The sequence below is a fragment of the Schistocerca piceifrons genome, chromosome 4 (assembly GCF_021461385.2).
Source record: "Schistocerca piceifrons isolate TAMUIC-IGC-003096 chromosome 4, iqSchPice1.1, whole genome shotgun sequence".
NCBI classification, from domain to species: domain Eukaryota; kingdom Metazoa; phylum Arthropoda; class Insecta; order Orthoptera; family Acrididae; genus Schistocerca; species Schistocerca piceifrons.
The window spans coordinates 507,042,269-507,114,357 of NC_060141.1; positions in this window are offsets into that span (position 1 = coordinate 507,042,269).

Here is a 72,089-nt window from a genome sequence, read left to right on the forward strand (position 1 = left end):
CCACATTCTGTGTTTTTGAGAAAGCAAGACTGATACAGAGTGATATCGATCTCTGAGCTTTTCTCGTGTTGTCAGAGTAATTCTCGAAGCCCGAATTGGACCAAGATTGGTCTCTTAACTTTTTTATATAAGTAAATAAGCTATGCATAAACAAAAACGAACCACAGTGCACAAAGCATTCGGTAACGATTACTGCGTAATTGCTTGCTGAGGTTGGCAGCACTGTAAACCAGTGCTAGCTACGACGTGCCAGACTGCACGCGGACAGTAATACGCAGGCGGCATGTGGGCTGAGGCTCGGCCTGTTTCCGCTTTGCTTGGTTCTTCGCAGAAGTATTCGATACAATGCGGCATTTCATTTTTCGGTAGGCACGACGTTCTTCAGTTCGGCATAATCGTCGAGTTTGTCATACGCTGTTTGTTCGCAGAACAAAGAAAGTTCACATGGCTAGTGGCTGTTTGCACAAAACTAGGCAGTCTATCGTCTCAAGCGTTTAAAATGAATGAGAATGTCAGAAGAGAAGAAAGAGAATTCTCGATACCCATTATGCAGTCGCGTAATCGATTGGTAGCCCAGATATCCTATGGAACGACATTACAGCATCAGGCAAAAAGAATTTAAAGATTTAATTGACAGTGATAGAGGAAAAAGTTGCACCGATCGTCAGCAGGAATTCGTTGTTCCGTATATCAAGAATCACTTTGTGCTAAAATTGCGAGGTGGGGCACCTGGTGAACCAGGTTGCATAAATAACAAGTTATCTGAAGGCACCGGCATTATTACACTGCCAGTTGCAGCAGTTTTTGATGGAACTGAACAAAGAGTATGGTGAGTTTATATTTTAATGCAAAGTACTTTGGTTAAATCAGGGGCATGCTTGAGACGATTTTTCGATTTAAAACCCGCTATTGTTGAATTTATGAAGAAAGAAGGAAATCAGGAACGAAAACTACAACTTCGCATATGGATTGCAAATCTCGCATTTTACATCGACTTCACTGGACACTGCTCACAGTGAAACACTGCAGGTTGAGGGTTGCGTTTGAAAAGAATATTGCATTGCAGTAGGCAGAAATTGTGACAAAAAACACTGTCCATTTCCCTAAGCTCATTGCCCTCGATGGAAGCACAGGCTATGAATAATTCATTTCGCCGTGAAAGAATTATGAAGACATTGCCAATATAAGATCTGTTGTAGAGCTGTTATCGAGACCTTTGGCGTTCCAGTTCAAAGAGCCCCTGTGCATGTGCAGGAGAAAAGGATTGGTCTGCAGGGTAATTCCCGTTTAAAAGATAAATTATTTTGCATTTAAACTATTCAAGAGGTAAACGTTATTTTCTTCCGCAAGAGTTCCCATTTCATCAAAAATGAGATTGAGAACGTGATAAAATATTTTGATCAACATATGCGTGTGAAAGACTTTTTCCATTATGTAAGTAAATATGTCACAATTACGTGACAACCTGAGTCAAAAAATCTGTGAAACTGTCTGCTTATATCCGTATGCCGAAAGTTTGTACAAAATAAAAATTATATTATGTCTTCAGCTCGCGAAGAAAAATTAAATAATATTGAAAATTTGTTTTGTTTGTGATCTATGTTGTTCAGAAATATGCAATTTAAATCCAAGTCGTACACACTGCAGGTAAATTGCAACTTAAACGCGGCGCTTCCACAGTTTTCCTCTCTTCCCCTCGTCACACTGCGACAGAGTGTGCCATGGCTTTGGTGAAAGTGTTCGCCAGGAGAGACATATATGGTACTTCTACCAGACCACGGCTCGTGAGTAGAATTCTTAGCCATCCGTGTTGTAAAATGTAAGGTTCCTGTCCGATCTATGATGGCATCTTATGCAACGCAAGTTCAAAACATCCCAGCCTCCCCACAGAAAACTACCACGTTAGCGTCCACATGATAATAATAATAGTAATGTTAATAATACACAACAAATCAGGATGGTACATAACATTCAAATGAAAGTCTTGAATTAAATTCATAGAGTAAAATAACGATAAATACATTTTTAAAACGCTCAAAAATATGCACAATTTCATGTCAGTACAGGGTTATTTCCAGTGCTTAAAAAATACTTCACACTCATGTACAGATAAACAGTATTGTCGTCTTCAGTTCAAAACCACTAACGTTAATTTTCATTGAGAATATTCATGTTTTCTTTGGACGAACTATGTGCTACATGTTTTACATGGATAAACCACCTGCGCTTGTGAATACAGTGTGGTGTACCAGATATGAAGAGTCCCTGATCACATATTGAGGACAGAATAATGTTTATGAAGATAACTCATTAAGCAGTGGCACTTTTTGGTACTTTCGAGTTATATAACACATTACAGTAAATCAAATCTATACACAAGATATGATCTTGACATCTACCTACAAAGTAACATGAGAAACATACAGAAGGAACATGTACGCACATTTTTCGGTAGATTTTGGATGCATAATGCTATTCTCTTACCTCCCACAAACATTTTAGCTCGATTCCCATTGCTTGAGTACTCTTTTCATTTTAATTTCTTGTTTTTACGACTACTGAATTAAATTTTAACGGTACATCTAATTTTGACAGGGTAACAAACATCATCTTAGTGCTGGTATTTTCGATCAGTCTGAAGGGGAAACATAGCAATAATATGTTCAACGGTTTACTAGAAACAGTTGTTTGAAACTGTCAGGAAGGGGAACAATGTAATTAATGAGTCGTTACTTGTTGTGTTTTACTGTCAATATTTATATAATTTACAGGCCACGTTCAAAATTAGCACTGCCAGCTTCAATGTATTTTCGCTGCTTGCCTACACAGATACTGTCAAATTCATTCAGGCCATCGGAACGCCCGTTGCGGTGTTATTTCACTGCCAGCGCAGGTAATTTCACCACATCCGCTGTACGGTTGTTTGTGGCGTACATTACGTAAAAATCGAAGTTAAAGACACGATGTAGGAGTTGCTTGCAGGTGTTATGTAATGTTTATTTGCACGTTAACGACGAGTTTAGACGACTGCTCCAATTAACAATACATTATATGTCCACACGAATAAATGCAGTTAAGTTTGCGGTACCGCTTTGTAACACGAGCTGCAAAGAAAAATCGACAATCAAGGAAAACAGTACCCATCTCTTAATTTCCTATCATCTACTTATCTCAAATATCTTTCACCTAAAACTCGAAAACAACTAAGAATAAAGCGTAGTGGGGTTAGGAAAACTAATCTGAACATCCTGGTAGGAACTCCTTATTTGTTTTATGCTTTATTGTATCTGCTAGCTGCACCTTCACGTGTCTCACCAGTCTGTCGGTGTATTCCCACAACGATAGGCTTCTAAATTATCGTTACATATGCTACTTTCCTTAATTGTAGACGAGTTCATAGAACATCATTTTTGACTTCACTAAGATACTTTAGTTATATTTGTGGACGAGTGGATATATAACATTATTTCTTTTACTATTCTTGTTTTGATGATGTTTGTTGTAGTTTCCTTTTAATATAACTTATTCCATTGTAGGTCATTTTCTTAAGATTATTCATATAGCGGCTGGAAAATGATGCTGATGACTGAAACTGATGGTGGTGATCGAAATTAAAAGTGAATCGCTGCTGTTGTTTGATTCCGAGTAATCACTGCGGTTTCGGAACTTGTAACTTCGTCTTCTACATGCTGCCCAAGACCATCTTTCTCCAGTCGTGAAAGGGATAATACGACATGAGGATGTTTTTCGGTTTCCCAACACACAATAAGGGCCACTGAAAACCTAAGACGGTGGGCACATTATCATTTTAGGGCAACAATAGTTATCAGCACGGGAACTTTCCCGTTGAGTTGGTGCACACAAACGTTAAGCCATCTGAAAGTTCAACCGATTTTTTTTTTTTTTGTCATTGCCATCTGACTGGTTTGATGCGACCTACCACGAATTCCTCTCCAGTGCCAACCTCATCTCAGAGTAGCACTTGCAACCGACGTTCTCAATTATTTGTTGAATATATTCCGATCTCTGTCTTGCTCTAAAGATTTTACCGTCTACAGCGCCCTATAATATCTACCACTGGCCATTCTTCTTGTCCGTGTTTCCCACATGTTTCTGTCTTCGCCAATTCCGTGAGAACCTACTCGTTCTCTGCCTTATCAGTCTCTAATATGCAACAGTCTTCTGTAGCACCACATCTCAAACACTTCGAATCTCTTCTGTTCCGATTTTCCTACAGTCCATAATTCACCGCCATACAATATCGTTCTCCAAACGTACATTCTCAGAAATGTCTTCCTCAGATTAAAGCCTATATTTGATACTATTTGACTTCTTTTGGCCAGGAATACGCTCTTTGCCTGTACTAGTCTGCTTTTTATGTCCTCCTTGCTTCGTCCGTCACGGATTATTTTGTTTCCAAGGTGGCAAAATTCCTTACCTACTTCTTTTTTCTGGTCCCAGTTGTGATGTTAAGTTTCTCGTTTCTCCCAGTTCTGATAGTCTCATTACCTTCGTCTTTACTCTAATCAATATTCTGTACTCCTAACACTGTTCATTCCATTCAACAGATATTGTAATATTTCTTCACCTTCACGGAAGATAGCTATATCAACAGCGAATCTTATCATTGATGGCCTTTCACCCTGCATTTTAAGAAAGACTGGATCCCTATCATCCCCCCTTTTTAATCCGACCACTTTGTTGTTGGTCTTCTTTGTTCCCCGTTGGTTTTCGTACACCTGTACTACTATATAAAATGGTTCAAATGGCTCTGATCACTATGGGACTTAACTTCTGAGGTCATCAGTCCCCTAGAACTTAGAACTACTTAAACCTAACTAACCCAAAGACAGTACACACATCCATGCCCGAGGCAGGATTCGAACCTGCGACCGTAGCGGTCGCGCCGTTCCAGACTGAAGCGCCTACAACCGCTCGGCCACACCGGCCGGCGTACTACTATTTAAAGTCAAGCCGTTGTTTAACATTGTTTTTTACCATCTATAAAAGTTCTTGACCGGTTTACTTAAAAATTTTCACATGACATTCTAATGGCCATTCAGACAAACGCAGGTTATATGTTTTTTAACATATACCTTCTTTATATACACACATCAAAAAATCACCTCGGTTCCCAGAACTCCCGAAGATAGACTTTGGCTGTGTATGTTGTGTCACAGACACAGTCTCTTTGACTGTTCCGAGATGTCATTAAACCCGCCCAAAGATGTAAACAACCATGCATGAGCAGCGCCTCTTAGACGGAGGGGTCCGACAGCCGATCAGTTCCAGTCATTCCACCAGAGGAGTTACCCAGCTGGGGCCGTCTGTAGTTCAACCATGCCTAGACGGTCAATATCGCGGTTCGACCCCGTCCGCATTGTTTCTTTGTTCCAGGGAGGGCTCTCAACAAGGGAAGTGTCCAGGTGTCTCTGAGTGAACCAAAGCGATGTTTTTCGGACATGGAGGAGATACAGAGAGACAGGAATTGTCGATGACATACCTCGCTCAGGTCACCCAAGGGCTACTAGTGCATTGAACGACCGCTACCTACCGATCATGGCTCGGAGGAACCCTGACAGCCACGCCACGATGTTGAATAACGATTTTCTTGCAGCCACAGGACGTCGTGTTACGACTCAAACTGTGCGCAATAGGCTGCATGATGCGCAGCTTCACTCCCAACGTTCATGGCGGGATCCATCTTTGCAACCACGACATCATGCAGAACGGTACAGAAGGTCCCAACAACATTCCGAATGAACCGCTCAGGATTGGAATCACGTTCTCTTCACCGATGAATGTCGCATATGCCTTCAACCAGACAATAGTCGGTGACGTGATTGGAGGCAACCCGATCCGGCTGAACGCCTTAGAGACACTGTCCAGCGAGTGCAACAGGGTGGAGGATCTTTGCTGTTTTGGGAGGCATTATGTGGGGCCGACGTACGCCGCTGGTGGTCATGGAAGCCGCCGTAATGGCTGTACGATACGTGAATGCCATCCTCCGACCGATAGTGCAACCGTATCGGCAGCATATTGACGAGGCATTCGTCTTCATGGACGACAATTCGCGCCTCCATCGTGCACATTTTGTGAGTGTCTTCCTGTAGGATAACGACATCGCATCGACTAGAGTGGCCAGCATGTTCTCCAGACATGAACCCTATCCAACATCCATGGGATAGATTGAAAATGGCTGTTTATGGACGACGTGACCCAATCGCCGTTGAGGAATGGGACAATCTGGACCAACAGTGCCTTGATAAACTTGTGGATAGTACGCCACGACGAATATAGGCATGCATCAGAGCAAGAGGACGTGCTACTGGGTATTAGAGTTGCCGGTGTGTACAGCAATCTGGACCACCACCTCTGAAGATCTCGCTGTATGGTGGTACAACATGCAATGTGTGGTTTACATGAGCAATAAAAAGCGCGGAAATGATGTATATGTGGGTCTCTATTCCGACTTTCTGTACAGGTTTCGGAACTCCCGGAACCGAGGTGATGCCAAACTTTTTTTCATGTGTGCTTGCTTATGTTTGAGTTCGCAGAATTCGAAAAGTTATCATCGATTGCCCTGAAATTTTGACGCAACGTTGCATGTGAGTACTCGCATACGTTGTTGCCAAAAATCTCGAAAATTACTTGACGGATTTACTTCAGATTTTTACACGACATTCTAACGAACATTTGAACTGACATAGGCTACATGTTTTCAGTACATACAATTTATAAATGTGGAGTACATGTAATGTATAGAGGGGAAACTTTGTAACCAAATACTCGTATCTCGAAACGTTCTTGACACATTTACTTAAAATTTAGCGCGATAGTCTAACGAACGACGAACACTCAGAGAGACAATAGGCTCTATACATAGGTATATGTAACATGGAAATATGTATGTAATACATAAAGGGGAAAATTGAAAATTGTAAACAAAATCTCAAAAAATACTTGAACAATTTACTTCAAATTTTTACACGTTATTCTAATAAATGTTTAGCCGAATATAAGATATAAATGTATATAGTATTGAAATGTTACTAGTAAAAATTTCGAACTTTTTTGACCGATTTATTTCAAATTTTAAAATATGCTGTATTACACATTCAGATGGGCATAGACAGTGTAATTTTTAAGCGACATTGTAGAGGTTTTCTGTTAAAACCAAGTGCGAAGAAGAAAATGCACTGCTGTAAAAAATCTGATTTTGTTTCCCATGTCGCCGGCAGCTTTAACCACGAAACTGGGCATTTCAAGCATTAGGCAAGTTGTTTCTCCTATATACGTTTTTACCCCATTATTTATATTTTTTCAAACGTAATTTATGTGCACAACAGTGTACTGTTTTGTTTTCTTCCTCACAGAAGGTTTCCACATTCAATGGGCTTATGATTAAAAATCTGAATTTGCAATAACAGTAAACAAGCCTCAAGGTGAGAGAGGGGGATGATGATGATGTTTGGTTCGTGGGACCTTCAACTGCGCCGTCATCAGCGCCCGTAAAAAGTCCCAATTTTTACACAGTCCAATTCTTTACACAGTCCAATCGAGCCACTGTCACCAATGACGATGATGAAATGATGAGGACAACACAAACACCCAGTCCCTGGACAGAGAAAAGAAAGGGGAAAGGAGATGGACAAAGCGGTGGGAGGTAATAGACATAGAAAGTGGAAAGGAGGATATGGACAAAGAGAAGAGACGGAGGAATTGAAAAGGAAAGGGGAGGAAGTGATGGACAGAGAGAAGGGTAGGAGGTAACGGACAGAGAGAAGGAAAAGGAGCAGAAGGTGGACAAAGAGAGGGGAGCAGAAAACGGACTGAGAGAGAACGGGAAGGGGATTAGGACGTATATCCTTTCCCTACACATATTAGAAACGCATGTTCTCGCTTACTTTCTCTTCCATATAACCTGACTGAGCCGCAGCAACGCATGGCTAGGTACAACTAGCAAGCTTATCGGCTGATGATTAAAATACTACTTCGAAATCTAAATTTACGATAACAATAAATAAGGCCAGGGAACGGGTGGGGGGAGGGGGGAGAGGGGCTGAGGGGACCAGGAGTAAATGGACATACAGAAGGGAAGGAGGAGACGGACAAAGGGAGAAGGAGGTATGGAAGAATAGTTCAGCAAAGAGAGGGAAGAGAATATTAAGACGTTTATCATATTCACATACATATTTCACAGCTGCGAAGCATTACGACGTTCACTAGTACTGTATACTACTAGTCTTTCCCTGTAACTTACTCCTACTTTTCTCAAAATTTCCAATATCTTGCACCATTTTACATTGTCGAAAACTCTTTTCAAGTCGACAAATCCTATGAACATTTCTTGATTTTTCCTCAGTCTTGCTTCCATTTTCAGTCACTGCACCAAGACTGTCTCTCTGGTGCTTTTACCATTCCTAAAGCCAAACTGATCGTCACCTATACGACTATAGTGAGACACAAAACCGCTACTGTGAGACACAAAACGTTAAAGATCTGCTCTGCCTCGCAGTGCTCGTACGCGCTCAGCAACACCAGTTGATAACCACTATCTACATATTATTGCTAGAATGTACTTTTCGGACAAAGCGACACAAATGAGCCCTGCCTTTCTGGATGGAATTGGGAGAGCTGTACCAACCTAAACAGCACGCAATCGTCTTCACACAACCAATGGGCGTCCATTACGAACAACAATTCAAGCCTCGTAGCACTGTGGCGCATCAAGGAGGTGGGCAACGACAGTGTTTGAATGGAACCCGGAACTTACACGTCGGGTTCTCTTCACCAATGAGTGCAGAATTGGCCTGGCATCAAGGAATAATGTGGAAGCGGTCAGGTGGAAGTGTACATGCGTTCAGCAAAGAGTCTGGTCAGCCATGTTTTGGGCCGCTATGATAATTTGACAGCAGATCAGTATCGGTACAGCGTCATCCAATCTTTTCTCCAGCCCTAGAGACAATATTTCAGCGATGGGTTCGCCTCCCAAGACGGATAATTCACAAAAAAATGCTCTCCTCAGTGAGACAGAAACCAGTTGAACGGAATGGCTTGCGGTATCTGGTAAAAGTGATCCCGGTACGGCATGTTTGAGACCAGTTGAATATTAAAATGGTGATACCTCGTGATACTGTACAATGCATGTTAATCTTTTGCCTTTGTCGGGTCACTGCTACAGTTTCATGTATTGGTATCGCTACCAGATATGGAACTGAATCTGCTGGGACGTCCTTAGTCACGGTTTCTCACGCACTGTTGTTTCGTTTCCGCACAGTCTGTATACCGGGCGGGCCTAGTAACCACCACTTCCTACAGCCGTCTTTGGGAAGGTATAATGGATCTTTTCCATATCTATAGGTATCGGTTGTCGGGGTAATAGTAATTCAGTAAGGATTTACGGCGCTTTAATTGCAGAGGGGCATCCACTGTTGTCGTTTTCACAGAAGCAGGCCTCAGCAGTAACTTAGGACGAAATCATGAACTGTGTGGGATCTGGTGAACTATGTCGGCAACCTTATGGTGAGGTGTGGGCGTCTAGGATTTTTTCAGAAGTGTGGCGCTTGGGAATACTTTCATGAATGCAGTGTTCAGAGAGTTTCTCGTGATCTGTCGCGAACTTTTTTGGTCGCTAGTTGGCCAGATTTGTTTGCGAGGGTATGTTTATCAGCTGTAAACGTCACTGAATTACTAACACTGCACCTACAGGAGGAAAATTTCAGCATTGTGTGGCAACGTTGTTGACTGACTAAGAAGCATAAATAGGTAACAAATTTCGGATCTGCTCTGAAATCTTTAAGTTAGGGAGTTGGCTACAGACCGTTTTGAATGGAAGAAAGCAGGTCCAGCAGAATCTGGACGCTGGAGCATTACTGGCAGTTCCAAGTTTCGTAGATTGACTTCATTATTATGACTGTTGTGTGCTTGATTTTATGATAGCAAAGTTTTTTTTATTTACAGAAGATCTGCTGTTATGGCTTTCGAAGTCGATGATTTACACCGTGCTCTTGTTATCATCCGGTGCAGGATTATCACCAAAAATATTTCGCTTACAAACCAGTGCAGAGAGCCAGTGAACAGATCCTTCCCTGAAAGTGGTGTGTTACATGATGTAACAGGATTTTGTTTGACGCAAAGACCGGAGGCGCGTGTTCCTCCGTGCGCAGGTAGCTTTTTCCATTGAGAGCATCTGTCAAAGTTGAGAAGAGAATTGCTACGAGAGTGGAAGAGGTTATGAACAAGTATTATTTAGCTTGGTCGGCCTACACATGGTGAAGCGGAACTCAATCGACAAATCGTCGCTGGCTGTTCGAGAATGTTTACGGAGTATTTTGATAAAAAGGACCCTTCGTCTCCAGTGGCTCGTTACAAGTTTATTTGGTTTATTACCTGAGTTAGCTTTCTTTCTGTGAAAATATTTTCAAAACTATGAAAAGCCTGAATATTCCAAGATGTAAATACAGATTAAAGAAACAACTCTGACACGAAATCTGTACTTGTGACGTGGTGGACGTCGTTGCAGGAGCAGCTAATCGTGACGCCGTTGTGCTGCTCTTCCGTTCCAATCGGAGAACCCATGCAGGAGGTGCATACCGCCCAACTCTCCATCAGTAAACATATGCATACTATAGATTGTCACTGTCAACGTACAAATAATACTACCGGAGAAATAAACTAGAGACAGAAGCAAGGGTTTTTGAATGCAGGCTTAAAGGGGGAAACTAAACTTGACTTTACAGTTGTCTGCAGCAAGTACAGTGAGTGACTGGTACAAATTTATTTCGAAACAAGTTCCACAGCGCATAGTGCCGTAATTTTCACTGCATGTGCACATATTTTCAAAGCAAAACAGATACAATGATACATGGAGATAAGAAATCAATCCAAATGCAGTTACTTTATAGCGATCCAATGAAGATCACCGGTCGGAAACGCTCAGGAAAAAAATTCAGGACAGCCGATGAAATTTTTTCGGAGTGGTTCGGGTTCACCGAGTAGAACCGTGGATGAAGGGTATCAGACGGACGCCATATTCCTTGACTTCCGGAAAGCGTTTGATTCGGTGCCCCACTGCAGACTCCTAACTAAGGTACGAGCATATGTGAGTGGCTCGAAGACTTCTTAAGTAATAGTACCCAGTGCGTTGTCCTCGATAATGAGTGTTCGTCGGAGGTGAGGGTATCATCTGGAGTACCCCAGGGAAGTATGGTAGGTCCGCTGTTGCTTTCTATCTACATAAATGATCTTTTGGGGAGGGTGGATAGCAATGTGCGGCTGTTTGCTGATGATGCTGTGGTGTACGGAAAGGTGTCGTCGTTGAGTGACTGTAGGAGGATACAATATGATTTGGACAGGATTTGTGATTGGTGTACAGAATGGCAGCTAACTCTAAATATAGATAAATGTAAATTAATGCAGATGAATAGGAAAAAGAATCCCGTAATGTTTGAATACTCCATTAGTAGTGTAGCGCTCCCTTGACACAGTCACGTCGATTAAATATTTGGGCGTAACATTGGAGAGCGATATGAAGTGGGACAAGCATGTAATTGCAGTTGTGGGGAAGGCGGATAGTCGTCAGCGGTTCATTGGTAGAATTTTGGGAAGATGTGATTCATCCGTGAAGGAGACAGCTTATAAAACACTAATACGACCTATTCTTGAGTACTGCTTGAGCGTTTGGGATCCCTATCAGGTCGGATTGAGGGAGGACATAGAAGCAATTCAGAGGCGGGCTGCTAGATTTGTTACTGGTCGGTTTCATCATCACGCGAGTGTTACAGAAATGCTTCAGGAACTCGGTTGGGAGTCTCTAGAGGAAAGGAGGCGTTCTTTTCGTGAATCGCTACTGAGGAAATTTAGAGAACCAGCATTGAGGCTGACTGCAGTACAATTTTACTGCCGACAACTTATATTTCGCGGAAAGACCACAAAGAAAAGATAAGAGAGATTAGGGATCGTACAGAGGCATATAGGCAGTCATTTTTCCCTCGTTCTGTTTGGGAGTGGAAGAGGGAGAGAAGATGCTAGTTGTGGTACGAGGTACCCTCCGCCACACACCATATGGTGGATTGCGGAGTATGTATGTAGATGTAGATGTAGAAATACAGGGCGATTCATATAAACTCGAAATTCTTCAATGGGTCATAATTTCCCTCCGAAACCTCGTATAAAGGGGCAAGTCCTTTTAATAATCTCAGTAGCTCTGGGAGAATCAGAAGTACCGCTAGTTGTTGGCAAGCAGATTATTTTTTCTGCTTTTGTGGTCTTTTGTCCGGTATAATTCCGCGCTTGTTCGGGTGGTGTTCATTCGTCGGTAGTGATTTGTGAAGTTTGTGAGTGTATAGTTAGGGGCCGTGTAACAATAACGAGAACTTTAGTGATTCTCTTGCAGTCTTTAGCTTGCAGAAATACGCAGTACACACTTCGATAACCGATTTTTGTTGTGAAAACATATTTGAAGACAGACTCTTTGCTTACAATACGATGAGCATACTGGAGAGAATTCAATGCAAGCGATATTTCAACAAGGGGAACATTTTTATTGACTCCGAAAAACCTGGAGAGAAATGACATACTAAACGGTGACAATGGTAGACATAGACCATCACTGAGTTTGGAGGTTAATTATGATACTCGGATGCTGGGAGAACTCTCCAAGGAAATCGTTGCGCCGATTGAGCAAAGAGACAGGCATTTCCATATGGCACATATTGGAGATGATGATGATATTTGGTTTGTGGGGCGCTTAACTGCGTAGTTATCGGCGGCCATACAAATTCCCTATCTTTACACTGTCCAGGTTCTCCACTTCCCGAATTATGATGAACCCGATTGGCCGGGAATCGAATCCGGGATCCCCGGGACCCAGAGGCAGCAATGCTGATCACGAGCTGCGGGGACAAGTTATAGAGCTGGGAAGAAATCTTCATTAGGACCTCGCAGAGTGCACATGTGGCAAGCATTGCAAGAAACACATTGTGAGAAAAGAATGAGTTGCTATCGATGACGTCAGGGGTTTCTTATTCAACGTCCACACATTCTCTCCATAGGCCAGAGGCAGAGTTGAGTCTTTCAGATTACATCAACGCAGAAAACAGCAGATACTGAGCTGGTGTACACCTCTATATCACTGCATGATGAAAAGGTTGGAGAGTGTGGTGCGCGGTGTCAGCTTCCAGGATTGTTGGCTCCATTTTCTTTGTTACGACCGTAGACACTGTAGTTCTTATAGCCACTTTCAATACATTTGTAGAGCAGCTGGGTGACGTCGAACTTACTTATTTCTGACAATATTGAGCAAAGTGTCACACGCCTAACACTTCCATGCAACTTGTAACCAGTTTCTTTAGTTACAAAACAATCTCAAAAAATTTGTGACCCCCGATCACCTGACCTAACACCCCCTGCCCCCACCGTCTTTTTCTTTTTTTCTTGTACTGGCACCTTATAAATCGAGTGTACAAAAATAGATCACAGATAATTGCAGAGCCCCTTGAGGCCATTACACGCGAAATAAGCAGCATTGACGACGATACACTTCACAGAACGTCACGGGTTCAGTTGAGCAAGGATTCTGGTGAAGAGCACTTCCAACATTTTCTGTGGGGCTTCGTGCGTATGTATTTAATCTCGCATTTGTGTATTATCATCTCCCAAAATTGCAAATGTACCCATAATCTATTCAAATATTATGACTCATTAAAGTATTTCAAATTTACGCTTATCGCACTGTGCAGTTGTGAAAGATTAAAAATTCTGTTACCCGAAAAGTCGTTGTACATTCACTGGTAAAAATGCTATAGTTTTCTTCTCCATGCCTGCACTTAGCCGCAAGTTATTCGACCTGCGGTACACATTAAATGTTCATCACGCACTAAAAAGGCACTGACTGCGCTTTTGAAGCTGGATCATCTGAGAGAGGAACTGTGTAAAGATGAGGTCGGAACGTAGTACTCTGCTCGGCAGGAAAGAGAATTCCATTTATACAGTTGACTTCCCCGTTCGCTTTCCTCTCTTCCAGCGTTCCCGTTCCTGCCCCAGCCCACCCGTTCCCGAAGAGTTCCTTCTGTGAGCAGCGCAGTGAGGACAAAAGACAACACAGTACGCGCGATCGCTTAATAACATCAGTTTCTCTGGCGCGACCGTTTATAATCGACTTTCGCGTTCCCTCCTTCCGGCGTAATATTCCTATATTGTGGCCCCCTTTTAGGGGGTCGGGTTGGCGGAGAAGGGGTGGAGGTTAGGGGGAGGGAGGAACGAGAAGGAGAGGGTGGAACAGGAGGAGCCACCGGCCAAAGTCGCGTTGCGTTTGGCAGTGCCCTGCAGCCTTCGAGGGCGCTAATTAAATGGTGTGCTCCAGCGACGCTCTTTGAGGAAAGTGGCTGCAGCTGCCTCGGTACATCTCGAAGCGGGAGCAGGCGCGTAGCTGCGTACGGCGTGCTTCCGTTAATTAAGTCAGCCGCTCTGGCCGAGAAACCCGCTTACGGCCGATTTAGCTGCCTGCCCTGCCGCGCTAGGCAGAGCCGATGCTGTCAACGGCTCCGCGTCCCTCCCGCCGTGCTGTCAAACGCAGGCGGTCACACACACACACGCGTCTGCAACCGTGGCCATCGGGCCGCTTTTATTCGCAGCTGAACTTCCTGTACGCAGGTTCAAGGCAAACTCCACCTGCGAACTTCCAGAGGTTGTTTGCACGCATTTGTTAACGGAAATTCGTTGTCTCTGGCACCTTATTAGAGAGCGCTTTGATGTTCCCGTACGCGAGTAGTACTCTCCTCCAAATGCACTGCATAGTGTCTCGAAATTAGTAATAACACAGACATGTTATAAATGTAGTGTCTGTTCTTTCGGACACGTTCGGAAGAACAGACACCACACATATAATTAAGGAGAGGAAGACCGGTTGATCACTTCAGTGCAGATACACACAACGCTCTAATACTTCAGGGAATCGGCGAAATGCTGCTAGTAAAAAGGTAATAGGAAAGAGGCACTACATCGGTAGTGTGCGGATAAGTTGAGAATTTGCGTCTGACGGAAGCAGTGCTAGCGCGTACGTGCAGCTACGATAACCACTGTGTCTGGAAGGCTGAGTGGTCAGCGAATCTGCGTAGTAAGCGGGAGACATTTGTTCGAATCCCGATCTGGCACAAATTTTCAACTTTCCCCATTGCTTTCAGGGAATACCCACAAGCAGCTAAGTCATTAATTCCTTCGTGTCTTAAATACAAGTTGATTTAAGTCCACTAGCAAAAAATGGCTCTGAGCACTATGGGACTTAACTTCTAAGGTCATTAGTCCCCTAGAACTTAGAACTACTTAAACCTAACTAACCTAAGGACACCACACACATCCGTGTCCGTGGCGGGATTCGGACCTGCGACGGTAGCGGTCGCGCGGTTTCAGACTTTAACGCCTAGAACCGCTCGGCCACTCCGGCCGGCTGTCCACTAGCAGCTAATGTCATCAATTCGTTTGTCTCTTAGATACAAGTTAACTATCGATCCATCACTTTCTGACGCAAGAAGAAATGCTTCATCATTGACAAGTGCTGTGTAGATTACATACCTGTAACAACCATAAAACAACTAGGAATAACCCTGAAGAGCGACAACAAGTGTAAGGACCACATAAAACTAATTTAAGAAAAAACTGATGGCAGGAACAGGTTCATAGGGAGAATGTGAAGGAGTGGTTTACAATTTACTCCTTTGAGCGATTCTTTAGAATTTAGCATTTGTTTATTTATTAGCCCTCTTCTTACTATCTGTTATCTAGATACACGAGCAGACCGAATAATGTACATAAATTAGTAAATATGGATATAACATACATACTTTAACATGAAACTGCAAGTGTAGAAATGTAACTCAGGATTTTGGTGTTTAAAGAAGGATATAAGAAAGAATACAGGGTGTTACAAAAAGGTACGACCAAACTTGCAGCAAGCATTCCTCACACACAAATAAAGAAAAGATGTTATGTGGACATGTGTCCGGAAACGCTTAATTTCCATGTTGAAGCTCATTTTAGTTTCGTCAGTATGTACTGTACTTCCTCGATTCACCGCCAGTTGGCCAATTGAAGGAAGATAATGTTGACTTCGGTGCTTGTGTTGACATGCGACTCATTGCTCTACAGTACTAGCATCAAGTACATCAGTACGTAGCATCAACAGGTTAGTGTTCATCACGAACGTGGTTTTGCAGTCAGTGCAATGTTTACAAATGCAGAGTTGGCAGATACCCATTTGATGTATGGATTAGCACGGGGCAATACCCGTGGCGCAGTACTTTTGTATCGAGACAGATTTCCAGAACGAAGGTGTCCCGACAGGAAGAAGTTCGAAGCAATTGATGGCGTCTTAGGGAGCACGAAACATTGCAGCCTATGACTCGCGACTGGGGAAGACCTAGAACGACGAGGACACCTGCAATGGACGAGGCAATTCTTCGTGCAGTAGACGATAACCCTAATGTCAGCGTCAGAGAAGTTGCTGCTGTACAAGGTAACGTTGACCACGTCACTGTATGGAGAGTGCTACGGGAGAACCAGTTGTTTCCGTACCATGTACAGCGTATGCAGGCACTATCAGCAGCTGATTGGCCTCCACGGGTACACTTCTGCGAATGGTTCATCCAACAATGTGTCAATCCTCATTTCAGTGCAAATGTTCTCTTTACGGATGAGGCTTCATTCCAACGTGATCAAATTGTAAATTTTCACAATCAACATGTGTGGGCTGACGAGAATCCGCACGCAGTTGTGCAATCACGTCATCAACACAGATTTTCTGTGATCGTTTGGGCAGGCATTGTTGGTGATGTCTTGATTGGGCCCCACGTTCTTCCACCAACTCTCAATTGAGCACGTTATCATGATTTCATACGGGATACTCTACCTGTGCTGCTAGAATATGTGCCTTTACAAGTACGACACAACATGTGGTTCATGCACGATGAAGCTCCTGCACATTTCAGTCGAAGTGTTCGTACGCTTCTCAACAACAGATTCGGTTACTGATGGATTGGTAGAGGCAGACCAATTCCATGGCCTCCACGCTCTCCTGACCTCAACCGTCTTGACTTTCATTTATGGGGGCATTTGAAAGCTCTTGTCTACGCAACCCCGGTACCAAATGTAGAGACTCTTCGTGCTCGTATTGTGGACGGCTGTGATACAATACGCCACTCTCCAGGGCTGCATCAGCGAATCAGGGATTCCATGCGACGAAGGGTGGATGCATGTATCCTCGCTAACGGAGGACATTTTGAACATTTCCTGTAACAAAGTGTTTGAAATCACGCTGGTACGTTCTGTTGCTGTGTGTTTCCATTCCATGATTAATGTCATTTGAAGAGAAGTAATAAAATGAGCTCTAACATGGAAAGTAAGCATTTCCGGATACATGTCCACATAACATATTTTCTTTCTTTGTGTGTGAGGAATGTTTCCTGAAAGTTTGGCCGTACCTTTTTGTAACACCCTGTATGTGAGAACTGCGAAAAGAATTATTGTTATGTTGTGATTTATTATTATGCTATGAAATGCAACTAATTTCCAACAACATATTTTATTGTTTTTATAACCAGTTTTCTATAAAGAGTAATCAAATAACAAAAGATAATACCACCAAAAGAATGTATTGGCATTGCATTGTCTGTGAAAATTTTCTTTCTTCTATTGTTCCCGTGTAATGTACAGACGGTAACAGAGCCAGGATGGGGAAGGTGTAGGCACATTTATTTGGTCCAAGCCTTGTTGACACAAATTTATTATTTAACAACAATTGGTTATACATCCAAGTTAATACAATTAACAGTTTAAAGGAAATTTTAGCAACAGAGTTTTTTTTAACATCCTCCAGAAGAACATGCAGCCCCACTCTGAAACATTACGTAAAGGTACTGTTAGTAAAATGTATATTATATATCATGTGCAGTCATCAAGACCTCAAAAATACTGAAAAAACACTGAAAACACCAAAAATGCAGATCTTCAAAACAACTTACAAATAAATAACTTAACATGTCACTCACAAAACTACACGAATTATTTCACACATACTGTCTATTACGAGCTCAACAGTCATTTCTACCAGCTGTGTGATACCTAAATTTGATTGATGCAGAATAAACACAGCTCAAACGAATGATCTTCCAACATTCTATAAAACAACTTTATAATAAGGATGACTGCTATTTCCCTATTCAAATTTCAGCATAACAGTTTTTGTACTAACAAGTTACAGTTGCTGCCTCTTACTTGCTACAGACAGAAAAACACATCTGTCAATAAATGATTGATTAAAGAGGTGGCAATTCAGAGCTAGCAACTTCTGGGAACAACTGATTCTCAATTGCTGCCACGAAAAACATTCTACAAAACAGAATCACACAAATTAAAGTTCCGCTCACTATAAAATCCAACAAATCACGCAACATAAATAATGATAACTTCGTAACAATGGAACTGAAAAACATTAAACACGCAAGTCTGGTTCTCACTCACAACAGTCCTTTTAAGCGCATAGATAACACAGCTCAAAATCTATATCCCAAGCAATATTAGTAGAATTAAGAAATTTGCAATTTAAAGGCACCAAGTTTAACAAGATCTAATGTAATAATAATTTGGACAGGACTTTCATAAAATGATCGATGATTCTCTGAATTATTCCAAATCACAAAATGTTGGCTACAAGTACCAACCCTATAATAAGTAATGATCATGAAATATAATAAAAGTATATGAAAATTTCGGCATAACCAGGTGACCAGAACCAAACCAGTGCTAGGCCCAACAAACAACAGCTGGTCATGGAGAACCACGCTAAGCAAGCGAGCATTCCGTCCTCCCCACTTGCTCGCAAACAGCCATACTCATCGCAGTCCTTAATCGGCAGGCACCAGTTGACTCCTCGGCGCTTCCGTCCTGTCGTCATCTGACGACCAGGTGACCGATCGACCAACGGCCCTCCGTCTGCGTCGACCACGGCCCCGGCGCGTAGTTGCACCGTGCGGACCTGCCTGTTGCTAAGTGCCAACTCGTCCAACCGCGGAGTAACGACGAACCCGACTCAGTGCACAACCCAACAGCGACTGAGACTTAGAGCCGACCGACTAACATGCGAGTGTCTGCCTTCTGACTGACTGTCGCCTCACTGCGCCAACTCCCAGACTGAGCGACTAACCGACTGACCAGACTCGCCGAGACTGACTGACTGGTTCTCCCTCCATGTCCCGACCGAGCCGTCCTCCAAAATAGAACTGTTGCTTCGCGCACCAGCGCCAACAGCGCTGAGCGATCACGCCCCCTATCGCTGCGGCGAAAACAAGTGAATAATCTCGCGGGTAAATCAAATGAGCTGAGCCGTCACACGGCTCATCTAGCATGTATGAAGCGGCTGAAATCGAAGATAAGCTGAGGTCTGTTCTTTTAAATATTGTAAAAGGTAGTCATAAGTAATCAATAGAAAAGTATAACGCATAATTTACCTAATGAAATTCTAGTGTATGGGCTTTTATTTGTAACTAGATAACCAATTATGTATATTTTAAGTTCTGTGTCCGCAGCAAACAGGAAAGAATACCCAGTCCAGGTTTTGTTTTGTCCGCCGCCATTACGTAAGCGTATGGAGCGGCAATTTCAAACTTCAGAAATAATCAGACATTAATTCTTTCTATCGATATTACAATATTTGAACTCCGAGGACAAGAACCCCAGGGAATTTATTATTTTTCTATTCTAATAGCGAAAATAACATTCAGTAGAGCAATCTTAGACTTTACATAAATGAAATAATTGTTGTGGCTGGTGCGTAAGATTAATTTTTCGCACAGTAATTTATCAGTGAAATTAAATAAAACATTCACGTCACCAGTGTTGTTATGGGAAGAGCTTGAGGTGTGATGTATTAATTATTTGGGGCATACATTTTAATGTCACTTATTGAATTAGTGAACCAGCATTTCAATATTTATTTATAGTAATAAGATATGACAAAATAATTCATTACAGTCGGGCTCAGCACCACATAAATAAGAATTATGAGAGATTATTTATTTCTTTCAAATAATACTCTTATTCTTAATGTTACATTTTCATACGTTTTACAATAACACATAAACACCACCGCAACAACTAAACAGAACCAAAACCCATTACACTGGCCCCGCGTCTTCAATAGTCAGTGGTAAATATGTGGCAATTACTCCTTCTGAAGGTTTTGTGGTTACTTCGTTCCTTCATGAATAAATCCAGACATAAGGCTTCAGTATTTCATGCGATAAACAGATCACGTTATGGGGAACAGGTTTTGTTAGAGACAAAATGATCGCTGAGGCTTCCCGGTGAGGCTATTGTCATTGGTTACGCCACTTAGAGGTGGCAGGGTGAACGCAATTTGCGTTTAGCATATGCAGTGTGTGTTGCCTGTAAGCTAGTCATCTTCTCTACGTGAAAGGACATAGTCTGAGCAAAACTGAAGTTCCTGCATTTTCAAAGTTCTTTTTTTCTTTTAATCACTCTTATAAATTTACTGGTGTAGGTAGTATGAAGATGCAACAAACGTCCCTAGTAGGCCCTGGTAGTTCGCTGTAATCTCGTTCTCGTATTCTCAGAGCCATCAAATTCTATAAAAGGACGCTCGGCATCATCGGGAAGCGGCAGCCAACATTCTATCTCTAACAAAAGTTGTTCCCCATGACTTGCATACGTATGATCGGATCATTGGACATTATAAGGTGTATGTCCCCTCTTTGCCTTTATGACCTCTCGATATCTGCTTCGGACACTTTCCGTGATGTCTCTGAATGTTTGTGGAGGGATGGCAACCTATTATTCCTCAAGAGCCGGTCCCGATGGAGGTAGTGATGTCGGACGCAGTGATTTGGAGTACTCGTGCTATACAAGCGGCAGTCCAATGAAAGCGAAACTGATGGTATAAAAGTAAGTAAAGTATTTATTCTGAGACAAGACAGTTAATTCCCTGCCGGCCGGTGTGGGCGAGCGGTTCTAGACGCTTCAGTCTAGTGCCGCGCGACCGCTACGGTCGCAGGTTCGAATCCTTCCTCGAGCATAGGGGTGTGTGATGTCCTTAGGTTGGTAAGGTTTAAGTAGTTCTACGTTCTAGGGAATTGATGACCTCAGATGTTAGGGCTCATAGTGCCGCGCGACCGCTGCGGTCGCAGGTTCGAAACCTTCCTTGGACATAGAGGTCTGTGGCGTCCTTGAAGTTTGTTGAGTTTAAGTAGTTCTAAGTTCTAGGGTATCGATGACCTTAGATGTTACGGCTCATAGATTTCGTGCTTAATTGAACCACAAACTAGGAAATCTATAAGTAAATCTACTGAAATACACAACCTGGGATTTATCTTTCATGCCGCACACCTTAAAACTGAGATTATGCAGGCAGCGACTGCGAGAGGGACTGCGCGCGGCTGTACTGAAACTACGAAAAGAGGCGAAAGGGACGTTTCAGCATAACCTGTGTATCAAACCGGGAATTCTGTAAGGTGCCTTTGGCGCTATCCTCCAGCAAGGTAATCATCGAGACAGAGGGGGTTCCACTGCTGGCCTTGTATGCATATTTTTCAGATCTCTCTCATTGCAACATCTAGTGATGAGTTCCCGAGAGACTCGCTCCCCCACCACCCACCAGACACTACGATTGATGGCCTCTGGCACAGATTGAAGCAACACGGAATTATACACTTATGCCTAAGCTCAGTTCTACTCTGTATCCAACCAGGCTAAAGCCACTGTTGCTGCCAGATGTGACAGCTGTCTGTACAATGTTTCGTTTCCTGTGTACCCTCAGATCACCTATATATTTTATCTTGTGGTCTTTCTTCTGTGTTGAAACCGTACAGTAAGTAACATACTGTTATCTGATAATTTACTTGGTGCTGCAGTTTCGATAGTCAGCAGTGAAATAGACTTTCAGAGTAACATAAAGAACCGATCAGACGAAGGTGTCTAGTTGATACGTCGAGCAGCTGCCGCTACTTCTGGTCAGATAAAGACGACTCCGGTAATGGGACGACGTTCCAGCAGCGGAGCAGTCTCCAGCGAGAATCCAGACAGCCTTGAAGGAGCTGTTATTGCAGCCGTTTGTATTTCAGGGCAGGCTGCCGGTACACGGTTTCTGATTCGCTGGTCGGAAAAGTTCATAAGTTGAGGCAGTATGACATTTAACTGAAATAGGCTGGCTACTCACTTCTCCATGAATATTTACGAATATGCATTACTTGAAAAGAGCTACTCCCACACACACGACTTCTAATCGGTATACATTTAGTGTAACATTAAGCGTCTCTATATCTTCTTAAATAATTCTTTCTCGTGTTATATATATATGTCCAGCGGTTTTTATCCCACGCATTTGTAATTTACTTTGTTACAATGCACTTTGGCAGCTGCCTAGCGTACGAAACCAGTTCTTGTACCGCCCAAAATTTCCGAATTCAGGACCTAAACCTGGAACAGTACGTTTTTTTCTGAAACTGTAGAAATAGCAATGCCACAGATAAACGTTTCAATTATAGAAGAAAAAGCAGCATACATCGTCCAAAGGGTTAGTTTTGTATTATAAGTTGAAAAAATTGCAAACATAGTCACGGGATCATAAATCTAATCCTAATTTACAGGGCTACTATACCTATCTGTACTAATGCACCGTCAACTAACCGAAGAATATTCAGATTTTAACATAAGAACAATTATGCATTGTCATTTACTGAACTACAAAGCAGGTTTTTAGAACTCTAGGAAAACCTGGGTCCAGACGCCTCAGATGCAGTTGCACCTATCTCTCCTGAATTAAGAGCTGCCCTAGAATCTAGTCAAACTGTCAGTATTATGAACAGTTCCTTAATCAAAACACATAACATTTCAAAAAGAACGTAGACTGATTTATTCAATAGAACTTAAAATCTGTAATGTTTTTCTCCCTTTCTCTGGCATTCGAATCGTGACGGCTCCTTAACGTTTGCTTTAGTGTGGATGCACTAATATCGTCCGAACTCCACGGGTATCAATAACTTGTCAGTAGGGTGTTAATTCATAGACATGGGCCATAAAATGGAAATCTGAGTCGATCAGGGACCGTGTCCGGATGGTCGAAGTGGTTAAGGCAACCGCTGATGAGAAGCAGGAAATCCGGATTCGAGTACCACTCCGGCATTAATTTTCAACTTTCGCCGTTGCATTACCATGTGGGCCTGCGGGTCAAATAATACGATACGGGATATTGTATTTGTTCGTTAGTATTCATCTTTTACGAGAACCTAAAAACTATTTTTGGGTTCAGCCACAAAGCGACGGAGAACATACTGAGTATAATTTCCAGTCTGCAAGTCCAAATTCGCCTTGCGCTTCCTGAAAGAAATTTTTCTACTCTCTGTTTACCCAACGGGAACAGGAACTATGATTATAAATGAAAGTTTTGAGTTCTAACTGGTTGAATTATACTGTGAAAAACTTCACACGCAAAACATAATACTCGTAATATTTCTGATAATAACAATAGTAAGTCACAGCTGCAAAATACTAACACGAATTATTTACAGACCAATGGAAAAACTAGTAGAAGCCAACCCCGGGGAAGATCAATTTGGATTCCGTAGAAACACTGGAACACGTGAGGCAATACTGACCTTACGACTTATCTTAGAAGAAAGATTAAGGAAAGGCAAACCTACGTTTTTAGCATTTGTAGACTTAGAGAAAGCTTTTGACAATGTTGACTGGAATACTCTCTTTCAAATTCTAAAGGTGGCAGGGGTAAAATACAGGGAGCGAAAGGCTATTTACAATTTCTAAAGAAACCAGATGGCAGTTATAAGAGTCGAGGGACATGAAAGGGAAGCAGTGGTTGGGAAGGGAGTAAGACAGGGTTGTAGTCTCTCCCCGATGTTGTTCAATCTGTATATTGAGCAAGCAGTAAAGGAAACAAAAGAAAAATTCGGAGTAGGTATTAAAATCCACGGAGAAGAAATAAAAACTTTGAGGTTCGCCGATGACATTGTAATTCTGTCAGAGACAGCAAAGGACTTGGAAGAGCAGTTGAATGGAATGGACAGTGTCTCGAAAGGAGGATATAAGATGAACATCAACAAAAGCAAAACGAGGATAATGGAATGTAGTCGAATTAAGTCGGGTAATGCTGAGGGAATTAGATTAGGAAATGAGACACTTAAAGTAGTAAAGGAGTTTTGCTATTTGGGGAGCAAAATAACTGATGATGGTCGAAGTAGAGAGGATATAAAATGTAGACTGGCAATGGCAAGGAAAGCCTTTCTGAAAAAGACAAATTTGTTAACATCGAGTATAGATTTAAGTGTGAGGAAGTCATTTCTGAAAGTATTTGTATGGAGTGTAGCAATGTATAGATTTAAGTGTCAGGAAGTTATTTCTGAAAGTATTTGTATGGAGTGTAGCAATGTATGGAAGTGAAACATGGACGATAAATGGTTTGGACGAGAAGAGAATAGAAGCTTTCGAAATGTGGTGCTACAGAAGAATGCTGAAGATTAGATGGGTAGATCACATAACTAATGAGGAAGTATTGAATAGGATTGGGGAGAAGAGAAGTTTGTGGCACAACTTGACCAGAAGAAGTGATTGGTTGGTAGGACATGTTCTGAGGCATCAAGGTATCACCAATTTAGTATTGGAGGGCAGCGTGGAGGGTAAAAATCGTAGAGGGAGACCAAGAGATGAATACACTAAGCAGATTCAGAAGGATGTAGGTTGCAGTAGCTACTGGGAGATGAAGAAGCTTGCACAGGATAGAGTAGCATGGAGAGCTGCATCAAACCAGTCTCAGGACTGAAGACCACAACAACAACAACAACATCACAAACAGCGCTATAATCAGTTCAAAGTCGACTTCTACGGTAAGTTCCCATTAAATGTTCTTTCGTCCTGACTTCTAGCAATCAAAGTTAACTGCTCGACACAAAAGCGAGAAAACACGCGTTTAGCAACAGACTGGCTGTGACGTCATCCGTGGCAGCAGGTAAGCCGGCGTATGACTGACGCAGAGTTATACCTCAGTGCGAAGTGTGTCTGTGTTACTGCAGACGCAGACGCAGTAGCTGGACGACTTCCTAAACTCTGCCTGGAACAGGCTAAGCACAGTGCGCTGTTCCTGCAGTACCGGATGGGATCGACACTTGTGACCAGACGGATTGAGGGTCCTAACAGTTGATTTGGGTTGCTGGGAAGCGTATCACTCCCGCAGCAGGTCCGCCCAAAGTGTTGTTAGTCGGTATGTGGCTGGTGGCCAAGGACCCTGATGAAGCTTGTTCCGGGAGTCACCCGCTTTCTCGAAGAACTTGCGTGCTTTGGACCGCAAGCGATCCCTCAGCAGCAGTATGCCTGTGTCTTCATGTTGTAGTTGCGTGGGGTAAGTCCTGCGTAGGCGCAGGGTTAGTTTAAGGGCCGTGTTTTGGACCCTTTTCATTGTGACTGTCTTGGTGTCAGCGGCATTGCCCCACACCAAGGCCGAGTACCCCATCTTTGTGTGTATCAGTGTGAGGTAAACGTAATGCCGTGGTGAGGAGGCAGTGTCGACGCCGGGTTCAGCAGAGGGTATAAGGTGCGGAGGCGCCCAGTAGCCCTCTCCCTAATCCAAAGAATGTGAGGGCCCACGAGAGGCGCTGGTCTAGCTGGACACCCAGGTGAACTGCAGTCTTGGTCCACGGGATGGGACGTCCCTCGATGGTGGGTGACGCAAGGTCTGGCAGTATCCTCCTCTTAGTGAAGGCGACAGCCTGTCTCTTGGTTGGGTTGAACAGTGCCTCACAGCCGAGCTGCAGACGGCGTCCCATGGTGTGAGCGTTCATGCTATGCGTGAACCGGGCAGCATCGTCAGCATAGAGAGCTAATTCCAACCTTTCCACCCAAGGTTCGTGTAAAGGGAGTACAGCAGGGGGCCCAGAACGGATCCCTGAGGCACCCCAGCTCGGAGCTGGGTCACTGCCCCTCAGACCGTATTTCTACATGTAATCTGCTGATGGTCAAAGAGAACACCTGCCATCGTCCGCTCTATGCCTTGGTAGCATCTTCTAAATGACCGCTTTCTGGGGCACATATTATTTTATAATACTGTCATGAATCAATTTGTTTCGCCACAACCACAAATGCGCTGTGTGGCTGGGAGTCACGAATTCCCATCCATCCCTTCCTCTGTTAAAAACACTACTGGCCATTAAAATTGCTACACCAAGAAAAATTGCAGATGGTAAACGGGTATTCATTGGACAAATATATTGTACTAGAACTGACATGTGGTTACATTTTCACGCAATTTGGTGCATAGATCCTGAGAAATCAGTATCCAGAACAACCAACTCCGGCCGTAATAACGGCCTTGATACGCCTGGGCATTGAGGCAAACAGAGCTTGGATGGCGTGTACAGGTACAGTTTCCCATGCAGCTTCTACACGATACCACAGTTCATCAAGAGTAGTGACTGGCGTATTGTGACGAGCCAGTTGCTCGGCCACCATTGACCAGAAGTTTTCAATTGGTGAGAGATCTGGAGAATGTGCTGGCCAGGGCAGCAGTCGAACATTTTCTGTATCCAGAAAGGCCCGTACAGGACCTGCAACATGTGGTCGTGCATTATCCTGCTGAAATGTCGGGTTTCGCAGGAACCGAATGGAGGGTAGAGCCACGGGTCGTAACACATCTGAAATGTAACGTCCACTGTTCAAAGTGCCGTCAACGCGAACAAGAGGTGACCAAGACTTGTAACTAATGGCACCCCATACCATCACGCCGGGTGACGAATACCCGCTTCCAATGTGCGTTCACCGCGATGTCGCCAAAAACGGATGCGACCATGATGATGCTGTAAACAGAACCTGGATTCATCCGAAAAAATGACGTTTTACCATTCGTGCACCCAGGCTCGTCATTGAGTACACCATCTGAGGCGCTCCTGTCTGTGATGCAGTGCCAAGGGTAACCGCAGCCATGGTCTCCGAGCTGATAGTCCATGCTGCTGCAAACGTCGTCGAACTGCTCGTGCAGATGATTGTTGACTCAGGGACCGAGAGGTGGCTGCACGATCCGATACAGCCATGCGGATAAGATGCCTGTCATCTCGACTGCTAGTGATACGAGGCCGTTGGGATCCAGCACTGCGTTCCGTATTACCCTCCTGAACCCACCGATTCCATATTCTGTAACAGTCATTGGATCTCGACCAACGCGAGGAGCAATGTCGCGATACGATAAACCGCAATCGCTATAGGCTAGAATCGGACCTTTATCAAAGTCGGAAACGTGATGTTCCGCATTTCTTCTCCTTACGCGAGGCATCACAACAACGTTTCACCTGGCAACGCCGGTGAACTGCTGTTTGTGTAAGAGAAATCGGTTGGAAACTTTCCTCATGTCAGCGCGTTGTAGGTGTCGTCACCGGCCCCAACCTTGTGTGAATGATGCTCCGAAAAGCTAATCATTTTCATATCATAGCATCTTCTTCCTGTCGGTTAAATTTCGCGTCTGTAGCACGTCATCTTCGTGGTGTAGCAATTTTAATGGCCATTAGTGTATAAACATATCTGAACCATCTTTGTTTTGCTGCTGCTGTTGCAGTGTTTGCTTCTAGTACACACACACTTCAAGAAGAAATGGAATGACTTAATGGAACAAGACTCTAGGCAAGCATGAAAATTAACTGTAATAAAAGTAAAATAATCTGTAATCGACACAATGAATAGAAAACAGTACAAATTAAAAATGGATTTATGGAACCAGTGGATGAGTCGTTGTGTTGGTGGCTTTTCATGTAAACAAGTTGATGGACAGCAGCAGAAATATAGAATAGTTGAAATTGCCATATTTGCTTTTTGTAATGTAAACCGAGTTCCGGAAACGAAGCTTCCGATAAGCCCGAAACGAAAAATTTACAGTTCGCGAGTGGTACCAGTTCTAACTTACAGCAGAGTTACTCCGATTTTTCGCAGAGGCGCCTCCACCTAGGAATGGTTTGGAAGGACTGACTACATTGAGGACTCCTGCTGTTCATGCTACAAATATTCACTTTCTTCCACTACTCCGTATCTGCTTTATTTAGGCTGCCGATTTCAAACCCCTCACTTGACTCCGCCTCACTTCCATTGATGACTGAAACTTCATCAGCGTCTGGCTCAAGCCTGACGCGTAACTGATTGCTCATCACCTGCCGGCTCAAGGGCGATTACCTCACCACTTTGTAGTCCACCACTCTTCTTTTTACATATCCTTGGGCGCCGCAGCGAATGCTCACAGAGATCGTGACGTCTCACAGGTCCATTAAACATTCATAATGCTCTTGGCCCCAATTCCCAAGCTTCTACATGTACATTTGCACTCCGTAATCCACCTTACGGTGTGTGGTGGAGGGTACTTCTGGTGTCAGTAACTTTGGCTCCCTTGTCTACGTCAGTCGTGAATGGTGCGTGGGAACAATCATTGTCGGTGAGCTTTGCATGATTTTCTCGTCGTGATCGTTTCGCAAGACGTATGTGGGAGGAGGCGCGCTCTAGAAATTTCAAAAGTAGACCTCTCCTGATGCACTACACCTCTCTCGCGGCTTTTTTCTCTGAAAAGTGACAAGTAACTACGCTTTTTTTTTCTTCAAATTAACTTACACCACTTTTCCAGTTTGACGGGGCAGAGGAAATGCACCTTCTAAGTACAGAGTTAACTTTACGCTTTGTGGCGGTTCATTATTCATTCTTTCTTGTGGTCAGAGGCACGAGATGGCTGCGCACTTCAATTTTTGGTGTACAAGGGCAAGAAAATACAGAGACCTTTCTGTGAGATGAAAGAGTTTCGAAGTAGTGTGCTGGTTTTCATGAAGAAATCATTCGTACTACGATGGTTTATTCCTGCTAATTGAAAAGTTCTTTCACCGGACGCCTTTCATTTTTGCTGTAAAAGCATCGTTGGAGGTTATGTGAGTATTTGGTCTATTATATCTGTTCTCACGGCAATTATCATTCCTTTCATTCTTAGCGGAGACAAGAGTCGTAATTGCATTGCGCACATTTACTTAGATGACATTTTTCTCGGCCTCCATATAAGCCGACATCTCCGTAAACAGCGAGCGATTTCTTTGTTTCTTTGATATGAAACCCTAAAGTTATTTATATCTTACGGATCGTACGCTGCTGTTCAAGAAAGAGCTTTTCAGTTCACGGTACACTTGTGGAAGAAGGAAAGAAGGTCAGTGTTGAGGTCCCGTCGACGACAATATCATTAGACATGGAGCTCAAGCTGCAATCGAACAATGATGAGGAAGGAAACTGACCTAATACTTTCCAAAAATAACATCCCGGAATTTGCGTTGAACTATTTAAGAAAACCACGGAAACAACAATCTAGGTGGCTGGAAGGGGATACCACTGCCGTCCCCCCGAATGACCGTCTTTAGTCTGACCACTACGCCACCTTCTCAGCGCTGATTGCAGGAAATCTTAATTACAGCGCGCTCTAGAATACCCGACTTAATGTGGACGCAGTACTGCAGGGGAACCGAAAAACATGAATAATGCAAATACACCGGAAGCTTCAATTTACTGTACTTTCAAAATACCTACGTGCCAAATTTGAAGTTTCACTACGTTATCCACACGTTATTGGCCGGAAACTAAAAACTTATTTAGAAAGTCACTTCGAAATTCCTCACAATTAGAGAAGGGAAGGAGTGACCTGTATTTTCTCTGAAGAAACTTTTAATAGCCAAGATCGCATCCAGTACCATTTATTCTTGATGGTCGTCTCAACAGTTAAGACTGCCATCTTCTGATCTTCAAAACGTTTGTTGTTATACGCACTGTTCTATTATGACTGTATCTCACATACTATGTTGACAATATAGTGGATAGTGTGTAGCAAATTCCTCACCAGGTTTTTAAATATAAAAACAGCTCTCATTACTTAATGGAGAAATACATCCATGGTAGACACAGGTGACCGTCCAGATTTGGCAGAACCTTGAAATACAGAAAGATCTCGATAGCACAGTGTTTTATTAAGCGTCTGATGATGAAATTTTGAAACGCTTAATGTAGAGCAAGATCTTTCTATATTATAAAGTTGTGTCAAAACAGGTTTGTCACAAATAAAAACAACACAGTTAAAAAGCACCTTGTGTAACTTTCCACTGATGCTTGTTAGATGTTGAACTTCGTAGCAGTGTTCACTTGTGCAAATGTTCACATCTACATGACGAGTTAAATACATCATGAATGCATATTCTTTGAAGTAAACAGTTCAGCAGTTACGATTGTGACAAACCTGTCTTCGTTTTTAACAAACCTGTGAGGAATGTGCTACATGATATCCACTATGATGTCACCATGAAGTTTGTGATACGATCATAATGGAGCAGAACGTGCAACAACAAGTTTTCTTGAAGATCAGACGGTGGCTGTCTTAATTGTTGAAACCGGTCGCCAAGAATAAATAATATTGAACGTCATCGTGGCTATTAAAAGGCTTTTCAATATAAAATTAACACAACATTTTGTATTTCGTATCACTTGCGTTCAGTTCTATTCTTTTTTTAATTTTCTATCTTTTATCCACATTTTCCTGACAAAGGTTTTCATTTTCCGAGGAATCCCAACATCGGTGAAGTCAAACGAATTTTGCCCTCAGACAGTTTTTGATGTTGCTGGCGGATGGTCCTCACCTGGATAATAGGTAGTTTGCTGTTCTAGCATCAGCTGCTGTGGGACAGATCAAGTCAAGAAACGCATCAGTGTTACGTGTGTTGCCGTTACAAGTTTCTCTTGTCAGCCTGCGGATAGCAGGCTTAGTAGAAACACAATACTTTTTAAAGGAATACACCGCCATTTGGATTTTTATTACTTATTTAAGTACAACCGAGGATTTGGCCCTTTATGCCATTTCCAAGTACTTGATTTTATGTCTTAAACATATATAGCAGGACACTTAATATTTTGTCAGGCTCAAAATTGGCCATAAATTAAGAAAAATATTGGCACTCCACGAAATGCCAGATACAAAATGACCATCTTGTATCAGTTCAGTAAATAATCGTGGGTCTACGTAAGCCTGTTTTTACTAAATATGAAGTGCTACCGCAAATTATTTACTAATCTGCTACAAGCTGGTTTTTACTAAACATGACGTGCTACCACGATTGTTTACTGATCTGTTACAAGATGGTGATTTTATATCTGGCATTTCGTGGAGTACCAATATTTTTCATAATTTATGACCAACATTGAGCTTGACAACATATTAAGTGCTCTGCAATATATGTTAAAGACATAAAATCAAATATTTGAAATGATATAAAAGGCCGAAACCTGCATTCTACTTAAATAAACAATAAAACAGTCAGATGGCAGCGTGTCCTTTAAAATAGACGAATTTTGTCCTGCACAGACAACAACATATCAAAGCTTTCCAGGGCCTCTGTGTGTGATAACGGGTTTCATGACAGACTTGTTTTAGCTCGCTTTTTCTACCGAACACACTTTTTTCACTATATCGGCATCATGTAACTGCTCAAATCCTGGTTCATAGGTGTCGCTTCGTATCAAGTTACGGATGATTTCGTCGTCTAAGTTTTCACTTAGATTCGACTCCTTGACTACATAATGAACACCGAAAATAGTCACCACTTCTTAATTGGTTTATGTTATCTCCCCGATAAAGAAAACAGGATAACAGTCTATTGTTAAAAAAAAGGAGCACGAATACACCGCAAGTTTCCACTGGAGCAAACGGAATTTATTGTCTTCTATAAGACCTCGAAAAGTCCGCCTCGTTGTTAAGAAACACTGTCGTCATCTAGCTGGAACCTTCAAGCTCTAGTAAAGAGACCTCTGTCCACCAACCAAATATTCGCTCATTAAGTCGCTCCATTTCTGTGCGAAACAACTATACTCATCACTACAGATCATTTCTTCGTGATTCCATACACGCAACATTTTTAAAATCTCAACGCCTCACGGGGCTACAAATCACTCCCGATGTCGCGAGTTACCAAATCGCTTCACGAAATTATTTTAACATGCAGACCTTTCATCCAATTTACCCCCGAAGCAAAATGTAATCACTTCAATTGGCCATTTCCTGATAACGCTCATATTACTTGCTGTAATGTACTGCTTTCTGCAAACCCTCTGAAAAGTGCCCAAATGTTAATAGGAAAAATCGGCCATCCCTTGCAGCAGGTTCCGGCCAGACCACCGTCAGGTAGCTGGACCAAAGGAAGACTGGTCCATTATCTGAAGCCTGGCGAATAGTTTCCGTCCCCAGGAAAATGGAAAAGCGGGAATGGAGTTCAAAATGGCGGAGAACGCGGCCTGGAACTGATACGTTACAAACTTTAGCCAAGTCTGGAGTTCTGTTTTATGTCGCACTGTTGTTTTGTATGCTGTCCACATACTACACTTCATGCAAACAGATGATACTCAAATGTGCAGGAGGGGAAAATTCAAGGGAAGGGAAGGGAAGAGGTACTGCAGTGTAGCGGACTAATAAAGGAGTTAGAGGTGGCAAGAGCATACATAAGAAAGTGCAAGCGGATTTATTTTACAGATACAGTGACGTAAAACGTACAGCTTGGTCGTAAAGAAAAGCTTCACTGCCAAGAAGACATTCAAAGATTTTTAGAGTAATTCCAGACACAAATACACATTACAAATAATACAGTTCATCGTTTGAGATAATACTTTCGGTCTTTCACTGCCATTATTTCCACATACAAAGCACATTTAGAAATTGATCCACCCTATTTTTCTTCATTTCCAGCTGGCGTGGCTGTTTCACTTCCACTGGCAGTCTCAGTTGATTCATTGTAATCTTGACTTGCAGAATCAGTATTGCGTCCATCACTATCACTATCACTATCACTGTTCAAGTTTGTACCACTTCCCCGGCGTTTGGTCCAAGAAATTTCACTTGATTTTTTTTTAAATTTTTTTTTCAAAGTTCCTTACGTGTCCACAATATTTCTTCCAGTCTACTTTTATTATGGAAACAATTAACCCATCTGTAAGTTCTGATAGCGTGTTCATTTTGAATGTTACGTCACGTTACGTTACGCCGTTATGTTACGTTACGTTAGAAACGTCGCTCTTGACTCTTGCCCTGATCAGCTCTGTACGATTCAGTTCTGGGAGATATGGAGGAAGTCGTAACGCTGTTTATGTTCGGTTATATTTTATAGGTGATGTGGCCTTGCTTCTTCATTTTGATCAGTGAATAAAACTGCAATCTCAGCAGGTCCTTGTGGAAAGAATTTTCCTTTCCTGTTAACCAAGATATTATTTCTCTCCTCGTGGAGTTTGATATTGGAGGACGAATCGGTTGCTTGTTGTGGTAAAGAGACTTATCTATAAAATTAGAACCTTACGTAGGCATTCGATACAGAACTATACTCCCTGCCAACAGAGATGATGATAATTCTGCTTCCTTTTGACAGAGGTTTCAACATACGCTGTAGGGAAGTGTCACTCCATCTGTACGATGCTATGTGACGAGTGAGAACATACGTCTCGTCCATTATAAACAACTGGGCGACGCGCACTTCTGTACTCGCGGATACTTTTCTAATAACCATTTCGTTTTGCCCTCTTACTACTTTGTCCCTGCAAAACTTTTCGGTTATTTGCATCTGCTTCCTGCTAAATTCTAGAATGCGAAGAATTTTACGAAGTGTTTTTATACTTCCTTCGAAAGACTCTGTAACTTTTTACGAATTTCCTTCAAATCTGGTCGTCTTTTACCTGCAATGTAGAAATCATTCATCACAGAGTGAACGAAATGCTCATTAAAATTGTCTAAACTGGCCTTCTAAGAACTTCTCTGCCTTTCCTTGTGAGGTGTTGAAAAACTCGAGCATTAGACAGCCTTGCTCTTAACAGTTCCCCCTCGATCCGCAGAACCTATTGCTTCGGCCTCTAGTTTCTGTGCGGATTATAGTTTCAATGGGTTGCCTAGCACAGTTTCTTTTTTTCGTAAACTGGTAGACATTTGCAACCACTTCGCGTGCTTGACTATGAAGAACATTGATCTTTAACTTGCTTTGTACTGGCAATTTCTTCAACTTCGAATGTGTTGTCCGTGAGTAATTACTGGCAGAGCCCCCTGACTCGATGGCAGCACGTCCGACGCCTGTGATCGACTGAGCGGAGCCTACTGCGCATCGTACACTCCTGGAAATGGAAAAAAGAACACATTGACACCGGTGTGTCAGACCCACCATACTTGCTCCGGACACTGCGAGAGGGCTGTACAAGCAATGATCACACGCACACAGCGGACACACCAGGAACCGCGGTGTTGGCCGTCGAATGGCGCTTAGCTGCGCAGCATTTGTGCACCGCCGCCGTCAGTGTCAGCCAGTTTGCCGTGGCATACGGAGCTCCATCGCAGTCTTTAACACTGGTAGCATGCCGCGACAGCGTGGACGTGAACCGTATGTGCAGTTGACGGACTTTGAGCGAGGGCGTATAGTGGGCATGCGGGAGGCCGGGTGGACGTACGGCCAAATTGCTCAACACGTGGGGCGTGAGGTCTCCACAGTACATCGATGTTGTCGCCAGTGGTCGGCGGAAGGTGCACGTGCCCGTCGACCTGGGACCGGACCGCAGCGACGCACGGATGCACGCCAAGACCGTAGGATCCTACGCAGTGCCGTAGAGGACCGCACCGCCACTTCCCAGCAAATTAGGGACACTGTTGCTCCTGGGGTATCGGCGAGGACCATTCGCAACCGTCTCCATGAAGCTGGGCTACGGTCCCGCACACCGTTAGGCCGTCTTCCGCTCACGCCCCAACATCGTGCAGCCCGCCTCCAGTGGTGTCGCGACAGGCGTGAATGGAGGGACGAATGGAGACGTGTCGTCTTCAGCGATGAGAGTCGCTTCTGCCTTGGTGCCAATGATGGTCGTATGCGTGTTTGGCGCCGTGCAGGTGAGCGCCACAATCAGGACTGCATACGACCGAGGCACACAGGGCCAACACCCGGCATCATGGTGTGGGGAGCGATCTCCTACACTGGCCGTACACCACTGGTGATCGTCGAGGGGACACTGAATAGTGCACGGTACATCCAAACCGTCATCGAACCCATTGTTCTACCATTCCTAGACCGGCAAGGGAACTTGCTGTTCCAACAGGACAATACACGTCCGCATGTATCCCGTGCCACCCAACGTGCTCTAGAAGGTGTAAGTCAACTACCCTGGCCAGCAAGATCTCCGGATCTGTCCCCCATTGAGCATGTTTGGGACTGGATGAAGCGTCGTCTCACGCGGTCTGCACGTCCAGCACGAACGCTGGTCCAACTGAGGCGCCAGGTGGAAATGGCATGGCAAGCCGTTCCACAGGACTACATCCAGCATCTCTACGATCGTCTCCATGGGAGAATAGCAGCCTGCATTGCTGCGAAAGGTGGATATACACTGTACTAGTGCCGACATTGTGCATGCTCTGTTGCCTGTGTCTATGTGCCTGTGGTTCTGTCAGTGTGATAATGTGATGTATCTGACCCCAGGAATGTGTCAATAAAGTTTCCCCTTCCTGGGACAATGAATTCACGGTGTTCTTATTTCAATTTCCAGGAGTGTATTTACAGTGTTCACATCTGTTTGCATGAACTGTACTTCACCTGAATACTGTGTTAACGTCATCATAGTAACCACGACAGATGCCTTCCTCCATCTCCACTCCGTTGCTAATGAATGCTGTATTGACGGGACATTAAACTCTGCGTTCCTCCGTCGCTAACATCAACGTTTCTGTAGAAAGTTGCCACAACAGGCGCGTTAGACGAACGGTCACTTGTTTCTTAGTAAAAGCAGCACGCCCTTGGTCCTAAAGCGGAAATTCCTTCACCGGCGTGTGGAACCAATTTACGTTCCGCTGTGGCATTGCAGTCATTTGTATGTGACTGTTCCCTCCTACGATGTGTGATCCGATATCTTAAGATCGATATCTTCAAATTAGTATCATTTTTCTATAAGCACTGCATCTTTCTAGACGTTATAATTTTTTAATGAGTAGCGGTGAATACATCTGAGCCTGTTCCTGTTCCTGTATGAACGACGAGCAACACATTTTTTTCTCGGCCAGTTTCGATTGAAACATTGCGAAACTTGCTGCGGAACATCGTGGAATATTCAACCTCAGCCTCGTATGTGGTCTTCAAATGGCATTTGTAATGGACGTGCGTTCCAAGCAGAGAGTTGTCATTGAGTTTCTTTTGGTGGAAAACTAGAGCATCGTAAATATTTATAGGCGCTTGCAGAATGTCTGCGGGGGCCTGGCAGTGAAGAAATCCACGGTCAGTCTTTGGGCGAGGCGTCTGTCATCATCGCAACAAGGTCGCGCAAACATGTCCGATCTCCCGCGCGCCGGATGTCTGCACACAACTTTGACTTCTGCAGTGTTGGAACGTGCTGACACTCTCATTTGAGGTGACCACAGTCAGACACCTCGCTCCACATCTTTACGTTTTTATTGGTTGTGCTGACACACTCGTCCACCAATCGGGGTTCTCAAAGCTGTGTGTCCGCTGTGGTCCTCGCCACCTCACGGGAGACCAGATAGAGCAACGAAGGACCATCTATGCGGAATTGATTGCGCGTTACCAGACTGGTCGTCGAGGTTAGTGATGCAGCAGGATGTTGGCTCAGACGTCGACCAGTAGATTGGTACCATGCGGGCACACCGGCCCTGCCAGTAAGCATGGCGTAAGACCGTCGCATTGAATGGAGATTATGTCGAAAAATATGGCTCTATAGTCAGAAGAGTGGGAAATAATTTGCTGTATTGGAATCCTGAATAAAATGTATCTGCTTTTAGAAAACAAAATGTGTTGCGTTACTTAGCGGACGCTCCTCGTGCAAAACATCACTTGTGATCTATTTGTAATAAATTTAATAGTGACAAGTCAGAGCTGAGGGTTTCAAACACACACTTTACCTACAGAATATAGTTTTATTGTTTTCTTCTGCAAGAAATGGTTAGTCCACGCTCCAATTCCAGAAATAGACTTGTAATATATGGAGTTTCCGTGTATCTGACAATGTTCAAATAACAGTAAAAGGTTTTCTTATCCGATCTGCAACTTGCATTCTATCGAGTCAAGTCCTAAGTTCTAAATGATATTTTGACAGTTGACCTAATGTCAATCCTTATGTCATCTCGATAAGGAGGCAGATTTTCTCGTCGAAGTGATGACACGTTCTGCATTTATTAGTAGAGTAAAACTGTCCTCTTGGTTCGACGTTACCTATTGATCATGTTCATTAGATATGTACTTGTCATCATCATTGCTCCGTTCCTATCAATGCCCTCGTGACTGAGCATTAGACTTTTTGTCTGTGTAGCGCTGTAGAGTGTGAAATGTTGTCCACAAACTATAGTTTCTGCTTTACCATCACCGGTTTGAATCCTATCCTTACACTGAGCTACATGACAGATTCAACAAATGGCACACACAGAAATCATCTATTAAACAAGAGGCCGTTATCGCGATTTACAACGACATCTTTCAGACCAGGCACTCCCCTCTCTCTCGCTGAATCCGTACCTGAAAAGCCACCACTCAGCATGTTGCTATTCGAGGATCCGCGGTGAAAAATTTTTTACCCACTCCTCTTCCTTGTCCGTTTCGAAACCTTAGCTCGTCTTCATCGGACTGTTGTATCTGACTTTAATGTCACAGTTGCTCCTCAAATTCCCTTTGAATACGAATAATTAACAGTCTTTCAGACAATCCATTCTCTATTCAATCAAAATCCCGTTCTGTGGAACACAGAGTGCTTCCCTCTTAACAATGGTAGTTGATTGTTCAGTAAGCAGTCGGTCCATTTTGTGAAATCTTTTTGATGTACTAGGATAAGAAGAAATTATAACGCACGGATTTATTGCTTAAGATACTACTATTATGCCTCAGAATAAAAATATTACAGCTTTCCTAAACAAGTTGAACTCTCAATTTCTTCTGAACAAAGCGACTAAAGATATCAAATGAAGTCACAGTATTTCATATCGATGGATTGTTCCGTCACTGTTTGATAGTGGTACATTGATACATCTATAACTGAAAACAAATCGTGGTTGTTCTATAACATTCATTTATCTTCTCAAACGAATATAGGTTCACGAAGCCATCGATACAGTTCTAGTTGTAACGCGAAACCAAATTGATTAATTCGCACTTCTAAGGTTCGTGGGAAACACATATTCTCTGATCAAAAATACGAGAGTTACAAGAACAGCTGAATGAAATGGGCGCCGAACTTACAACAATTTGAGTAAGGCATAAGAGAAGCGAGGACGATAGTGGCAACGACTAGTGGAAATCAGGTCAGATATCCGACAAACGCCGCGGTTTCAGAAGACATACTACAACTAAAGCTAGTCAGAGATTTCTGCCCTGTAGTACGAAGATTAAACAAGATGACCGAACAAAGAATGGAATAAAAATCACAAAGATCCAACTTTCTTAAATAAAGAAACTTTACAATTATCGAACACTGACATAGAATTTAGAAGGATGCTGCTGAAATCGCCAGCCACGAAGAAGCGACAGACTCTTGAAGAGAGACGCAATCCATCCCCGGAAGGCCTAGTTAAAAAGTTTCAAGAACCATCTAAAACTGATTAATCTAGGAATGTAGAACAACCCCTGCGTACTGCTCCGTAGGGATCCCGACGAAAGGGCAAGGCAAATTACAGCGTCCGCATAGGCGTTTATGCTATCTTTTTACCTGCGCTCCCTTACTGAACGAAACGATAAGAAGCCCTAACGACTGGTATAATGGGAAGCACCGTCTGTCAGGCACTTCATAGTGATTTTCAGAGTACGGATGTAGATGCAGAACGCAGTAAGACGAGGGTTTAACGTCGCGTCGACTACGAAGTCATTCAGAAACCAAGATCGGACAAAACATGAATTGAGAATGAAATCACCTGTATACTTTTCAAAAGAATTAGGGTGAATAGATTTTAGGACCTCGGATAATCTAAATGTGGTTGTCTAGGCGGGATTTTGAACCCATCTCCGTCCGAAATGAAGTCCAGTGCTTTAGCCTCTCCGCCACCTCACTCGGTACAAGAGTGCAGCATTCGCGAATAGTAATCTTGGCTCTGCAAAGATCAGTAAATGAGATAAATTTTTGAGAGAGATAAGAGTTAAGCTACACAAGACAACCTAGCGAGATTGTTGGGGTGGTACATACGTAAGTAAATCTGCAAAACTTACTAAAAGACAAAATGCTGAGAGTACCACAACAATGAAAATGGAGATGACTTGTAAGAGAAATAATACGTCTCTCGTGCAAATTATGAAGTTTTGCGTGCAAAGAGAACTGTTTTCATCTCAGGAGCTAAGTAGTACACGGAGGGCACCTACTTGTCCCAATAGTCAGTATTTGAAAATGACTAAGAAAGTTATGCTATCACTAGAAATGCGAGCCGTGGAATTTCTTTCGAAACGTTTCAGGATTGCCGGGTAATCTGTAGAGGTGTATTGTGAAACGTGATGATAATTTCTCAGAAATGTTACAGACGCGATACGGGGTGTAAATGATGAGACAGTTTGAAAACCGTCTTGTCACGATTGACTATGTAGTGTTTCAAGCACCTACACATTTCTACATCGAATACACTTTTGTTTTAACTATTTACTGTTTCAAACACCTACACATTTCTGTACACCCAATACACTTTTGTTTTAATTACTGCGTACCACATTCAAAATGGCGAAGAACCAGGAGCTCCTACACCTTTAATAACAGTTGTGGACAGAATGTGCAGTGTGGATTACTGAGAACATTTACTTTGCTATGGCTTTTCAGCGACGACCAGAATACAAGAACAAAATTACAGTTACTCAGTAGATGCAGCGGCAAAATGATAATACTGATATAATAACATTACGATAAAGAAGGAAAATTGCCAGATACGGGGACTTGGAAATCGAACTACAGCGACTCTGGTGAAAATGCAAGTGGTTCCAGTAGTTCACGGCCCACCGGGATTATTGGCAGATCTTTGTGGCTGCTTGAAAACCGTTGGCAGCCATAAAATATCCATTTACCAACTACAAAATGCCAGTTTACTGGGACAACACGAACTTTCTGCTGAACCATCACGCAGTCATAGACGCTTGGCAGTGAGAATACGAAAACCGGCATAATAACCTCATTTACTGGGTTTGCTATGTGACAACAACAATAATAATCATAATAACGATAATAATAATAAAGTGCTAAATCGTAAAGAGCTTTGAAACCTTAAAAGGCATACGGAATGATATGGAATCATTACAACAAAAAAGTAACATTATTCAGTGCGAAATCGTAATGTAACAAGACAGTTGTCATGTGATACGCTTTATAGGCATCGGAAACGATAAGATTGTATAAGGTATTCATTTAAAAGAAGGTAAAAAGTAACAAAGTAGAAAAAACTAAGACGGATTTAACACAAATTAACATCGTGGATGCTCTTGGAAGAAATCTGGTAATATTCGGGACTATAGCAAGGCAGAGGTTCGAGTCCTCCCTCGGGCAAGGGTGTGTGTGTTTGTCCTTAAGATAATTTAGGTTAAGTAGTGTGTAAGCTTAGGGACTGATGACCTTAGCAGTTAAGTCTCATAAGATTTCACACACATTTGAACATTTTTAATAATAGCCAAATCAGGAACATAGGAAACTAGCTGATGACGGTTGGCTGCTCGTGCAAGTATAAACTCATGAAGACAGCTCGCTTATTGAAAAATCACTTCAACGATGCCCCCTGACTCTGCACAAACCTATGCTAAATGCAGACGGGCGCTCGGCTTTTGTTTGGCCGCAAGTCCGCGCCTGGCCTTGGTCGCTGGACCGGCGCTCGCATTCCAGCTGACCGGCGGAGCGTCGGCGGCCCGGCCAGCCGAGGTCTGGCAACGGAGCCGCGCCTCGCCGGTCGGGCCACTCCGGAATCGCTCGGCAGCGTTCGGCGGCGCTGCGGTCGCATACGTCAGCGGCAGGTGCGCGCTGCGACGCGACGCGCCGGGCCGAGCCGAGCCGGGGCAAGAAATCTCGGTCCGCCCCGGCACGTAGCACCTGCCACCTGCCGCTGCTTCCTCATTACCTGCCCGCGCTTCAAGCACGGATTTTTGCACCTGCCGTAGTCTCTTCCCCACTTAACCGCTTCCTGATAATCAATATGACGGTTATTACCTGAGCACGCGATACACAGCTTTTTTTATGACGCTGTACTTGCGTGTTTCCCCATTTCGTCGTCTTTTACAAACAGTACCGCTTAGCGAGGAAATGCACTTCGTTAAATCGAGTGTATCGAACACAAACGAATGACTGAAGAAATCTGTTACGAACTACGTCGTTATCTGTTCAGTCGTAAAGGAGTTAACTTGAATAAATCATTTTTCGTGACATACAGTGCGGTACATGAACATACACAAACCGAAGCATCTACAATTGATAGTCCGAAAAAACTGGGTTGAGCTAGCAGTCCGAGGGAGTCGTTAAGGCACAAAATTCATATCAGTGTTTTCCTAAATCGCTCGGGTCGAGTACTGCGATAGTTCCTTTTCGAATGACAAGCCGTTTTCCCTCCGTGTACTCGTTGGGCTTGTGCTTCAAGCGTAAGGATCTTGTCAACATTAGTCTTCGTGTCTATCATTTCGATATAGCGCAGTGTTTCGGTAATTTGTTGCTGTCGAGGAGTTGGTTCAAATGGCTCTGAGCACTATGGGACTTAAATTCTGAGGTCATCAGTCCCCTAGAACTTAGAACTACTTAAACCTAAGTAACCTAAGGACATCACACACATCCATGCCAGAGGCAGGATTCGAACCTGCGATCGTAGCGGTCGCGCGGTTCCAGACTGTAGCGCCTAGAACAGCTCGGCCACTTCGTCCGGCTGTCGATTAGTACATGACACTTGTGTATACTGTATACAGACAGCACAATGGACAATTTGTAAGTCGTGAACGATGTTACAGAACGGAGCAGTCAATGTAAGTACCGCTCTGTCTGAGATTAACAGATTAGAAGATGTTTGCCTCTATCTCAAGGCTAACTGTACTAACAGCTGTTTGAAACAAGGTATTTATGATTCTGCTTTAGTGTACTAAAGATTATCACAGCAAGAGTCCATCAGAATAGTGGGGAATTCATAACTGAAGCAGGAGTGGGGCAAGGAGATTTAATAAAGTCAAAACTATTCTCAGCGGACCTAAAATAAATTTTCAGATCATCAAACTGAGAACAGCAAAAGGGAACACGTGTTAATGGAACCACGTGTTAATGTCTGAACCACGTTCATTGTGCTGATGGCAATGTCTGGTTTGCCTCTATTACAGATAAACTTCGAAGACTATTGGACGAGTTTAATAGAGCAACGTCGAAAGTGAGAGTAAAAATCAATTATAATTGTTATGTCCTAGCCAGTAATGCCAACCGAGCCCGCTACCAAAAGGTTGGCAGCATCAAAGTCCGGACGCCGTCCGCATAAGCAGCGCCAGCGAGACAGCAAATCGCCGCAAGTCTGCGCGCGTCACCGCTGGCTTCTGGCTTCTTAAGCGCTGGAGTCGCGAGCGCTAGGACAGTTCTGTATTCGCCGCTCAGTTGTATACTCGCCACCGAATCGTGTACTTGCTAGTCAGTTGTGTGTTCATCGCAGCAGAGTTGTTGTTTGTCGTCAGCCGACGCTGACCTAGCCGCTCCGACTCGAACTAGACAGATTTCCGTAGACACGGAGTTCACGACCTTGTTTCTGTATCTTAGTGAATAAAGATAAGTACCGACTTTTATTTAATCTGAGTGTTTGGGCTTTCATCTTTCTGTTCACTGTTCCAGCGGACCGGTCGGCCCGCTATTAAAAGTGTGGCGGTGACTTCGTAAGCCATTTCCACAGCCAAGTGTTTGTCGCTACGAACACCGCCACAAAACTGGCGACGAGGACTTCCGAACTCGTGTGCAGGGCTGGTTCAACTTGTTTCTGGTTTTCCTAATTGTAGCGATAAACTTTTGGGGGCTGGTTTAATTTGTGTTCACTATGTCTGCCGAATTACAACAGTTGATCTTGTTACAGAGTCAGCAAATACAAAGTCTGGTGGAAGCAATCGCCAAACAAGCGGCTAATCCTCCAACACAAAAGGAACAAGCACAGGCAGCACCACAGTTCCGGGCTTTTGATGAATCCAGAGAAGAATGGCGAGAATATTTCGCGCAGTTGCAGGCGCACATGACAGTCTACAAAATCACAGGTACTGAGCGGCAGCCTTATTTAATTTCCACTGCAGGCGTGGAAATCTATCGACTACTTTGTAAGTTGTTCCCGGAATCCCAGCCAGAAGCTTTAGACTATGACGTTGTTGTTAACAAGCTTGCTGAGTATTTCGAGTCGCGAGTTCATGTGGCAGCAGCCAGATTCAAGTTCTTCAGATTAAAGAAACTGCCACATCAATCTAATAAACAGTGGTTAACAGATTTACGGGGCCTCACCCGTCAGTGCCGATTTAATTGTGTGTGTGGAGCTTCCTACAGTGATGTCATGTTAAGAGACGCTATTACGCAAAACATTGCAGATTCTAGTATTCGTGCTGCTATCTTAAAGTTGCCTGACCCGTCATTAGAGACTGTGATGAACATCATTGAAGCCCAAGATACTTTTGACTATGCTGAGTGTGAGTTAGATCAGCCATGTATTTCTCAAATTGCCTGTGATACGCAAGTTAGGTCACGCCCGCGGCCCCACCGGCAGTCAGACTGTAAACACTAGCCGGCCGCGTCATGTTAAACACATTCGTCAGCCGCGTGTGCAAAATGATAAAGTTAAGTCTTGCCCTAAGTGTGTTCTTGCTCATCCTCGTGAACGTTGCCCGTTGAGAAACGCGGTTTGTCACTTTTGTCAAAGGAAAGGACACATCCAGACTGTTTGTTTGCGTAAACGCAAGAACAATTCTAGTGCTGCCCAGCCCATGGATATTCATGTTCTTCAAAGCCAGCCCGCCCAGAAGGTCGCGTTTAAAGACTCTTCCACGGTTCGTGTGGGTAATAAACTTGTTCGCAATAAGCCACCCACCCAGCCCTCTGCTATGCGACCCAAGCGTAATTCAAACGCTGTAAAAAGAAATGTACAGACTGCAAGTGAAGCGGGAGTTGTTGTTCCACCCGCCCAACCCACGAGTTGTCGTAAGCAGCGGACACGCGCTAAACGCGCTGATTTTGTGTCTTCCGCCTCCACTGCATCGATCCAGAGACAGTGTAATAAACTATTTGTGAAACTACGCATCCAGGATAAGACCTTCAATTTTCAATTAGACACTGGTGCGTCTGTGACTCTCATAAATAGTGCTACGTATGCGGCTATCGGCCGCCCTAAACTTTCAGCGGCAAAACATTCTTTGGCTACTTATAGTGGAGAACAGATTCCTGTGTTAGGTGTATGTAGCGTGCCAGCCACATTCACAGTGCTCCGCGCTACAGACAGTGTAAACATTTTCGGATTGGACTGTTTTGACTTGTTTGGCCTGTCTATCCAAGACATTGTGTTGCAAATTAATTCTGTTGTTGTTCCTCAAGACAGCATAACCGATTTGTGTAAACGATACAGTGACATATTTAAAGACGAACTAGGTTGTGCTGCGAACTTTGCCGCTCATATTACGTTAAAAGATAATGCTCAGCCTCGATTTTGTCGTGCTCGTCCAGTGCCTCACGCCCTCCGGGCACCTGTAGAAGATGAACTTCGTCGTTGGCAAAACAACGGTGTTATTCAACCCGTTTCAGCGAGCCAGTGGGCTTCTCCCTTAGTTATTATAAAGAAACCGTCTGGCAAGTTACGTTTGTGTGCTGATTTTAAGTCGACAGTTAATCCTCAGACTGTCATTGATTCTTTTCCTTTGCCTAGACCGGACGAGCTGATGGATAAGTTAGGGGAAGCTCGTTTCTTTTCCAAAATTGATCTCCGTGAAGCATATTTGCAATTGCCCCTCGACGAGCAATCACAACAGTATTTTGTCATAAACACGTCGTTGGGGTTGTTCCGTTTTCTGCGTTTGCCTTTTGGTTGTGCGTCCGCTCCAGCTGTTTTTCAGCGTTTTTTGTCACAACTTCTGGCTAATGTGCCATCGTGTTGCAACTATTTAGACGATATTGTTGTGTCCGGTCGGACGCCTGCTGAACATTTCCGTAATTTGGAGTGTTTGTTTAAAGTGTTGTCTCAGGCAGGCCTACGTTGCAACATCGATAAATGTTCATTTTTCCTTACGGAGATGGAGTATCTGGGACATGTTATTAATGCTCAAGGCATTCATCCCTCCCAGTCACATTTATCAGCTATTCGTGATTTGCCCGCCCCTCGCAATCTGCAGGAATTGCAAGCAGTTCTTGGCAAATTGACATATTATATTAGGTTTATACCTAATGCATCACAGATTGCTGCACCGTTGCATCGTCTCCGCCGTAAGAATGTTCCGTTTGTGTGGTCAGCTGATTGCCAATCAGCCTTTCAGCAGCTTAAAGAGGCTTTATTGAATGATCGTTGTCTGGTCCATTACGACCCTAACAAGCCTCTGGTATTAGCTTGTGATGCCTCTTCTTACGGCCTCGGTGCTGTGTTGTCCCACCGCGTCGGTAACACCGAACGTCCTATTGCGTTCGCATCTAAATTGCTAAACAAAGCTCAGTGTAATTATAGCCAATTGGACAAGGAAGCGTTGGCTATTGTGTTCGGTGTCACGAAATTCCATCACTACCTCTATGGTAGACCATTCTATTTGGTAACAGATCACAAGCCCCTGACGTCACTGTTTCATCCGTCTGAACCAGTTCCTCAGCGGACAGCTCAGAGACTACAACGTTGGGCTCTTTTGTTATCACAATACCAGTATGAGATACTGTATCGCCCTACAGCTCAGCATGCAAACGCTGACGCGCTTTCTAGATTGCCGATTGCTGCGGATGATGTCTTCGATTCCTCTGAAGACTCGTGCCATCAGATTGACGCCGATGAGCATCAATCCCTCCGGGATTTTCCGATTGATTATCGTCAGGTGGCACATGAGACAGCTACGGATCCTCATCTGAGTTTACTATTACGTTTTGTTCAACGTGGTTGGCCGTCCAAGGCAAAGGACATATCGGATCCTGTGGTTCGTCGCTATTATCCGCAACGTCATCTGTTGTCTGTTTCGCACGGAGTTTTGCTGTTACGCACCGAGAATGACCAGCTTCGTGTCGTGGTTCCCCAAGTGCTCCAATCCAAGGTCCTCGCCTTGTTGCATCAAGGTCATTGGGGAGTGGTCCGCACCAAGCAGCTTGCCCGCCGTCATTGTACATGGATCGGCATTGATAAGCAGATTACGCAGATGTCTACAGATTGTTCGACGTGTGCCGAACACCAAGCTGCTCCGCCTCAACGCTATTTTGAGTGGGCACGCCCTGCCGGTCCCTGGCAGCGAGTACATATTGATTTCGCTGGCCCATATTGGAATTCTCGTTGGCTCATCGTGATAGATGCATTTAGCAATTTTCCGTTTGTTGTGCCCATGCAGTCTACAACGTCTGCACACACTATACAGGCGTTGACTTCAATTTTTTGTATTGAGGGTCTTCCAGAAGTTTTAGTGTCTGACAATGGTCCACAATTTACCTCTGCTGAATTTGAAAGTTTTTGTTCTGCCAATGGCATTCGCCATGTTCTTACTCCGCCGTTCCACCCTCAATCGAATGGTGCAGCGGAACGTTTTGTACGCACATTCAAGGTTCATATGGACCGCCTTCGTGCTACGCACTCTCGTCAGCAGGCCCTCATCACGTTCCTGTCCTCGTACCGGACCACGCCACGCGACGGCCCTTCGCCTGCGGAGCTTCTCCACGGCCGTCGTCATCGCACCCTACTACGGTTGTTGCACCCCCGGGATCGACCCGCCGCTTCTGAGCATCGCACACGTTTTCAGCGCAACGACGCCGTTTTTTTCAGAGTTTATCACGGTCGCCGTCGTTGGGAACGTGGTACCGTGATAAGTGTCCAGGGTCGAGGTTTTTATACTGTTCAAGGTGCTACTGGGGTGCACAGGAGGCATCAGAACCAGTTGCGCCGCGCTGGCCGCCCGGATTCTGCCGCTCGTTCTTTGTCCACAGATTTGGTCCGCGGCGGGTTCCAGCCGCGCCTTCCGACTTCGCTGCCGCCCCCAGGGCAGCAGCAGCAGCAGCAGCCGTCGCCGCTACCACGCCGACAGCCCGTCCCGTTGATGCCTCCCGCGCAGCTTCATTCGGGAGCGCCCCAGGTGGTCGCTCCGGCGCCTGCGGTCCCTCTTCAGTCGCCACCGCCTTCGGAGCTGATGGACGTCGACCCCTCAGCCGGGCCGCCTTCCCAAGCGGTGGCTGTGCAGCCTGTCCTGCAGCCGCTTTCCTTGGGCACCCCCAAGGAGTCTGACACCGCAGCGCCTTGTCCGGCGCCCACTCAGCAGCCGTCGACGCAGCGTCAGGAGACGCTGCCTCTCTTCGTGGGTCCCGACGCCCCGTCGCGTCCAGTACCAGAAGCTGCGCCCGTGCTCACAGGCGTGCGCCCTGACCTCGGTTTTCAGTCGGTGTTTCCCGAGGCCCCTCGCAGCCAATGCTGGGGTGCGGACCGGGGACTGCCACCGACAACAGTCTCCGCCCCGGTCTCTTCTGCTACGCCTGCGGCCAGACCCCTCCCCCGCCGTCGACGCTCGCCACGTCATTATTCAACGACGGTGCGGCGATTTGGGGGGGAGGAGTGTTATGTCCTAGCCAGTAATGCCAACCGAGCCCGCTACCAAAAGGTTGGCAGCATCAAAGTCCGGACGCCGTCCGCATAAGCAGCGCCAGCGAGACAGCAAATCGCCGCAAGTCTGCGCGCGTCACCGCTGGCTTCTGGCTTCTTAAGCGCTGGAGTCGCGAGCGCTAGGACAGTTCTGTATTCGCCGCTCAGTTGTATACTCGCCACCGAATCGTGTACTTGCTAGTCAGTTGTGTGTTCATCGCAGCAGAGTTGTTGTTTGTCGTCAGCCGACGCTGACCTAGCCGCTCCGACTCGAACTAGACAGATTTCCGTAGACACGGAGTTCACGACCTTGTTTCTGTATCTTAGTGAATAAAGATAAGTACCGACTTTTATTTAATCTGAGTGTTTGGGCTTTCATCTTTCTGTTCACTGTTCCAGCGGACCGGTCGGCCCGCTATTAAAAGTGTGGCGGTGACTTCGTAAGCCATTTCCACAGCCAAGTGTTTGTCGCTACGAACACCGCCACAAAAATAATATCAGTAAAACAGTATATAATCGATACGTAGGATAAGAAATCATGTAACTGAATGAGCAAGCCATAAAACTAGTTGATGAGTTTGTTTGTATTTAGAATAGTTGGAAACAATTACTCGACCGACAGAAAAAGACATAAACAGAAGAGTAAAAATGACCTGAGTGATCTCAGTATTCAGTTTTCAAAAATTAAGTTTTTGATGTATATGAGAATGAAAGTTTACAGGTAAGATGTATTATCTGTTTTGTGTTAAGGAAGCCAGATTTGGGCTTTTAATGCGAAAACCGTATTAAAACTGAGTGTTTCAATGAGTAATGGAGAGATTCATGCTGGAAATTACTAAAACAAGGAAACAAACTTATCATCGAAAGGATTGGAAAAGAGACCGTTACGAAAACAGAATGAAGTGAGAATGGACAGGACACGTAGCCAAGCGAGTGGAAGGTACACAGGCCAAGAAAATTCTTTCCTTGACTCCAAGAGACATGCACCTGTATATGTCAGAAAGAGCTGTACTGGATGACCTTAGTGACAATCAGCTTGCTCCCCAACGAGTCACATGAATTTAATTATAGGTATCACACAATAAATAAGTTAATTACTTTAAATTATTAAACAGGGGAAACAGGTTTCCCGTAACACTTTTGAAGCATGGAAGCTGTAACTCATAAGACGATAAAGTAGGAGGTTCATCAAACTACAATGAAACAACGATAACTATAAAACCCTGTTTATAACAATTTGCTGCGTACTTCATGTTAGACAAGTGCACAAGGACGTGAATTCGTTACTTTCACTACATATCAGTACCCTTAGCAGTTATAACGGAAACGTCAGGTAATGAGACAGAGGTGAATGCGGTAAGATCAACACAGCATTTAGGGGAACAACTAAGTTCGTGAATATCGTACAGTGATCGGCAATGTTAATCAGAGAGGAAAGAAAGAACTACATAAAGAATCACGCATACGCCCATTTTCTTGATTGAGCGCATGTTGAGTTCGAGATTACTAACAACTACACTTGAATTAGAATGTAAAAGCCCTAACGCCAATCTGAAAACTATATGTTCATCCTGCCACGCTACTGTGGCTCATCGCAGCGTTACTGGTGCTCACGAGTGAAAGCTGTGATAGCCTGTATTGAAGGCTACTCTCCCTCAGAGCATGAAATCCATGTCCCTCTCTCAGCTGAAGTGTCTACTCGCAAGTCTCAGATGGAATAAGTTCCACAGTGCACTCGCAGCAAGAAGCACAATTTTTCCTAGTGCCTGATTTTGTTCTCCAATGACAGTGTAGCGACAGATCAGCTCTGTTCTAATAGTGCAACAACCTCCCTTCCATACTCAATTTAATCGTAATTAACCAATCGTGTGGGTTTTGAGTGCCGGAGTTTAGTAACAAGCTGCTCCTGACCCCCATCATCTCTCCTCTCTCACATCTTTGCCAACCAGGCGCTCCCTATGTACACGAAGCTGTTTCTGTTCTCCCATTCTGAATTTTGTCCTTAATATCTAGTGGTAGCTACTCTTACTATTGTCTAATTAAGTCAACAACAAGGCAGTTAACTTGTCAACAGCCTGATGGCTGAGGGTCCCCTGCCCATAAACACAAAATAGGCGGATGTCTTCACATCTCACTCCATTTTTCTCTTTGTATTGCTTCGGGTCTAGTGTTTCCCAGAATACTGGCTTCCTGCAGAGGACAGGGCACCGCGATAGTGCTCTCTATGTGTGCTGACGGCACGTCACTTTGACGAAAGCAGACTGCCCTCCAAACTTTACAGAAGCTCTCCTGCGAACCTTGCAGAACTAGCACTCCTGAAAGAAAGGATATTGCGGAGACATGGCTTAGCCACAGCCTGGGGGATGTTTCCAGAATGAGATTTTCACTCTGCAGCGGAGTGTGCGCTGATATGAAACTTCATGGCATATTAAAACTGTGTGCCCGACCGAGACTCGAACTCGGGACCTTTGCCTTTCAGATGGTAGAGCACTTGCCCGCGAAACGCAAAGGTTCCGAGTTCGAGTCTCGATCGGGCACACAGTTTTAATCTGCCAGGATGTTTCATATCAGCGCACACTCCGCTGCAGAGTGAAAATCTCATTCTGGAAACATCCCCCAGGCTGTGGCTAAGCCATGTCTCCGCAATATCCTTTCTTTCAGGAGTGCTAGTTCTGCAAGGTTCGCAGGAGAGCTTCCGTAAAGTTTGGAAGGTAGGAGACGAGATGCTGCCAGAAGTAAAGCTGTGAGACCGGGCGTGAGTCGTGCTTCGGTAGCTCAGATGGTAGAGCACTTGCCCGCGAAAGGCAAAGGTCCCGAGTTCGAGTCTCGGTCAGGCACACAGTTTTAATCTGCCAGGAAGTTTCATATCAGCGCACACTCCGCTGCAGAGTGAAAATCTCATTCTGGAAACATCCCCCAGGCTGTGGCTAAGCCATGTCTCCACAATATCTTTTCTTTCAGGAGTGCTAGTTCTGCAAGGTTCGCAGGAGAGCTTCTGTAAAGTTTGGAAGGTAGGAGACGAGATACTGGCAGAAGTACAGCTGTGAGACCGGGCGTGAGTCGTGCTTCGGTAGCGCAGATGGTAGAGCACTTGCCCGCGAAAGGCAAAGGTCCCGAGTTCGAGTCTCGATCGGGCACACAGTTTTAATCTGCCAGGAAGTTTCAAATCCTAATCAACTCTGTAGCTCCATATTGTGTGACTGAAAACTGTTTGTGGCTATCATTTCCTTAAAATATTATATTGGATCTGACCATCTGGAATCTAGATATGGCTGCAGCATAAAAATTTGTAATTCTATTTCATCTTGTGTTGATTCAAAAATGTGTACTTAAAATCTTCGTGTGTCTTACCCTCTCCGTGAATTACTAGCATTTGTGTGGATGTTTCTTCAGGATAATGCACACAAAAGAACTTTATTTTTTAATGCATGAGACCATGGTATTGACAGTGCCTTGTGATACGGTTCTATCGGAATTATGGTTCAAATGGCTCTGAGCACTATGGGACTTAACATCTTTGGTCATCAGTCCCCTAGAACTTAAAACTACTTAAACCTAACTAACCTAAGGACATCACACACATCCATGCCCGAGGCAGGATTTGAACCTGCGACCGTAGCTCTATCGGAATTATGTTAAATAAACAACTTAATGAATCCAGAAGCAAAGAGTATTTTTCTACTGAAATTATGTGTTTCCAGATCTCAATCTCGGCAACTTTTTGACATAAAGTGTCTACCTATGCAGATGAATTTAGGGGTTGAGATGAATGTGTGGGCACGTCTCCAATATGACAGAACCTCTCTGTTAGGTCTCGTAATCCTTCTTCTTCTTGTCTCTTTTCAGCTTTACTCATGGTCACGTCACTATCCTTGCCATTATTTTCATAGTTACTGCTCCTCTCTTTTTCCTTCTGTAATTCAAGCAACGTTTCCCTATTTTGCCGATTGATGTGAGCAGCGTTTCCTTAAATTGTCATAAGTTTTTGATTTGTCGTAACATTTCTATCGAATGACGAATCATTACACATCAAAACTGTCCTACGGCTGTGGTCAACTCTTCGTCTCGCTCATCTAGTTTCTGTATTGTACCCTTCTGCAGCTTGATACTTTAACGACTTTTACCTCTGCTGTCACTTCTACCTTCTGTGTACTAATTGTTTCAATACTCTTCTCATTACTGTAAACATCTTTTCTCAACTTATCAGTGTTTCTTTAGTGTTCTGTACCAGCATCTCTAATGTATTTTTAAAACCACGTGCATGTTCGTCATATTTCTGTATTAACTCACCTTACACCTGTTTCACTTGGTCTTCAGCTTTCTTGTCTAATTTTTTGAACTATCGATGTTCTTCCTGCATTATTGTGTGTTTTTTTTTTCAAACTGTTTTACTAGAAATATTTGCAAAAGGAATACGGCTGGGAGTTGATGATTAAGTTCACGATTTACCGCACGCACTCTGCACCGCTGTTTCGTGACAGGAACCATCGGATACTTCCACAGCTGTGCAGCTGTCACCTATCTTCGCCCATGTACTCTGTTTCTAAAATATGTCCTTTTCCTTCATATTTATCTCTTACATTTACTGACACTGTGAGCTTTCTCTCTGCTATTCATTAAAATCTATTTGCTAAATATTTTCCTGTCGAATCTCCATGACTGACCCACAGTCTACTGTTTCTGGACAATTCTCTCCCAATTTCGCTCGTACTTGCAAGACTTCTCACTAGTGCGTATGTTACTTTAGGCGTACTCTCATGAAATTGACCTTGGATATTCCTAACCCTTGAACACAACCTACAAGATCTCGACAAGTTTGGTACTTACATACACAACACAATAAAAATCTCCAAAATACAATTATATATAGATGGACCACTCCAAAAGTTGAACGTAGACCTTCAAACTGGACAGCAACTGACCAATACAAAGCATCTCTTCTTGATGAAAGAAAAAGCATGGCTTAGTTATGTGGCACCATCTTAATGATACTTTAACCTCGTTGGTTCAGTGATTATTGAGGTTCATGCGATGGTTCCTTCTGCACAGCGCCAGCAGTTAAGCAAAAGGCAAAATGTATTCGGAAGCAAGAGTTCTGACTGATAAATCAGGAGATCGAAAGTAACGAATTCAAGCTAGGCGTTGTTAGTTTTGTGCAATAGGCTATTACTGAGCTATCGACATACCTCTGTGCATGTCAGAACGAGCTGTACCGGCTGATCTCATCGATAATCAGCTAAATGTTAGTACAAATTACAATGGAATTAAAATAACAGCACCTTGGACCTTGGCAAAAGTAGGTAATGAGATTGAGGTGAATTTGCTAAAATCAGCACAACATTTGGGGGATGAATTAAATTCGCGCGAATTGCACTATAGTTGCCAAATGTTAGCCAAAGAAGAAAGAAAGAACTACAGATGGAATGAAGCATGCATCCAGTCACTTGGTTGAGCACCTGTTGGGTTCGAGATTGCTAATAATCACACCTGAATTAGAAATGTAAAAGCCCAAAAGTCGATGTGAATACTCTGTGTGCATCCTATGCCTTGGTTTGTGAACAATGTGGTGCCTCACTACACTTACCATTACCAGTGCTTGCGAGTGGCGGCTGTGCTGGTTGAAAACTGTAAATTATCTGACCTGCAACGAAGACTGCTCTCCCACACAGCCCGGAATCGACGGCCCTATCTCAGAAAAACTGTATCCTGGCTAGTCTTGGACGGAAGTAAGGTCGACAGTGCATTCCCGGCAAGAAGGAGAATACTGATTTGTGTCTGATTTTGACGCCAGTGACAGTGATTTTTCCGAGTGCCTACCAAGCAGATCCAATCCAATAATGCAACTACCTCCCTTTCATAGTCACATAATTAACCCCTTACGTAGGTTTTTAGAGCTGGAGATTAATGAAAAGCAGCTCGTGACTCCTTCCATCTACCCTGTCTCATCTTAGTCAACCAAGCCTTTCCCACGACAAGCAGCGATTAGCCTTTTGTCACTCTATACTACACTCATATTATCCACTGGAAGCTCCTCTGAGCATTGTTTAACAGAGTCAGCCCCAAGGCTGTGATCTCGGTGCCAGTCTGACATCTGTGAGCCCAATGTTGTTAAACACAAGAGAGCTGGATGGCTTCACATCTCACTCCACTTCAGAGATACTTAATTTTGTGCTACTTTGGATCTAGAATGCTTGCTCAGTGCAGAGGACAGAGCACTGTTATGATGTTTCCTCCATTGTACGCTCTTGGCGCATCTCTTCGGCGCCAGGGGACTGTCCACATTAAAAATTTGATACAATGTCTTTCCATCGTTTGGGACACAAAACGAATGGTGCCTCTTTGGAGGAACTCAGCTCACACACAGTACACTATTCCGGAGCTTCTGCCAACTCCCCTCACTCCTCTGGCAATATCTGCCCTTTGAAAAGGCATACAGCCCCTCTTAATGGCCGGTCACTGACTGTCTCCCATGCTCAGCTGGCCTCTGCTCAACATGTACACAAAGAAAGACAATAAACTACATTCAAACAGACCTCCAGAGGAAAAATTTAATGTGAAACTATAGCAATTTGATGTGTCAGTCGATGACATCAAGTTTAATCATACTTGTATCTCCGTTTATAGATAGGGATTGATTTTGGTTAGCTGGATTTACTGATTTATTGGAATTTCATTGTAGTATTTGGTACTTTTGACAGCAACAGGCACGTAATAATTGGAATAGCCAGAGAAAATGACCCAATGGAAGGTTTGTTGGTGACATTAGAAGGTATGCTGAAACATTGTGATGGCATATAGCTGAAGACACTAATTCATCATAAAGGATTGAGGGAGCTAGTATCCAGAAAGCGATGTTAAATTCCTGAGCCTACTGTTGATGTCGCTGTTGCCACTGCTGCTATTGATGATGATGCTGAATGGATGGTATATGCTAACCTAGTATGTATGATGATGGGTGATGGTTGATGAATGGATGATTGGTAATGACGGATGATGGTGTTACTGGAACTGTGCACGGGATATGTGGGCCTAATTCCTCTCTGGCCATCCAGATTTATATTTTTCACAGTTTTATTGAAGGTTCTAAGCAAATGGTGGGGTGTTTTTTTATTTCCTTGCCAAGCTTTATCCAATCTGAGCATGTACTCTTTCTCTAATGACATCGACATCGACGGGACTTCAGATTCTGGTCTTACTTCCTTCCTTCCACCTATTGGCTCGTGTTCTGCAGTGTGACTCACTGAAGAAAGATAGGGTTCCCAGTCTGATTTTTGCTTGGACTGCTGATTGCCTGACAGTCGGAATGGAGGACGTTGGTTCAATTGGAATGTCCTATGAATTGATTTCCCTAGTGCCAAAGGTACTGGGCAAGGACATCTAAACTCATACTCATAAATTAAGGATAATGCTGGTACATGGTGAAACAACGTTCTGGTGGGTGGTTTTCGGGTTTAAATCACTTCAGGGTATGACGGTGAGGTGCATTTGCCCTGTGGTCGTCGCACGGTGGCGCTGACAGCAGTCCACATACGCAGAGGTGTGTTGGTGCATGTCAGAGTACGGTGCAGCGTGTATGTGTGCAGACGTTTTCAGACGTTCTAATGGTAACTGTGTGTTGAAAATGGCTCAAAGAACACATATTGATTACGTTATGAGGGGTAGAATACTATGGCGACTGAAAGCTGGTCAAACACAGCAGGTCATAGCATGGGCCCTCCATGTGCCACAAAGTGTGATTCCAAGATTGTGGCAACGATTCCAGCAGACAGGAAACGTGTCCCGGCGCTGCAGTATGGGAAGTCCACAGTGTACAACACCACAGGAAAACCGATATCTCACCATCAGTGCCCGCAGACGGCCACAGAGTACTGCAGGTAGCCTCGCTCGGGACCTTACTGCACCTATCGGAACAGTTGTCTCCAGACACACAGTCTACAGACGACTGAAAAGACATAGTTTTTTTTCATCTGGAGACCTGCAAGGTGCATTCCACTGACTCCTGGTCACAGAAGAGCCTGTAAAGCCTGGTGTCAAGAACACAGTACATGGTCATTGGAACAGTGGCCCCACGTTATGTTCACGGACGAGTCGAAGTATAGTCTGAACAGTGATTCTCGCCGGGTTTTCATCTGGCGTGAACCAAGAATCAGATATAAACCCCTTAATGTCCTTGAAAGGGATCTGTATGGATGGTTCATATGGCTATGAGCACTATGAGACTTAACTCCTGAGGTCATCAGTCGCCTAGAACTTAGAACTACTTAAACCTAACTAACCTAAGGACATCACACACATCCATGCCCGAGGCAGGATTCAAACCTGCGACCATAGTGGTCGCGCGGTTTCGGACTGTAGCGCCTAGAACCGTTCGGCCACGCCGGCCGGGGGACCAGTACGGAGGACGTGGTTTGATGGTGTGGGGTGGGACTATGATTGATGCACGTACACCCCTGCATGTCTTTGACACAGGAACTGTAACAGGTCAGCAGTATCGGGACGTCATTTAGCACCAGTATGTCCGCCTTTTCAGGGGTGCAGTGGGTCCCACCTTCCTCCTGACGGATGATAACGCACGGCCTCACCGAGCTGCCATCATGGAGGAGTACCTTCAAACAGAAGATATCAGGCGAATGGAGTGGCGTGCCTGTTCCCCAGACCTAAGCCCGAACGAGCACGTTTGGGATGCTCTCGGTGGACATATCGCTGCTCGTCTTCAAATCCCTAGGACAGTTTAGGAGCTCCGACAGGCACTGGTGCAAGAATGGGAGGCTGTACCCCAGCAACTGCTCGACCACCTGATCCAGAGTATGCCAACCCGTTGTGCGGCCTGTGTACGTGTGCATGGTGGTCATATCCCATACTGATGTCGGGGTCCATGCACAGGAAACAGTGGCGTTTTGTAGCACATGTGTTTCGGGACGGTTTTCTCAACTTATCACCAATACCGTGGACTTACAGATCTGTGTCGTGTGTGTTCCCTATGTGCCTATGCTATTAGCGCCAGGTTTGTGTAGTGCCACGTTGTGTGACACCACATTCTGCAGTTATCCTTAATTTATGAGCATGGGTGTACTATAGGCACTATAATGTGCATTCGTGTTTAGCAGGCGAAATAACAGACATCATAGTTGTCTGTTCTGTCCGGTAGTACAAAAGAAACGGGGAAAATAATTGATTCATAAATTGTTGTGGAAGGAGTGTCTGAAATGAATTATAAGTCCGCAGGCTTGTTTTTCTACGGCAATTAATGTGAAAATTAATTGTCTCTAGGAATTGCCCTTCCTATGTGCAGAAAGACGTAGCGCACTACATATTGTCTGAAAAATCTTGCCATTTCTCGTCGTTTATAATCTTTCTTTAATGTGATAAGTAATTCAATGGATGAAGGAATGTAATTAGAACGCAGTATGTGCATATTACACAGTTTACTTCTATAAAAAATCCTGTATCTTGGATATTGGTAGGTCACGTAGCCAGCTAGAAAAGAAGTAGGAATTTAAAGTAGCCGTAGCCAATTTTATAACGTTCTCTAGCAACGAGAGAGTCACATCAGAGAACGACAGCGATTCATAATTAGCGCTTCAAGTTCATAAGCAAGGCTTCGTTATGTCGGGCAAAGTTTCAATCTAACTCGAATTAGTGATATTTAGCTACCATATATTACACCTCCCCTAATGAAGAAAGACTTCAGTTACGAAATAAATAAGTCTGACGTCATTCTAATATTACTTATTGGTCCATTAAATGCTTCCTATTTATTTCATTTCCTTTGATACGACCAGGCTCCTTTTTCTCTTTTATTTTATTGGGGACTGATTATTTTTGGCTTATAGAGAGGAATGGTTGCAGGTTTTCTCTATGCGAATATAGTTTTTACTCCATTGGTTCTCATCTGTTACACAGTTTGGCTCTTTTCACAGTATCTTTTTGTCTTTTCAGATCGCAAGTTCGGATTTTCCATGTCTAGGATGTTGGAAGTTCTCTAGTAAAGATTTTTTTGCTGACGGAATGAAGTTCGTGACTTGCTTGAAACTCTGGTTTTATAGCCATTACACTTTTATACAATTCTACATAGGCCCTGTTTTCCTGTTTGCTTTTTGTAGCGATATAGTTAGTTTTATAAAACACTTTCATTAGCTAGTTTGACTAACAAATTTCAAGTCAGAGTTTTTGCATCATTCTGTTGTTCCAGTTCCAAAAAAGGACGTACGTGTTTTCAGATGAAAGGGAACCTCAGCATAGGATACAGTTTTTAGGAACACCTCCCATCAGTTGGTGGTAGCGTCACATGAAACAATTACACACAAGCAACAGGAAAAAATAATCATAATAGCTTCCTCGAAAGAAAAAGAAAACACCTCAAAAATTAATTAAGAACAAGAGAATAGAGAATAGAGATGTGCTCCGTTATTAAAAAATGGCTCTGAGCACCATGGGACTCAACTGCTGAGGTCATAAGTCCCCTAGGACTTACAACTACTTAAACCTAACTAACCTATGGACAACACACACATCCATGCCCGAGGCAGGATTCGAACCTGCGACCGTAGCGGTCGCGCGGTTCCAGACTGTAGCGCCAGAACCGCTCGGCCACAAACGGCCCGCCGTTATTAAAACATCATAATATATTCCAGATTAGAATCTAGTGGGTTAGGGAGATACACTCTGCATTATAGTTTATTGCCTTCTCGTTAAACACATCATACAATGCAATTGAGTAGCACTGTCCACGATTACATAAACACACTTGCAGTATTAGTAGCACATGTCTATTGTGAAATTTTGAAGTGTCAAATGTACAAAAGTTTTCTTTAAAAATGCCATTAACCTGACTTATTGTCGCCCTGCGACAGTTGCTCAGTCTTAGTGAAACTTTACTTCAGTTTGCTTGTGGAGTGCAGAGGGTCACTTCTCGACATATAGGATGCGTTTTCATGGATTGTATTGGCTCTGGCACTTATGTATCACAGTATGTGACCTCTCAGAATAGAGGTCACCAGGTGCAAGTAAGTCGATTCACTGTTTACTTTTCGTGTCCACAACTACAGTTTTCCCTTCGCTTTATGGTGTAGCATCAGCTCACACATATGTAGTTAAAATGTTTGATATTTTGATGATCGTATTGTCAATCTGCGTACACAAATCTGTCAGACTTATATCGCATCCTCACAAAATAACTTTATGCTACATTCCTATCACAAATCTTATATGATTACAAACTAATCTCTCGTTATTCAATTCATTCTACCAGTATCGGTGCTTCTGTTAATCCCAACTTGTAGACTTACCATAAGCACCTCTGCTCAAATACTGGGTCAAGGCCGTCCGTACTTGTTACTTAGTGTAAAAATGGTTCAAATGGCTCTGAGAACCATGGGACTTAACATCTGTGGTCATCAGTCCCCTAGAACTTAGAACTACTTAAACCTAACTAACATAAGGACATCACACACATCCATGCCCGAGGCAGGATTCGAACCTGCGACCGTTGCAGCAGTGCGGTTCCAGACTGAAGCGCCTAGAACCACTTGGCCACAGCGGCCGGCTACTTAGTGTAGAAATGGCCAGTGTTTCTAAATACAGAACGTTTCGTTTGCTATTTTTTCTTTACCTATGCATTTCCCACTGCACTTACTTGCGCCAAACCCAAAAAGATAAATGCCCAGAAGCGAGACTAAGCGAGGCGTTGAAATCTGAGAACCATATTAATTCACAATTAAATCCTTAAGCTGACTTAACTTTCCCAAGTGTACGTACAATTATTTGAAGTCAGCAGTCGCTGAATCTTAATCTGTAGCATTTTAATAGAAAATGGGCAGTCCTTGTTGCTTTAACTTTATTTAACTGGTTAGTCATCACATGACTACGTTCATATAGTAAATTCTTAAATTCGGTTAACTACATATGCAATATATGTGCTTGTAGCACAGAAAATGTTTTAATCAGTACATTACTTAAATCACTACACTTAAAGAAACAAGAAAAAATTTTCCCCTCAATATCAGTGCATACTCGTCTCTGTGCATACACAATTAATTAGGACATAATTTATGTTCCTGTGCTCAGCAGTCCTTGATTAACATTAGTTTCCAAGCCATATACCTCTTATATCTTTTTTATAATCTCAGCCACAAAAGATATGACTTACTAATGGAAAACTGTATTTATTATTTACAGCTATGTACAAATTTTCTAGTTTTCAATCACTATAAAAGAACAGTGCTTCAGTTAAGTAAATACATTCTGTCTAAAACTATGTACCCTTGTGAAGACATATATTTGCTAGTGAGTTGATGACAATTCCAATTTTCAATCACTATAAAAATTCAATACTACAGTTGAGTAAATACATTCTAAGTACATGTATTTTACCTTGTACAGACTTACATGTGCTAGTGAGTTGATGACAGTGCCATATTTATACATCTACTTCTCTTTACATGTTGCAAAGAACGTGTCCCACAGCACATATTTACTTTATGACACATCAGTTTCATTTGTCTGTATACTAATATGCTTATCTACTTTACACTCCCCAGTAGTAGCATTTTTTTCAAATCCTGGTGTGGTTAGATACCATAATTCTATTGGTTCTAGAATGCTCTAGCAAGTACACTCCAGCATGGGGTGTCTTTGCAAATTCGAATGGTCCTGTGTAAAGCATTTGCCACTACTTATACTTTTTATTTAGAAGGGAAGATTTTGGGTGGTTTCTAAGTATAACTTTTTATCCAGTACCATATCTTTGCTCTTCATCTAATCTTTTGTCGAAACAATACGTTGTTTCTGTAGCTTTTTCAGGCAGACCCAAATAGTTTGTTCTACTTCTTCCTTCCAGGAAATATCTTCTCTAGGAAGTCTCTGTAAAGGATTTATTAAAGGATTTATCCATTCATTATTCTCACTTCTTCCAGCTGTTTTTCATCAGGTGTTTGATTAGATGATGTGTATGGTAAGTTGTTAACTATTTCTTCAAACTGGGCAATATAGTTTATCCATTTTGCTTGTTTATTACAGTAGTTTGCCCTAATGAATCTATTGAACTCCCAGTAGGCTTGCACCATGGGATTTGACTCTGAGTAGTACTTTGAAATTAGTATTTGTTTTATGCCACTATCTCGTAAGAAACTTCATCAGCATATGTTAGTGAAATTGCTTGCATTATATGAGAAGATAGCTCAACGCTTACCAAACTCTGGGGGCGCTTGTAGCACTTTTTAATTCATAAAGCTTTAGATGTTTTGAGAAAAGGTCTTACATTGCTACAATATATCGCGCACCATGCAGCTGCGACTACATGCGAGGCTTCTTGCATTATAACGGCATGCACTTCGTCTTTGCAACATCTATTAGATATTCGCAGCCTGAAAGATTAAGCATTTGCTTACAGTTTGCTGCACTTTTCTCCTCATGTTAGGAAAGTAACAGTATGAAATAATTTTGTCTGCACATTTGATGACACCAAAGTGCCCCCAAAGTTGCTGTGTGTACCATATGAGATTTGCTTTGCATGCAGCTGGAACAAGCAAACTTCAGTTGTTACACTTCGCATTACGCTGATAAAATAGCACTCCACTAGATGTTACAGAACGTTTTGTCAGTTTATCTGCCAGGCCAGATAATAATTTATGCTTCTCTTGATTCCACGTAGGATCATTTTCCTGCTGCTTAGCGACGTCTGCACACATGTCCATATAATATTTCTTGTGCACAACTCTACAATCCGACGATGACTCTTTGCAATCTAGTGTTTCTTGCAAACCTTCTGACAGGTGAGGCAATGTGTCTGCCACTGCATTATCCTTGCCGTTCACACAAATAATTTTAAAACTCTGTTCCTGCAAGGCTAATGTCCCCCTAATCAACTGAGCACGCAACAACCTATAGCTCATTAAGCTTAAATCTTAGTCGTTGTGATGTACCTCTGTGTGATTACCTGCCAAGTAGAAGTGAGACTCTTTGAATTCCCAAACAATTGCGAGGGCATCTAGTTCTGTTGTTGAATATGTTCCCTCACAGTCTGATGGAATTCGGCTATTGAATTTTTTTGTACAAATTGTAGGCCTAGCGTGCACATCTTGTACTTATTTGGAAAAGAACTGTCCCCAGCACCATAGAGGAGGCATCTGTGGCCAGGCAAAATTTCATCGATGTATTGGGACGGTACAGCATGTCCAAGTTCAGCAGGGCTCTTCTGAAACTTTCAAAGTTTGTTGAGCATTTTCTAGACTAATACCACTTGACTTTTTCTCTTTAATAGATTTAACATCGACTCACAGTAAAGCAACTGGTCAAGCACAAAGAGCCTATAAATGGATGTAATCCCAATAAATGCTTTAAGACGCTTCTTTGTTCGTACGGCAAGAAAGATTTTATTGCTCTAATCTTCTCTTCATCTGGATGAATTCCATGAGGTGTAATTGATTGGTCTCAAAAATTTTATTCGCTCACACACCGAAATTAGATTTTTATGGGTTGGCTGTTATGTCAGCATTTTTAAATTTGCTCAGTTTCTTTCGATAACTTCAACTTGTTTTTCCCTTGTTTGTGTAGCTATTAGCAGATCACCTACAAACATGGTTACATTGTCAAGTAATTCCAGGCCCAGCAGTAACACTACTGCAGCATTTAACAAACCTACACTGACGTTTAGACTGAAAGGTAGAATTCTGAAGTGAGTGCTTCTACCTACATACATAAAACCAATAAATTTAGGCAATCCTCATCGAAGAGAACTTGCCAATAGGAACTTGTAGACGATCTCGTTAAGTTGGGTACCCTATGAAATTTCTTCACTATTTGAGGTCGAGTCTGGACTAGTACTATGTTTTTGTTACTAGCTCAAGCATTACTTGTTAGTCAAACATTGTTCCTTGACTTCGCTACTAATGCAGCGGGCTGTATTATGAGTTCGTGAATGGTTCAATAATGTTCCATTTTAACATTATTCTTATTAGCTGAGCGACAGCCAGTCTCTTTGACAAGAGGATGGAATAGGAGGCATGACGGAATGAATTGTGTGATATTACATTCATATGACACTGGTATCCTAGGATTATATAAGACCTTTCATCTTTATGTAAGATCTTTCATCACCTGTGTACTTCAGCAACATGTTCATCAGTGAACAGTTTCACTGGAAAGGCATGTAGACTCTTTTACTTTAGTGGCTACCTGTTTCTTGGTATCAGTCCCTGGAGCTGATTAGGGTAATTGCCAGTCTATATAGTTAATGCTACTTCTTATGATGTGAATTTTTAAGCCTTGGTAGTATTTGCTGTGGCCTTCGCTTGAGTTTTTGCAATTCTACCTCTCTCTTGACACTGACAATGTCCGAGTACCATCTGCCAGCCGAAAGATTGATCATAGCATTCCTTTCAAGGAAGAACACCATCCCTCATATAAAGTCCGTCAACACTAAGAAAGTGCATTATGTTACTATATTCCATAGCCGAACAGCTATATGGACTTGCCACTTGACATTGTGAGATATGACACTTGTCGCTCCCAGGATCTTGCAGTTATTAACGGGAAAAGCAGGTAAATGCATATTCTCGTTCATCGTTTTCTGTAAGACAGTGGAGATAATGTGACCGCAACGCCTGTACTGTATCCAGTCCCACTGTCGTTAAAGTGTCGCCCACATATATATTAAAAGTGGAAATGTGCCGACTGTCGCAGTTAGCACCATTTGTTTTGTAATATTTGGTACTAGAGAACAATGCGCTTAATATAATATGAAATCCGACAACAATGAAACGTTAAGACGTTCCTACTATGGGTTCAGCAAACAGTGATAACAACTGTCTGGGGTGCTTACTAATGATAGTGTCTGTTACCTTAATTGGAAACGAATACCATTCTTTCAGTAGGTAATAAAACTAGGAAAGATGACTCTGAACACGGAGACCCAAATGAAATGAATACAGTGCCCATTTTCAGAGACATACACGATTACTGATGAATACGTTATAATTTAAGTTCTAACGGAAATATCTCTTACTACCCCGTCAAGCTCTCATTCTTTCTATTGTTGTTGATGGGCACACATTTGAACGAGTGCAAGAATTCAAGTACCTGGAATCCACACTCATTAATGAAAGTGAAGTCACGAAAGAAGTGTATCAACGAATAATAAACATTAATAGCCAGTTCTTTATTCTGAATAATTTATTCAGGTCAAGACTGATATCAGAGGAGAATAAGATACGGCTGTTCATGATACTAGTACGGCCACTACTTTACTATGGTTGTGAAACCTGGGCGACATCAGCAACAACTGAAGAAGCAATTTTTTGCACTCAAGCGGAAGGTACTTCCAAAGACCTATGGCTCCGTCTACAATATCATGGAAGGTAAATGGAAATGAAGAACAAAGGAAGACCTGTAACAGCGGTTTGGACAGCCACACATTGGCCGAATATTATGGCAGAAGAGGATACAGAATTTTGACTACAGCCTTCGAGATGATGGATCCTTCCCATGCCAGGCCTTCCATTCTCAACCTGATGTACAACGCTCAAGAGGAGGTCCAAGGACGCTGCGGAAGAATCGAGTATTAACAGTTCTCAAAGAGATGGAGCCGACAGTGATGGAATATGAAGCTAGAGCCCGGCAGCGATGGACTACCATCTACAGTAGATATCTCCTCTGTGATTCTTTCTATAAAGTGTTCTTTTGTATTTTTTATGGGTTCCTGATATTTCTAAATTTGTTTTTCATTTGCAGTGTGACTGTTTCTTTGGCTTCATCTGCTGTAGGCCTTAAAGGTCCGTTAATACAATAAATGATGAATGGAATTAATATATGGTGGAATAATTTTTTGTATAATGTAGCTTTTCTTACTTCCCGTGACTGCAAAGGAATACTAGAACAGAATTTTCGCCTTAATTGAGATTTTCTTCTTTTGTTGCATCACTTTATGTGTTTTCTTCACTGAGTGTTCGTGTGCTATACTGTTTCACAAACTGTCAACTATGTGCTGGTAATTCTATATGTACCATACTTTACTTTCTTGTCATGAGTTCTGGTGCAACAACACGCAAGATGGCGATCGAAACTGTGTTTTTCTGATAAAATATAAAATGTTGTTTAACTGATAGAACAGTGACACTGAATAAAATAAATTTAATACCTCTAATATAAAAGTAAACATGACAATAGCCCCAGAAACCATGACAAGCTGCATAAAGTGTGGTACAGAATGTACACATAATCCTTTTTTGGCGCAATTGCAGAAAATATTTTATAACCGGTATCTTCACCATTGGCCTTCACTAGAACCGGAAAAGGAAAGGAAAAAGGATAGAAATCAGACTAAAAGAAATAATATCTTTTTTACTTCGTCAATTGTACAATGTTGGACAACATAAAAAGTAAAACGGAAATTACTTTTCATACCAACTGCGTTAAGAGTTTGAAAGGTGAAACAGGCAATCTTTTCTTTTTCTTTTCTAGTTCTGATTTTGGCCAATAATGGACGATACCTGTTAATGATATAAAATGTTCTGAGTGCTTAAAAATGTTAAGTGTGCATTAAGAAAGCCAGTGACTATATCCATAAGAAAATTTAATTTTTTTCCACAAACATATAGCTCTACCAGCGAGATGGAGCAATAAACAGAAAACCCCATGGAGACAGCGTATCTGTGACTTCACATCTATGTAAAACAAAAATAAGCATTATTTTGCAGATGGTGGAAAATTTCTCCATTTTCACGTATGATGGGTATATTCTCAGTTGAAATATAATAAATTTCGTTGAGAAAGAAATGTTCTTGCCCATGAATCAGCATGATTTTAGAAAGCATCGCTCACGCGGAACTCAGCTGGCCATTTTCCCACATGTTATACTGCGAAAAATGGCTGAAGGGCATATTCCTAGATTCCTGAAAAGCATTTGACACCGAGACCTGCAGCAGACTGTTAATAAAGGTACAAGCTTATGGAACAGGTTCCCAAATATGTGTGAGTGGCTCAGGGTCTTCTTAAGTAACAAAACCCAGTAACCGTTTATCAGAGACAGGGGTATCGTCAGGAGTGTCAAAAGAAAGTGTTATAGAACTGTTATTATTTTATATACAAATAATTGATCTATCAGGCAGGGTAGGTAGCAATCCGTGGCTGGTTGCTGATGATGCTGTGGTGTACGGGAAGGCGTGCAAGTTGAGTGACTGTGGCAGGATACAGGATGACTCAGACAAAAATTCTAATTGGTGTGATGAATGAAGAATGTAGAGAAATGTAAGTAAACGTAGATGAGTAGGAAAAACAAGCCCCTAATATTCGAATACAGCATTAGCAATGTGTTACTTGGCGCACGGACATTGATTAAATATCTAGGCATCACGTTACAAAGCGATATGAAATGGAACGAGCATGTACGGATTCTAGTAGGGAAGGTGAAAGGTCGACTTAGTTTATTGGGAGAATTTTAGGAAAGAGTGGTTCATCTCTTAAACGAGACCTCATATAGGTCACTAGTGTGACCCATTCTTGAGTACTGCTCCAGTGTTTGAGATCCATAGCAGGTCCGATTAAAGGAAGCCATCGAAGCAGTTCGGAGGTGGGCTGCTAGATTTGTTACCGACAGGTTCCAGCAACATGCAGGTATTACAGAGGTGCTTCGGGAACTCAAATGGAATCCCTCGAGGAAAGGCAACTTTCTCTTCGAGTAACATTATTGCGAAAAACGTACATTTCGCGTAAAGACCATGAAGATATGATGAGAGAAATTAGGGCTCGTAGAGAAGCATGTAGACAGTCGTTTTTCCCTTGCTCTATTTGCAAGTGTAACGGGAAAGGAAATGACTGATTGGCTTGTGGAATATATATGCATGTAGATGTAGATGCAGACGTAGATTCTGTGTCATTAATGAGACAACGTAATGTGACTGAAACCTACAACAAACAATGTAAGGAGGCGTGGAAGTTGCAGCCTGGAGAACAGTATTGCGCACAGTGTTACTAGGGGCCGGCGGTAGGTAGTAGCAATATTTGGTGTTCTGCAAGTAGCACCAGTGTTGGCCTGTTACGGGCAAACAATTGGCTGCAGCCTGTGTGGTGTGCCGGCCTGTATTATGTTTACTTTGTCTTTGTACCTGCGTATTACCAGCCTCCATAAAGGAGGTAGTTGACGCACGTCATTGGGGTGGTAACTTGGCAACTGGAAGGTAGCAGGATTAACTGTTGTTAGTGGAAAAAATTTTCACCACAAGTCTTGGCCAGCCAGGTGATGAGAGGTAACGCTTGCGTCATCAGACTTACTGTTAATGCCCTGGATTAAATTTCAAACCTCTCCACAGTGTCTCATGAAGCAACAAGTCACACTCTTGATACTGGGGGGGGGGGGGGCGAGGGAGGGGGAGGGATGCTAGACTCGAGAGTAGAGGTCTGTGTGGCCCTCCCGTCTGCCATCATTATACAATACAAACATTTAACAAGCATCTGTTACTCTTAATGGACAACAGTCACAGGTCACGAGGAAGAGGGCCATCGTGCGCCGAGGAAGGAAACTACCGTATTTCGGATTACGCGGCCTAACCCATGGGGGCCTCAAAGATAAAGATGCCGTATGACTCTTCCTTTCCTGTCTTGGCGTACTTTTGGTGACACTGTGCTGCAAAAAGAAGAAAATAATTAACTATACTAGCCTGAAAGCTATTATATCCACATTAAGGGTTCCAAATTTAAAAGAATTATTTCCGTTCGTCTAGATACGAAGCAACGTTTTCCTTTACAGTCTAGGTCTGATGGTAAAGTTTGGGTAGTATGGGCTATATGAAAATTTTTTTTTAGTTGGGTACATTGCTAAACTGAAGAACAACTAAAGAAGAGATGGCCACTGGAAGTGATCTGAAGAGAAGAGAGTGTTTGACAGCACAAAATCTCTATTCGACCTTCAGCTAAATACTGGGTCCCCGTGTTATACCAAGAACTACGATTAGTTGAAGAATTACTGTTGTAAGGTGCCATGAGACCTCAGCTTGATCAATTGAAAACAGTTTATGGGGAAAACGAACTGTAGGAACACATAAATCACTTGGATGCACAGATAGTGGCACAATCAAAGAAATAATTTCTTAAGTCTTTCCGGGATGTTGCGGAAAGATTTAACTGAAAAATAAAGAAAATTGGAAAATATTTTTACTTAATATTCCTGAAAAGACGCCTATAGTTAAGTTACAGATAACCAAACCGCAATCTTCCAGTTTATAGAATTATTCTTGCTTAGGTAGACCTCATGTTTGTGGCTTCTTCATCCAAATATTCGAATAGAAAAGGAAAAAAAAAACTATCTCGCCTTTTTGCTGCAGACGGATTATCTTCTAGCACAAACGTCGACTGCATTCTAAGCGTCGAGATGTTTGAGGAAAAGATGATTCTTTGTTACCTGTATGAGTACTGGGCGCATGAATTTCTCGAGACTTGGACTAATTACGTCCCTGTTCACCAGTTGGAGGCGGATACCCTTTGGTAGTACACAGCGGCTCCCAGCACCCGGTTCTCGTATGGTCTTGGTGAGTTGGGCTATGATAAGCGAAACTCCGATTTTGAGTTACTGTTGGCATACTTGTGCGTGGGTCACTTCAAAAGAAATGCACACTATTTTTGTAAAAATACAGTTTTCATTCTGCATGTGTGAAAGTTTTACAGTGTGTAGATACATCCTTCCCTGTTGTTTTCAGACTTAGTTCAACCTGTTCCCGTGAGTGGCGCCGTCACAGCATGTCTTCAAGAAGGCTGCTACACTTGACGTTCGTCAGAAGCAACGTGCTGTCATAGAATACCTGTGCTGTGAAAACGAGGCAGTGGGAAACATCCACAAGAGGTTGAAAAAGGTGTATGGAGATGCTGCTATCGATCGTAGTACAGATAGTTGGTGGGCAAGCAGGTTACTTGATGAAAGTGGTCACGGCAATATTGACGATTGTCCTCGCAGCGGCACGCCTCGTACTGCGCACACTCTAGACAATGTGCAGAAAGTTAACGAATTGGTGACTGCTGACAGACGCATCACAGTGAACGAATTTTCGCACCACGTTGGGATACGGGAAGGACGTGTTTGCAGAATACTGAAAGTGTTGGCGCTGGAAAAGGTTTGTGGCAGGTGGGTTCCCAGGATGTTGACAGTGTCTCACAAAGAAACAAGAAAAACGGTATGCAGCGAACTTTTGGAACAGTACGAGAATTGTGGAGATGAATTTCTTGAAATAATTATGACAGGTAATGAAACATGACTCCGTCATTTTTCACCAGAGACGAAGAGGCAATCAATGGAGTGGCATCATGCAAATTCCCCACGAAAAAAATTCAAAACCACACCTTCTGCTGGAAAAGTTATGGTTACGGTGTTTTTCGATTCCGAAGTACTCTTGCTTGTGGACATCATGCCAAGTGGAACCACCATAAATTCTGGTGCATATGTGACGACACTGAAGAAACTTCAAGCTCGACTGAGTAGTGTTCAATCACATCGGCAAAAGCAGGATGTTTTGATGTTGCACGACAATGCACGGCCACATGTCAGTCATAAAACCATGGAACCGATCACAAAACTGGGATGGACAACACTGAAACACCTGCCTTACAGTCCTGGCCTTGCTTCATGTGACTATCATCTCTTTGGGAAACTGAAAGACTCTCTTCGTGGAACAAGGTTTGAAGATATGACTCCCTTGTGCGCGCTGCCAAACAGTGGCTCCAACAGGTTGGTCCAGAATTTTACCGTGCGGGTATATAGGCGCTGGTTCCAAGGTGGCGTAAGGCAGTTGAGAGGGATGGAAATTATGTGGAGAAATGAAAATATTGTTCCTAAGGGATGTATCTACACACTGTAAAACTTTCAGACGTGTAGAATAAAAGATGGGTTTTACAAAAAATAGTGTGCATTTATTTTGGAGTGACCCTCGTAGATGAAAGACGTAGAATCACCTCCAGCATATGTACACATTCATTAATTTGAAGATTTCACTTCGACACTGCATTTGGAAATCTATTGAAGTAAGTGTCGCAGGGGGTTTTTTTAATGCGAGGAAGGGTGACGATCGTTCATTGCTAACGCGTTCTCAGTAAAGGAGTTGAGCTGTACTTATTCGCAAATGTCATATGCAGGGTTTATTCCATAGCAAAAAAGTCCCAAGAAATATGTTTTGACTGAATAACAGCCGTTTCAGGATAGAATATGCGGGCATTCTTGAATCACATTCCACAGTATTTCGTGGACTAAAAATGCAGTCTCAACTCGAGAAGTGGCAACATTTGGTGATACTGTAGCTATAATGTATCAGAAATGTTGTTTGAGAATTACTAACGGAAGTTTATAAACTGAAAGATCATTAGGTAATTGAGAAAGAGCAGCAATAACTACTGACCTCATGCATAGCGAAAGAGAAGTTCATTTGAGCAATATAAATGAGATTCCGGACGATAACTAGCGGGAAAAAATATTATTACCGAATTAGACATGCTAAACGTTGAACTGCCTTGTTTCCAGATGGGACTATCAGCCCTTTCCCATTCCAGGAATTACACGTGATTGATTGTAATGAGCGGAGGGTATTCAGCCCCAGCGGCGCGCGGCGTGTTAGCGGTGGGTCGCGTTCGTTGTGTAATTCGGTGTGCGAGCCCAGGTCCACATTATGCGAGTAGCTAATCAAATATCTCCCCTGCTACCCTGACCACCCTGAGTTAACATCGGAAGCCTTGACCGCGCAAAGAAGAAAACCATAAAACTGGGACACCCCATTGGATTGTCAATACTTGGTTGTGGGTAATATGGAAGAACACAGTAAACAGCCGGTAGACGGAATGTATGTATACATTACATCACATGATCGTCTCTGAATAGTAAGTCGATGCATTGTTGCTGTATGAGATAAGGATACCAGAGGGAAAATTAGTAAAACCCCACGAGACATCAAGCTAATAGTATCGTGCAACACCACATCTAGAACTGACAATGTCCTCTATTCAGCGAGAAAGAGTGTCGACGATTTCCGTCAGCTATGCTGTATCCAGCTGACGTTTCTCCTTATCACTGGATCCCATGGAGTTACCACACTGTCCTGCTCCTATAGCGAGTGACGTTTCTGGCTTTGAGAGTCATAGCACTTATTCCCGTAGCTCACTCAGCAATTAGAAAAGTTAATTTTAGCTGATATGATGTAAGTGGAGGAGTGAGGTACAGACAACTCTCATTTATTGAGATTCTTCTATATCTAAATACTGATCTGACAGACAATAATTGTAACGACACTCAATGGTAAGAGATCACATACAATATCGTAATTATTTTCATTACATTCTTTTAATAACAGTAGAATCGTGATGCAGTGCAGAGAAAGCACTTCGTGCGCATTCGGCGCAGCAACACCGATATCCAAACGAAGTGATTCGGCTTCTGATTGCTGGAGTCTAGTGTGGGACATTAATGGCTGAGTGCGAATCTAGCAGCAGAAACGTTTTTCGGTGTAGCAGTGCCGAACGGATAACATCTCATTTGCTCGCCAAGTGTGTAAATCTTAATGTATCGCGACATTGCACACAGTGCAGACCAGATTCTGTGTATAGGAGTTATTTTATTATGTGCTGTGTATAAAGTTTTGTGAACTGAAACAACGTTGTTAAGAGAATGAGTAACGTAATATGTGAGTCTATAGTCGAATACTTATTATATCGGTTGTAAACTGTTTACGACTTTGCCTACTAATTCGTACCAAGCGATTAAAGCCGTTGGCATTGTTGAACTTAAAACTGGACTTCCTGTTAGAGAGTTAGAGAGCCTTAACCCATTCGCTAGTAACATTCATTAGGCTACAGCCTCACATCAAGAGAACCAGACACGACGACTTACTGCAGCTTCTGTGCAGGGACATCACCATCATCAGGACACCAGGTTGACTGACAATTAGAACTTACACTTAAGTGCGTCGTACATTGATGTGATAGCGAACAACTAAGGCTCCTCACATACTCTTCGTTCAAAGTGTTCACGTGACCACTGACACCAGCATCGTTGCACAACTGACGCAAAACGTCGAACTTCTCCGAAAGGACCCTCCCACCACTCTGATGGCCACAATTTGACCCCTTTCAAACTCGCTGAGCTGGTTGCAGAAAGCATGAGTGCGTCTCCGTGACTTGGTTGCCGATCTTTCCTCACACATTTGTACTACACTGAGCCCTCTGGGTCTGTTAAAGGGTAGACACAGATGGCGCTCTGGCAGTTATGCCACTCAGCCACGTGTTCGCGGACGACGTTGAAACCATTATCAGTAAATCT